Raw genomic sequence first — 72,089 nt, 5'->3', positions numbered from 1 at the left:
GCGCGTGTTCCTCGCCTCTTGTCTGCCAATTAGATAAGAAGAACGTGTAAACGCAGGCAATGCTATTCGCTTGGAAAGCAAACGATAGTGATCTCCTCTAAACGAGTTGAGCGTTTGATTGGGCGGTTCAAACAACGCCGCGCGTCACCGATAGACGCTTGCGTCTGCGGTTATGTAAGTTTGGCGCCAGGAGATTGGAAGGGAAAAAGACTGGCAAATTTTTACGCCATAGGAGCCCAGCTCAGTACCGGTGGCCCTGACGTTACAACTGCCAAGCGCAGAGCAGTTAAAGCAGCCTGCCGGAAAAAAAGTTTACTTCTTTATAGACGAACAGCCACACTGAGTGTCCGCAGTTAGACAAACTGGTAATTACGTGAACATAAAAAGAATGATAGAAGGTAATGACGTCACTGCGGCGGCTATTCTTTCAAATTTCACAACACGAACGCAACTTGACGCACTTCATTCTTTTCCGTTCATTTCGCATGTAGTCGTATAAACGTATTCTTAAAAATCACGAATACTAGAGACGCAGTTCCAACAGAAGAATGGAAATTTAGTTTGTTGCTTCGCGATCAAACCAGCATGTGTGTCTTTTTTGCGAAAAAAATATTTTCTTTCTTTGTCACACGTACTTTAACAGAACGACAAAGAAAGAAAGAAAGAAAGAAAGAAAGAAAGAAAGAAAGAAAGAAAGAAAGAAGAAAAAGAAAGAAACCAAAAGTGCACAGGTTTTATTACTCCTAAAGGAGTCTTCGGGCCGAGACTACGAAGGAAACAGACGCAGAAAACAAAACAAAACAAAACAAAAAGGGCGTTCGCGTTTGAGTACTGAGGAGGAAAATTTTGTCCTGAGAAACGCAAGAACAAAATCTTTAGAAAAAGATGCAGCAAAGTAGCGCACGGCACGTACTTGTGTTCCGTGGGAGGAAGCACCGTTCTTGCTTTTGAACACACGGGCGTGTATGCATTAACGACGGCAACGTAGGGACAGCGAACGCTTGAAACAAAGGTAATTTGCGTGGAGCTCTCTTTTTTCTCTGCGCTTCCACGGTTCACAGAAAGAACACGGAGCAGAGTTGGCGAGTGCTATAACCAAAAAAAAAAAAAAAAGAGAAAGAAAATGGCTAGGATTCGGTCGCTGACGAATTTCATTTGATAACTTGCTTTTGAGCGCGAAAGATAAATTGTTCTGCTGCGTTTCTTTTCCAGAATCAGCAGGTAAGCATTCTTTCCCGGACAGTATGCGTGCCTGCAGAGCATCCCCGTGCCGCTGCCTTAAGGAAACGCAAGAGACAAATGGAGTACATTATTGTTCAGAACGTCGCTCGCGGCGCCTATTAATTCTCTTGTTTTCTTGTCAAAAACTCCCTCAGATTACATTGTTTTAAAGCAACAAATGCACTGAGGGAAGGCGTGATAAGCTACTTTTGCTAAGCGTGCCTGTTTTTTTTTCTTCTTTTAATATCTTTATTTTCATTGACTGATGGGTGGCGCTGACTTATGGCGGGGCCACAGGACGCTGCGCTTGCAGGCCGCCTGTATTATCTGACTGTTATCTAACAGCGAGCGAATCCGTAACGTTAATGTGTAGCGTAACCATCACCATCCAAGATGCGGAAGCAATACAGACTGTTCACGAGCAATGCTAACGAAATGGGCGCGTTCAGGCGCATCACGTGTGGCAATAGAGTGTGTGCCGCCTTTCCCACGAAGTCATATGTGTGCAAAAATAACTCCTAACTTTCTTATCTATGCATCGATAATGAGTAAGGGTCGCAATGGCATCCTCCTAATAATCTCGCTTTATCAGTCCATCTCCCGGCACGTACACGGACGTGCAATATATATATATATATATACATATATATATATATATATATATATATATATATATATATATATATATATATATATATATATATATATATATATATATATATATTCTTTGGCTCAACACATTACGTCTGTAGGCGGGGCCCACGTATAGGGTGCACCACCTGAGTGAAAGCTGCGTGCCATGGCTGCAAAAAAAAATTTTCCCGGCATTAGTGGTCCTGAATATTTTGCTCGCGACTGCCCGTACACTTAACTTTTGTAATTTTCCTTGTTCAAAGTAAGAACAAACATAAGCGAACCTCGGGTTGCTTCGGTGGATGTCTGCAAAATGATGATGAATGGTGGACTCAGTCCTGAGCCTTTGCAGTCGTCCGCGCGATGCTTGCTCCAGAGTGATGAGCTCTATATACCACGAGGACGAACCGCTTCGCAAGTCTCACGTAACAAAGCCCTCATTAGCGGAACTTCTCCGATGGAATCTAAATTGCATCCAACTTTGCGAAACTTCGAAAATCAATTACGGCGTCGTCCGCGCCAAATTAACGAGCGCCGAGCGAGCCCTAAGCAGCGAAGCACTGTACGCCACATGCTTCCGCGTTGCACGGTGACAGCTTGCAGAAAAGGCGCTCGGCGCGTGCTTTGCAGTGGGCCCTCTTCTCAGGAACCCGAGACGTCGCCTACGATTTGTATTTGCCTACATATACATCTCCAGCTCCCACCACACAGCTGACACTTAAATGGACAGTGATGCACGCTCTGATTGTGCAGGTTGATTGATTCTTCACTGCAAAGCAGAGGAACGCAGGTTTGAGTAGGCTCGAAGCGATATTGAAGGGAACATAACGTCAGATCGCATCTTATCCACTTTTAAGAAGCTTTAATGTAGGTTTAAGGACTTTCCTTGTTACCGCAGTTCGAGTAACGATTCCATCACAGAGATTCACGGAATACAAATAATACAGGGCCATTCTAACAAATTCCTTTGTTTACATCCAGAACTGTGGTAACTCGCCAGACAACGAAAGCAACGACGATGACTCCGACGCGACGATGACACGACGATCGAGGTGACCTTAGTGCGACGACGACCGTCATTGCGAAAGTGCATCAGGGAAAGAGAGACGACTGCACGATGGCTCGCACGGTTTAAGCTCGCTGTCAAGTTTTGCTTAGAAAAAAGAGGAGCGATCAGGTAATTTTTTTAATCCAAGGGAACAGTGGCGTAGCCAGGGGATGGCACACCGGGGACACGTGCCTTCCCCCCCCCCTCCCCTCTCCCGCATCCCGAAATTTTTCTGTTAGTAAATGGCTTCACTAACCTCCTCCTCCCCTTTCCGATCTCAGGTCAAGTGGGCCTGAGGGTCTCAGGTCAAGGTCTCAGGTCTCAGGTCAAGTGAAAAAAAAACGATTTATGGTTACGTCACTGCAAGAAAATATTGCAGTATGATTACAGCGAACGCCGCAAAAACATGTCTCAAGCTTAACAGCATCCTAAAGCAAGCCTTCGGCGTGGCTGGCCATTAAGGGCTTGCATTATGGAGCCGGACGGGTTTTTTCCGTGCTGTCGCGTTCAGGAAAACAATATTTTTGACGCAGTCAATGGTGAAGACGTTACTAACTCCACCGTAGTGTTGATGAGCTTCCGTACAACACCTCCGGCCAATTGATTGTTATCAAGACTTCAGGCCATTCTAACATATGCAGCAAAAGATAACGAAAAGCACTCACAGTACAAGACAGAAAGAAAGAGAGAGAGAGAGAGAGAAGCTTTGCCGAAACGTCCAACGGCAACGAGACGTGCTCGGCAGGGGAACCCAATGTAGCGTCGGTCTCAAAATTAGATATCGGTCCGAGACGCGTCGCCAAGAGTGGCGGGGACTCGCGAAAGCTGACACCCTCGGAGTGTGTCTCGCACTCGGCGCAAATATTGACAGAGAGAGAGAAGGAGAGGTAAACGGGGTAGAGCGAGTGAGTGAGTGAACGAGGGCGCGAGTTAGCGAGTGAGTATAACTGTGTTCCCCCCCCCCCCCCTCCCCACAGAACGCGCAGGCGTCTTCGTGTGCTGCCGGGGGGCTGAGACGGAGTGCTTCATCCACTCGTCGACGACAGGCCGAGGGAGAGGCCCGGTCAAGCGTGGGATGGCCTTCCCTCGAGCAACGACAGACACGCGATACTTTCCGATGCTGGCAGGACGGAAATGGAGCTGCGCGACGCTTTTGTTTGAAAATGGCGCGCCGGGGGCTGTGCGCGGCGAGCGCGTGTCTTGATGTGAGGAAACCCGGCGGGAAATAAAAGACCCTGCGCGCGCGCGATGAAGGCAAAGTGCGGGCTCCAATAATCCTGACTCGCCGAGTGCGCGCATTCGCGTGAGCGTATCGTGTGTCCACAGACTCCAGACTCGAGAACGTTCTCAAAGAGCCGAGGAACGGCCGCCGAGATGCTCTGCCCACTGAATAGGAGCAGAGAGAGAGAGAGAAAATGCGATGATGTCACGCGGCACTGAGCGCACTCGGGTTCTGGTGTGTTTGTTGGATATATCCAACTATCTCGAAAGTGGGCTTTTATGTGCAACGATAGAGGACTTTGAGGAAGAGCGATACTGCTGGTAAAATTCTCACAAATCACTGGCTTTGTAAACCCTCCGTTTCGGCACAAAGAGCATGATGTATTGTTGCGTTTTTTTTTTCTTTTTGCTTCTCTTTTTGTCTTTTTTTCGTGAGGTTTAGCAAATTACGCAACTGGAGTCTGAGGAAGGTCTAGTAGGCAGATGCTCGCAGTTACGCATCATGTCTCATGACGAGGGAGTACCCCCTGTTTCCAGTTGTCAATGTGTTTCGTGTTTTTTGCTTCAATTTTCAACAATCAGAATAACCTTCTGTTGATCCAATAACACACCGCACTAAACATATATTATTACGTTTTCTTGTCTGTGGACTGTTTATACACAAATGTGGTGCCGAGCCGCAGTCGTATATGCAGCTGAGTAAACATACATTTAAGCAACCAGTCCCTTGAGCGATGCCCATTGCTCATTGCTCACGGCGTCGCGGCTGGTTATACCGTGCTTCCAGGATCACCTCGTAGCTGACGACTTTACCGTTCAGAGAAACATAGCAATAAGCTGTATGAACGACGACGGATATATCTTCTGCATCCCGTGTCTCCTACTGTCGTCTTGCACTGCCACGCTTGATCATACCAAGAGGCGACAATGCCTGAGGAACGTGCCTCGCTTATAGGAGTGCTTCTGCTCCATCTCCTGCTCTTTTGCCTCAAGGAAGTGATTGTGCCGCGAGTTCTTACGTGGCTACGTACTCGACGACCTCCCCACTAGGCCTGTTTTGCGGTTCTTTCAGCATTATAACGTGCTCATCTGGTGACCAATCAATAACCGATTGCTCACGACATCCACATCACCGTCATAATTCTTACTGAGCTATCTTCAACTTTAGAGAAACATGCTCGTTTCACCAGAAAATTCCGTTTATCCCGTCTATCCATTTTTTCATTACTGTCCGGCACCGAAACTGCCTATAGCCTTTACTGTGAAATTTTCAGGCACCATTGTACACCGCTGAGGCCTAACAATTCTATCTTCGAGCAGTGATTTGTCCAGAATTTGTTTGCGGACGTAACATTATGTGTGGTTTAAGCTTGATCCTTCGAGAGTTGTCACCGGCAGGGATGTCGTCAATTTCAGCGTAGCTACGAACCTGGTAGTGCGCCGCGTGTGTTCGCCGCGCTAAATGATTCGTGGGTGTGGGGTAGGGTTTATTTTAGGAGTTGTAAAATAAAAAAAAATTGAAGTTAGGAATCTGAACTACGGCCCCTACTGGCAAATATGACCACGTATTTCAGGTGTCACGTTGTGGCGTACTGTTCGATTGAGATGATTCATTGAAAAATGTTCGTTTCCATGGAACAAATACTAACAAATGATTTATAAACAACCAAAAGAATTGAAAGAGCTAAACAAGTATACCTGTTATCTGGCTCTTCTTGTCCTTGCTTGCATGGTCCTTTCTCCTGCGGATTTGCACGTGCGCTTGTTAGCATTCAAATCTCGAGCTCGATTCTCGATTCAAATCCGTTAACGTCTGCTTTTCTGTGGTTATTGTGTTCATGTTCGCGAGTGTCATGCTTGGAATGGGGCAATCAAGAGCGACCTCATGTGTAACTGCCAGGAACACTTATTTTTCTTATATTTTGCGTATTTGAACTTAGGAGAAACAATGTCACAGTATGTCGAAAACCTGCCATCGCGTCTGGATAAACTTTGCAATGTTCAAAAAGCCACTCGAAGCGCGTGAGGATCATCCTTTCCATCAACTTTCCAACACAGCTGGCGAGAGCAATAAGTCGATATAATGTCAGTTCAAGGGGAGACTTTCCATGCTTTAAGATTGGGACAAGACGGCTACGGTTCCACTCAGAAGGAACAACTCCATCGCTGCATGAGACGTTGAGTGTGACGTAGTAGTTTGACGTTGAGTTTGACGTTTGTAGCAACTGCTACGAATGCGTGGATGCCTGTTTTTCCCTTTATTAATGAGACGTTGAGATGACACAGCAGGATCTCGTGCTTCATGCCCAAGGTGGCGGATAGCAGCGCGCGTGGTGCTGCTGAGTCCGAGCGAAGAGGAACGCCTGCAAGTGGCTAGAGCAGCCTCTACTTCTTCCATGGAGAAAGGTTCATCCGTTTCCGAAACTTGCATGAAGGAAACATCGAACAGTTCAAGATCATTTAGTAGCTATCTGTCACCTGCAATTGCTTCACAAAACTATTCTCCAACATCCACTTCTCGACAGCCTTGGTGGGGAGCCAGTGCCTTGAAGGGCTGGCGCTGTTGAGGAGAAGAGCGATGGCCTTGGAGAGTTCACTATGCGTGAAAGATACCTTTGCGTGGGTCCAACGAGTTACAAAATAATTGCCATCGTTCGTTGTCTAATTTGTCCATGCGACGACGTATTTTCTTGTGCGTGCGCCTAGCTTCCTTAAGGTCTAGAATCGACTTAGTGCGTCTATATCCCCTCTCGGCGCGCCGACGTACTGTGCGAAGCCTTTCTAATTCAATGTCAAAGGTCATGCGAGTAGCTGACCATGAGAAGCAGCACGTTGCAGCATGCATGGCGTTCGCAATCACAAGTTCTATGCTAAGTGCAAGGTCGCCCTTACATTCGGCGTTCACAGAGGCTTCAAATGCGGACCAATCAATTGTTAGAGAGGCCATAGGGGAAGACATACTGCTTAGACCTCTGGTGGCAACATAAGTAGGAATATGGTCGCTTCCACCTGTTTCCAAGTCAGTAAACAAGGAGACGCACGAAGTAAGGCATCGTGACACCAAAGTAACATTTAGGCAGCTGCTGCACGACGTCCTTTTCATGAATATTGGGCCGCCGTCGTTCAAAAGGTCATGGGCCGCCGTCGTTCAAAAGGTCATGGTCCGAAGCAAAAGATTCAAGAGCCCTGTCTCTTAAGTTGGTTCTTGTACTTCCCCAAATTGGGTGGTGAGCATTAATATTTCCTATGATCATCCAACGACTGGAGGTCGTCATCAAAACATTTTCAAGCCTGTTGCTGTCTAAACGACTTGATGGAGAAATGCAGATTGCGATGAGTGTGAAGGAGAGCCTCTTCTTCTTTATGCTAAAGCACACATACTGGTTGTCGTCATGGGGAGGCGCGGCCTGGGCCACGTAGGTGAGCTCCTCGCGAACATTAACGAGCACCTTGCTGCTGCGGAAACAAAAGAGTCGTATCGTGATAAAAGATGTTTGCCAGGTTTGGTTCACAGATGACTAGCACTGGGAACCTATTTACATATACAAATTGACGAAAATCGGAAATGCGTGATTTCAGGCTCCTCGCACTCCACTGAAGAATTGAGGCATTATTGATTCCTTCTTGAAAGGATCGCTTCTGAAGCAGTGGGCGAGCTATGTTCCTAATGCAAACTTTCAAGCACAGGATCGAGAGCATCCAGCACTTATAAAGCACATCCAGCAGTCGAAGTTTGTGCATTTCCCAAAAGTGCGGGAATCGTAACCATTAGTTACTTCAGCAATATAGCCATCTGCACATCCTGCTGAGGGAACTTGTGAAGCTGATGGTACGTTCCATGAAGGCGATGTACGCCGCTCAAGCTCAACAGGTGGGCGCGTATTTGGCAGTGCAGGTGAGGCAACGTCATAAGCACTTTTGAAGCAGCATAGCAACGTCATAAGCACCATAGTTGTAAAAAAAATGAAAGAACAATTACCATGCCAGAGAAGAAAAGTAGTGGCGCCACCTACAGGCATGAAGCTCTCCTTAAATGCACTCAATAAAGCGAAAAGCGCCAACCACCACCATGTGTTGATAAATGCCGCAAATATAGTATTGTAGCACACCGCACATTTACCATTTGTTCAAAAAATAGGTACACTTTTCAATTGGAAGTTAGCGTGTATTTGCTTTTATTTTGTCATCTTTCTATGCGCGTTGCAGTTCAGCATTATTTGACGAAGTATGCCACAGCTATACCGTAATGTGTCTCCGGTCAATTCTCGACAACTTATGAAGTCGCGACAAAAAATTAACGAAAAATATGTACGTATCTGAAGCTGTTGTGTGTAGCTATGACTTTTTCTCAGTTCTAAGGCTGCTACTAGATACGGGAAAGCGTTGGGCGCACGTTTTGAATTTCGGCACTTGCTCTATAAGCCGCGAAACATGCGGTTGCTACGGAAACAACATTGTGCGCAAGGTCTCTCGGACTTGTTGGTCTTCGTCCATACGAAAGCCCTCGCTGCTTAAAAGCGCTCTTCAATGGATGCTTGAAACGCATAATAATGGATTCCGTAATACTGATAACACAGGCAAGCATGGCACTGGATCATTTCCGAGAAATAGGAATAAGGCAGTTTTCAATTATTTGAAACCTTTGCCGTTCTATAGCTCCGCTTAAGTAACGTACGCTAGGGCGTTTTATGTATATCGTCATCTACTGTTCTATAACGCCAGCAAAAAAAAAAAAAAAAGAACGGAGAACTCAAGTGAAACGAACTCAAATGAAAGGTGTCACAGCGATTATTAAATCATTAGGTAAGATGTTCGCGTTATCATACCAGTCATGCTAGGCCGTAGCATATAGGGCATCGTCACACGTTTCGCCTCACACTGTCTATCGATCCCGAAGTGCGTGACAACCTTAATGTAGCCGGAAGACACATAGAGTCCACAACGAAGCGTCACAGATTCTCCCATAACGTTTAGGCGAGAGTCTAAGCCGGTGTGCCCGCGGTAACGCATCTTCGGCACGAGAAAAGGCATGCTCGAGTAATACGCCCACACTGGCAAGCTAACGCCACCTGTTTTGTACCACTACTACCACCACCACCATCGCCACAGAGTATTCGACGATATTTCGGTCATCGAACTTATCGAAAATTTCGACGACGGCTGTAATGAAGCGAACAAACTGCAACGTTCGTGAACAAGTTCGATCGCGAAAATAAAAACGGCGGAAGGAGAGTGGTGTTCAGCACGGAGGTGGGGTCGTGCGTTCTGCCTCGTTGCCAATGCAGCACGGAGTTCCAGTTTCACACGAGCAGCTTCGGAGGCCTCGTGCGAACACCGTCAACCGAAACACTGACAAAAAGTTCCAATGGCGCCTGCTGCCGCCCGCGAAGAAGAAACGAGCGCCGACGGAAGCGCGCGGTTTATCAGCTTCCAAGGGGAGCCAGGAGGCCTCGGCTTGATCGGATAGAGGCGCCTCCTTCGATTCTCCGGTGCCTCGTGCGCGCCGCCGACGCATTTCTAGGGCCTCCGCGGGACCGTTTCGCCCAAGCGCTTTTCATACCGCCGCGAAGAAACCCAAGCACGCCCATGCATCTCGGCAATACCACGCGCGAGCCTCTCTCGCCACGGAAAGGAACTTATGCGGCCCTGAAGCAACGAAGGCGTTTCGTTGCCAACGTTATTCTTTCTTTCTTTCTTTCTTTCTTTCTTTCTTTCTTTCTTTCTTTCTTTCTTTCTCTCTTTCTTTCTTTCTTTCTTTTCTTTTTTTGCGGAGTGCACTTCGAGAGTTTTGGGCGGAATACTGCGCTGGCACATAAATGAAACCTACACATGGCTTGTTTGGTCCGAGTGTAAACCACGACGAAAGGGAACCGGCCGTTTTAGGGTGCAGGAACGGATGAATGTTGCGTGCGCGAGGCGCACGAGCTGACGTCACGTAGACGCCGAATACGGTGGTAAGTAGCCCTCGCCACTCGACGCCTTCTTGATAACGCAAGGCCTCGGTGCTCTGAGTCGTAACTGCGGGGCACCCCCGAATGCCGACATCCAATGCGTTTCAATGCGGGGACGGAGGTGACGCTGAGAGCGATCGTCTTTTCCTCCCAATGCACGATTTTCAGAAGAGCGTAGCTGAGAGGAAGAAATTTATCTGCAACAAAAACGAAAGGTGTTGGTTAGATAACCGATGGGTAGGTTGACATAAACCTGCGTTGTCGCAACAGTCTGTAAGCAGTTGTCGAACAATGAGTTCTCTTCCTTCTGGGGCTTGACGAAGACGTGCCCTCTTGACGAAACGCCGACTTCAGCCTGAGATACAGCTTATTCGAACACCGTTGATCAGTTAGTAGCCGCGATCTTCCTGCGAACATCTTTCATCTTTCTTCGTGGTGTTATCAAGCTTCAGTATAGTTGCCGAGTTTTCTCAACTGCTGCAAACTGCTACAGGGGCCACCTTAAGCGACCACAGTCACCACACTCACTCTGTAGGTGAACACGACAGCGAGGCCGACATGACTCTAATGCGAATGGTTGACCGAGTCATCGCTGTCGCTGAAATGCACCACGGGCCTGCCATACTGCACGGCCAACTGTGCAGATCCGAGCGACACTTGAATATAGTCCCAGTGTGGACGGTTTCCGAGCCGAAAATCAATGTGCTGATTTTTGTCGTACCGGTCACTGTAATACCGGTTGCTTAACGAAAACTTTGGAAAAGACAAGGACTACATCTGCGTCTACATGCTTGTATTATCCTTGTATATATTAAAATAAATCGAAACAAGTGTCCGAAGTGCAAATGTACAAACTGCGGTACTTTTCAGCCCCACAAGACATATTCACCAATTCTGAAGTGGTTTTGGGGAGCTTACGCAAACAGCGGGAATCAACCGTGATATCAAACTCTGGTATCTTTGAAAGACCAGAGTTTAAATAGGTACGTCTATCTGTGTGTATTGCTCAAATGGCAGGTTATTGACTTTCAACGAGGTGATTGTAGCATTCGACTTTAAGCGAACAACCAGCGGTGGCCCATTCAATGCAGCTGCAGGCATACGAACGTCGATCAGCACGTTACTATATAGCAGGAGCGGGTAATGGTATGTGAATTAAGCAGCTGCGAATACGCGACAGTTGCCATACTCCCAAGACGTTCACAGTGACACAAAGACAAAAAATAAAAAAATACATTTGATTACATCTAGAACCCCCCCCAATCCGCTCGTATTTCACAAAGTGCTCACTTGACGTAAACACGAATAAGCCGGTGTGATGGAAAGTTGAGGAGCGAAAAGATGGCACGTGGTCGCAACGATGCCCGGTTTCCCACAACCACTTCGGTTTCGCCCTCGCTGTAGCTAGGGTGCGTCGGGGGATTGTGTTTGTACACACACGCGAGGCCATATGCATGGCAGGCAAGTTGTGCCCGTTGCGTCAACAGCGTCCTCTCTCCGCGGACCCCGAGAGACGAGGAAGAGCCCCGTTTCCAGCGCAACCTCGAAAGCGTGCAGCCACCGTGGTCGTTTCCTCCAGCTCTCTCCGCTCCGACATCGCACCCTGCGCCCCCCTCCCTCCCCATATTCTCTTCTCTTTTCTTCTTTTTCCCGCTTCTTCCCGCAAATTTCAGCTCCCATCGACGCTCTTCGATTGCACGGGCAGCCGCTTCCTCAACATTCCGCTCTTGCTGCGTCCTGCCTGATTTTCGCGTATGTTTTCTCCTCCTAACGTCGCTTATTTCGGCCGGGTCTACCGCTTCGTTTTTCGTCGCCCATATTTTGCGGCCGAGCAAAATACGCGGCAAGCGAGAGCCTTTGCTACTACGAAAACTGCAGGCGTAGTTCAATGAGAGGCGCAGTGTGAACAGGGAAAGCAAAGAGCGAAAGGGAGGCGCTCGGTTTAACCAATGGCGTGTAAACAGGCGTCACCAACCCCTTCGAGCGAAGGTGGAGATGCGAACTTCTGTGAGTATTTTATGTTTTAGTCTCCAGTTGCGAAACAGCCGGTTTCGTTAGGCTTCGAAGAAAACTAACAGGAGCTTACGGCTTTTTTCTGCGCACCTAGATCACACACCGGTTTGCTAACTCGTGCTGTTGTTTTGCTAGAGCATTCCTGTGTCTGTCCGTCTGTCCCAGCCCAATGACCCTTTTGTAGTTTCGTGATCACACGCCCCTTTGAGCTTGCCGCTTCGGAGCTTTTTACTTTTCGCAGAAGCGATTCAGCTCCGATTATATTGAATACACTGCATTCCTACCGAGGTTTCTTGCCTTTTCCTTTTTTCCCCTTTTTGTTCGAGGGGTCAAGGGGTTAGATGCAGGAAGGGGAGGAGGGAGAAGCCTGGCAAGAGGCTTTTCTTTTTTTGTCTCAGCATGTTTTCATAGTACTGCAAACTGTAAATGGTATCTGTTATGGCTTCTTTCAGACCAGGATGTGTTCGTTTGTTAGCCGTTGCTAAACAATTTTTTTTTCACTTAATGTGTGCTTAGAATAGGTTGTTATTATGACTGATGCAGGTTACTCCCTTTTTTTGAGCCAAACAAATCATCAGCACATAGCATAGGTAAGCCAGCTAAAAAACATTACCCGGCGAATACGATACTCCGTAAGGAGAAATTTGAGCACAGCTGTACACGTGTTTTCATTTCGCCATATAATGGCTGGCGCGGACAATCTGTCTCCTGCGGCACGTTGCAAATGGAGCGAAGCGTGGCGCGACTGCCTCGCTAATCGGGAGATTGCGAAAGGCAGCGCGTGGGTGACACGCGGGCGCTATTGCCGCCGAAGACAGATTTCCGCTTATGCACTGCTTTGTTTCCATATATGGTATCGGTGGCGACATCGGTGAACATTCGACGGGTGCTACTCTGGCGCCATCTCGTAGCCTTCGTCTCCGCAGAGCCTGTCTGGCGCGGCACTAAGCTTTTCTTCTCGCGCTTTCGCCATACCCTCCTCCTCCGCTTTCCTTCTCGCGCTCTCTTCGCCCCCGCCGTCTTTCATCTCCCGCTGCGCTCCGCGTTCGCTCTTGCATCCTTCGCTGTGCTCGTTTGCTCGGTTACGAGGAGAGGAAACAAAAAAATGTGATTCACCCGGAAGTAGGACGAAGCTACAAAGAAAACCCCTACGGGTTTCTCAGAAAGAAAGCCCCACAGTTGAGGGAAAATTCTAACCTTATCCGGGATTCAAACCCGGGACCAACGCCTTTACGGGGTGGTCGTTCTAACATATGAGCTAACCAGGAGGCTAGCAGGTTTCAGCTCGAAAGCGAATTAATCGACAACTCGAAGCACAAGGACACTGACGGGTATTATGACACTGAAGCTAATACAAAAGTTATTCTCATATTTTTGCTCAATAAGGGTCTAAATTTGCGACTCCGAATGAACTTCGCAGATAATCTTCATTCCAACCACCATTTTGTCCTTCCCATCAACGCTTTCCTCTCTTTTTTTCTTTTACTCCCATTCCCAATTCCCAATGCTGAGTAGCTCGTCAGAATATTGACTCAGGTTGACTTCTCAGTATACCCATGGCAAAAAAAAAAAAAAAAAATCTCGCCTCGATTCCTGTCTTCTACTGCCTTCATTCATTTCATTTATGATGATATTTAAGGTCCCATGGCATTACACAAAGTGGGAGGGGGGCATTACAGAAATGAAAAAAGGGAGGAGAGAGGAAGGCAGTCAACACAGACACGTGTAAACCTAGTTGCCAAGAATAACATTATAAACAATGAGAACAACTAAAAAAGTCACGAATGATGATTTGGTGTAGACATGAAGTAGGCTCAACCTAACTTTGTATGCGTATACATGTACAGTCGATCGATTCTTTAACAGTACCGCGCGAAGCAACCAAATCAGCAAGAGTAGCGCACGCGCACCAATTTCACTGGAAGCCATTATCTCCGATAAGCCGTGGAAACATGTAACGAATTAATCGTGCCAGGGGCTGTATCGTGCTGGTAGAAAGTGCCTAGCAGACGAAACCTGCACCTCCATCGAACTTGGTGCGCATGCGTTATATACCCTTGCTGATCTCGTCGCTTCATGCGGTTAGAAGGCGCTGACCGGCCTGCCAGTCGACGCTCGCGCGGTACTGTTAAAGAATCGGTTGACTGTACAAGTGCGGGTCTTTATGATCGAACACTATGCCAAATGGTGGAGCTGACATAGGCCAATTTTCGAAAACAATGTGCAACCGAAACTGTGCGAAAAATACTGGGAAACAACAGTCGCTGGAAGCGAATATTTATTGCAGTCAGTGTAGTAAACAATGAGGTCGAGGAGCGTGTTGCAAGTAACTATTGCATCAGGGAAGATGGAAGTGATAATGGTTGAAAGGTAGGGAATATGTGGCGCCACCATCGAAGGCAGTTCTCTACCTGCTCCGGCCACTCCACATTGACGCTATATTTTAGCCCACATCCGTAAAACTCATTTCAATTTCCCAAGTCAGCCCTGAGGCTGACTGGGAGCGGGTCACCTTTTTGGCGTCCTCCGCTGGGGATGTGATGCCGCAGTTCACCGCCAGGCGGAGGAGGCAGTAACGTGTCGTCTGCGACGGCGTCCGGTATGCATGCTGGCACGTCGGTTGCAGCTGCAGTACTGGCGGCCACGTGACGGGAAGGTCTCGCTTGAATCTTTAAAGTGATCTATGCTGCCGTGCGGACACTACTCGCCTTGGGACCTAGCGCTAACATCGCGGAGATTGCTCAAGTTTCGCTTTCTCTTCTTCATCCTTTGCAAACGCGTGTGTGGGGCTTTCAAATGTCTGGTTAGAAGAAAAACGCGCCTTTTTGTTAAACAGCTCCATGTCACATTCTCGGGTCTTTTTGTCTCGCATTTCACCAATTTTCGATTGAGTAGCACAGCGTCGTCCGGGCAGCGTTATGTAGCCGAAGGAACGAGAAAAAATGCGCTATCCTCTTGCACGCTCAGTTTCCTTAAATACACCAATGTTAGCACACGTTGGCGCTTTTCAGTGGTATACCGGCAAGAATAAGAAACATGCAGATCCAGCTAAATGTTAGAATCTAAATAACGCGTAGCTCGTTTGAGTTCGCGAGATAACAGCAGCAGCAAATGATACGAGCTCACTCTTGTCGCCTGTAGCTGTCGGCTGTTTCGAGAACGAAGGCAATATGCGATGTTTGCCGAGGGAGGAATGTTGATGCGAGGTATACGTAAAGTAGGTCACATGTCTAAATACAATTAATGCTTCTTCTTCTTTATGTTACTGTCCCATATCTAATCTAGGGCATTGGCCAAGGATGTATGCGCACCCTGAGCCCAAGTTGTCTAAGTGATATCCTGAAATTTCTCTGCCGAGGAAAGGAAGATGAACGCCGGCCAAAACAAGGGGAAGAGGCTAAGAAAGCTTCTCTTTAAGAAAAAGAGAAGAAAGAAATGGGAATACGCAATGCATACTAAAAGTCTGCATGCGATAGAACAAGGAATAACGTTACGTATTAGTTAGTATTCCAAGCAGGCTTCTTTTTGTTCTGTTCATCTAAAGTCCCGGCTTTCCATTATTTTATATTTAACTTCTTAAATATTTGTTACCTGTAGACGCTATACTGTGACAACCGAGCAAACTATCAACAAACTAAGTAATCGCGTTCCTCTACAACAGGCAGACATCTTTTCCTCTCGCAAAGAATATGCTGGAACTAGTGTTTATGTAACCTGACTACAAAGTTCTTGTTTTTTCTTTGCTCATCAGAATACAGAGTAACGTTTTCAGAGGAGCATGCTTCATCATGTTATAGCTCCCACTTGCACGTCTGCTGCAGAATGAGGATTCGCACACTCCGAATTTTTACTAGCTCTCTGTTTTATTTTTCTCTCCTAAATGAGGTACCAGCGAAAAAGAAGAAGGTTAAGGGGAGGGATGAACACATCCGAAAGTAGCATATGCGTTCTACTCTCTTTTTTTTTTTTTTTTTAGAGAATGTATTCGTCGTCGCCTTCGTGCTCGTCAAGCTTAACAGCATTAGTTTAAGGCTTCTCTAACGAAAATAAAAAATGAAAGAAAAGAAACGGACCAAAGTTCAGAATAAGACGATTCTTTCGCATCTGCTTTACGGCGTTTCGCAAGCTTCGAGGGAGTGTGTGTGTGGGGGGGCGAGGTCAGAAGGGAGGATTCACAGCGGGGAACGCCGAGCGAAGTTCAATTAGACAATTAAGGGCGGTGAGCCCCGAAAGCTGATGCACACGAGACAGAGGGCCATTTTTCAGGAGTCGACCATCAGATAGGGAAGAAAATCCCTGAGACGGTCTTCTCCAATCCATCCCTAATCCCAGCCGCCATTTGTAGCCAGAGCACCCGCTGTCTGCTTCTCCCCTACCCCACACCCCCTTTTTTTTTCTATCCCTCCAAGGTTCCCGCTTATCCTTTTCCACCGTGCTTCGCTTTCCGACCTATCTTCCTTCTATTCCTGATTTGCTGCCTTCCTATGAACTCTCTGCAATTTTTCAGCTGCCTACGCCTCCATGTTAAAGCGACAGCAGCATTTGCATCGCTTGCGCTCTAACGACCTATAGGAGTCTCAAGAGCACCCGGGCTACAACCAGCGCATGTTAAGAAAAAGCGAAGAAATGGTTAACACGGCACGAAAATAGCATGGCAGAGAAAAAAAGAAACAGCGAATGCCGAAAGAAAGTTATAGCAGTTTTACTTGCGCTCCTGAAAAGAACGCGTCGATCTTCTTCAGATTCGCGCTTGGCTTAACAAGAGCATTACGCCCTGAAATTCCTTGTTGGCCTTCGTTATTTCGTTTATCGTAACACTTAGAATTCTGTATCGCACCAGAGGTGATCGTGGGTTATTGGTAAAGGTATACCAAAGCTAAAAGCAGTAACTAATGGTGGATGTGCTCGTTTATCTTGGCTTTTGCGGCTGCTGCTCGAAGCATTGCTTCATTGCAACGTTCCACGATGTGCTTGTAGCCTCCTGATTAAACAGGCTGGTAATATATAAACGGTTGGAAGCGCCTTTATGGCAGACGAAGCATAGTAAAAAATGTACGTGAGCAGGGATTGAAACTTTTAACTATTTGATACTTATTGCGAGCTTGCATTAATAAACTCGCTCTGTACTCATATTCAGTTCGCAACTATACAGGCACATTTTAAAAGCTTGTTTTTCTTCATAAATATTGGAATCTTATACAATATTCTTGCAGACGGTGAATATTTCACAGACACTAGTTATTGTAATCACAACTGCTGTTGCTCAACTCTCCGCTGTTGCTCAATATGTGAGAAAACAAAAGAACAAATGCAACAATACTAAAACATATATACGCAATATCACGAATGGAAGTGCATGTCGAGATGTGACAAGGAACACCATCTTACTGTGTGTTCAAAAGGTCTACGCCTGTCAACTGTTAATTTAAGAGCATAAACGTACTTAATGCATTTGTTACGGTGGTGTTAATAACAGGATAATTGCTAGAAAGTGCCCAAGTCTGGTGGCGTAACCTGTTGCGTTGAACCCTATACGCTTTGAATGGAATTTATACATAAACAAGTGCCTACTAGGAGTCATTGTAATTTAAAAATAGTAATTTATTGCTTCGCAGTAAGTGGCGTTTCCATTTATACATAAACAAGTGCCTACTAGGAGTCATTGTAATTTAAATATAGTAATTTATTGCCGCGCAGCAAGTGGCGTTTCCAAGATTTATTGACTCTGCTTTTCAGCGCGCGCAAATGGCTACCGCCCTGGGCCGACCTATTTGTTTGCCTCATCAGTCTGGTGCAATGTTTCACATTTCGCAACTGCGTCCTAGTTTGGCACCCGTAATTTAGTTTTCCTGCTAGACAAGTGGTCATGCCGCTGCACGTAAAATTTGCCATCCTACATACCGCATGTAAGGTAAGGATTAGCTGGCATCGGCCAGGACACGTCTTGTGTATTTCAGATATGGCGCCATGCTCAATTATCCTTGCTTCCCCGTTTTCTGACGTGAAACCCATGATTCTTGTTTGCACCTTTTGACACGCCCTCATCTGGACGATTTCAATAACGGATAGCTGCTTTCCATGTATTAATGTGTATCTACAAGTAAGTAGTTTTGAATGTGCTGAACTAAAGGGAAAAACACTTTTGACATCCTTAGCTTGAAATCCTTTTTGCCCTAACCAATAGAGCTACATTCTGAGGGCTTCAAAAAATGTTGCTTTCACTGGAAGTAATCCCTCGACGAGAATTGACGGTTTCCTTAATGGTTTGTTATATCTTGTGATTAAGCTAAATAATGGCTAAGCGAAGACTCGCGTTTTTATGCCGAGTTACTCGTAGTATTAGCGCAACAATCCGCTCGTACACAAAGGGAGAATTAGGACGTGGGACTAAATGCGCATTTGTAGGCAGCAACTTAAGTTGAGCATTTAGGCCTTCCTTCCTGAACTTGAACATTATGCCAAGAAAAAAAAAGTGCTCACTCTCTTCCCTTCCTCTTTTCCACTTGAGTAGAAGAGAACGACGCAACACTTATCGCTCAGCTTAGCAAAGCTCGTATATAAAGACTGCTGCACCTCAGTTGCCATCAATAAGCGATAATTAATTATGCAAGACTCGAGCAACGACCACAAACTTCGACGCGGAGCCAAAAAAAAAAGTGAAAGAAAAAACGCCGACAACAGCACAAGGAGGCCGCACAAGGAGGCGAGCATCGCCTCTGAAGAATCTGCCACGGCAACTTGGCAGTTTACCCTCGTCCATAGAGACGCCGCAAAGGTGGAGCGACGTCGCAAATGCAAACACACACTGCGAGCTTCGCAGATATTGGAGGTGGGACTCGAAGCTAAGACGCTTACGGCAAGCAATCGAGTGGGATGCGCACTTGAGAAACTTGCCACGTGTTCATTAAAAATGAACGGCAAGGACGGGATGAGGCCTTCGCTTTTACGGCATAGCGCGCGAGAGACTCGCACGAGCGGGTGCCTCGTCGACCCGGCCGCCCGCGTCTGCTCGAGGCATTTGCATATTATAACGGTAAACGGAGGTTAAGTGGCGCTGATAAGATGAGTAAATGATGGCGCAAGCCGGGCGTGGAGAACGCGGGAAAGCGGGGTGCTTCGTTTTCCTCGTCCCAGGAACTCGGTGCGATTCTCCGAGTGCTTTCCGCGGAGCAAGAACGGGCGCTGTTGTCGATCCCATCGTTGTCGATTCTGCCATTGTCGATCCTGAGGGTGTCGATCCTGCCTCATTGACGTTAAAGTTAAATATAGTGAATTCGTCATCATCGTGACACAGTTAACTCTGATTGCGCAGTTTATCATAGCCTTCATCCTGTGCATAGCTTTTGTCACCTGTGTGTCCTCAAACGCTGTACGTCTACATGTTACAGTGTACGCCTTGAGGAAAACTTTGTAAATTACGTAGTAGTGTGTATATGTTTCTGCGGTTGGTATGTGCTCCTTTTACGATCACTGCGTGTACCGCAATTACCGCCCAGCAGCTGGTGCCAGGCGAAACGCCAGGCTCTCTTCAGGTCCCCTTACAGCGTAGATCTCGGGCGAACTGAGAGTATCTGCACTGTGAACGCTTGTTTAACAAATATGTGCAGATTTCTCAGAACGAAAGAGAAAGACCAGTGTTCTCTTAGTATATCGCCTAAAGCGTGCCATAACGTTAGCATTAGGTACGTCCTAAACGTGTCGAGCTGCTTCTCTCTCTCTCTCTCTCTCCTTTCTTCTTCTTTCGTCTGTATAGAAAACAGGCGCCCGCTACGCCGATGCACTTTCGGCGCATTTAAGGCTCGTACTACACGTCGAGAAATAATAAATAAAAGCGCTTGTGCTAATCGAATCTGTGGACATTCTTACGGCATGTCCATCAAATTTCTTGTTCCTAATAAAACAAAGAAAAGAAACGAAGGAAAAAAGAAAGAAAGAAAGAAAGAAAGAAAGAAAGAAAGAAAGAAAGAAAGAAAGAAAGAAAGAAAGAAAGAAAGAAAGGAAGAAACGAGTGCTATGTAGTATTTCATTCTAGGACCCTATAGCGTAAAACTATCCCAATCTGTTTTTATTCCAATTTATTGACGTCAAATTTACGTAACCACCGACTCATGCATAGGCTGGTAACCTGCAGCGTTGTTTTAAACGCCTAATCAAACGCGCTTCTTTTTTCTAGGATGTCACTTTCTTTTGCTTTCATAGTGATTAGCATTGCCTACATTGAGCAGTTTTTCTTATCTGACTGGCTGAGAAGAGGCGAGGAACACGCGGAAGTGGAGAGAGGTTCGATGGGGCCGAGCCAGCACATTGAAAGTAGATAACCGGATGATGAGGGTGGTTACCGCGTCTGCGATTGGCTCACTTCCGCTTATTTAGCTTGTGCTGGCTGGTCGAAAATCGCGGCGGCGTGCAACGGAAGTTTAAAAGTGCCGCTAAAACGGATCCTCAGCAAAAAAGAGTTGGTAGAGTGATGTCGTATACGGGCCGAGAGGTCTCGATAACGTTATACTACCAAGCATTTTTAAATTTACGCAAACAAATCCATTCTCCCCAGCAGCTCCGAGTCGTTAGTGCCACAGTGATCGGCGCACAGCCATCTTCTATTCCTTTCGGGACGGAATAGTCTCCGGCTATTAGAAAATATTTCAGTTTTGTTCGGCATTTAATGCGCCTTTACCGCGTACACGTCACTTTGACGCGGTGAGTTTTCGCGGTTTTGTGACGTCGCGTGACAGACAGGCGAAGTGGGCTCAACGTGAAAACGTTTGACCAATAGCAATTGGTCAGACGACGCCTGTATTGCTAATGGCGAAGAAGGCGTCGAATCAGGAATTACTATTTTTTTTTTTGTTCAGTGTAATCATGCATAATAAGTGTTCACATATCATACAAGATTTACAAGATCATACAAGTTTACGCGGTTGTCGTGACGTCGCGTGACGGACAGGCGCAGGGGAGGTGGGTCAAAATTTTTTTGACCTATCGTGGAGGGCTGATTGTAGAATTTGAATAAAACAGTCTGGAATAGTTTAAGTTTGGTGCCCCTGTTTACTTTAAGCGGTTCCAGGGTGTAGATATCTGCAGCTATACCCCCTATAACCACCCCACCCACCAACCCAATTCCCCCAACCCCCAGGAACAGTGCGAAAGCTTTCCAGCTCCGGGCCCCCCTCTTAAACCAGATCGTGTGTTAAGTGAGAGGGCGCTCGTAGCCAAGACGGCGCATGAATTCACGTGAAGAGGGAACCACTCCTGCAAATTAAGCCATCATGATGCTCATTAAAGATGTTTTCTCACTCTCTCTTTCTTTCTCTTTCTCTCTCTCTCTCTCAGCAACGAGCGGTGTCATGAAAAGAGTGCCACATTAAAAATCCGAAAAAAAGAAAGTAATTAAGAAAGGAAACAAGCGCAGCATCAGTTATTAACTAAGGTCAATATTTTTTAGCACCTCCGTAACCCTCGTTTGATACTTTTTAGAGAATCTTCCAACTGCACCACAGACAGGGCGAGAAGCATAAGTGGCTCTCAAAACAACCATGTCCATTTTTTTAGTTATTGACATGCCAATAGTAAAATGCCTCGATCGTAATTTTTATAGCAGTGAAACAGTACAGGCGTGTCATGATTGCCGCCCCAGCTTACTGATTGCGTTTGCGTAAAGCCCATTGGTGCCGGTGAAGTAGGCATAAGGCGCCCCACGCGGAAAGCCGAAGCAAATGAACAGCTCTTGGTAGAGAATCGCGCAATATGTAGGTGCAGAGTTGACAAAAGAAAGGAAAACAAAATGAAAAGAAAAGCACTGCAGATCCAACGCATACGTTACAATATTGTGAAACAACGCTTTAAGAAAGGGCGATGGCGTACGATATTGTTTACTTTCGTGATATGCAATGGTAACCTCACGGTATATTTGTGTATATCCATCAGAAAGGTCACAACGTTATTGTCAAGTAATTTTTTATGCTTACACGCTACATCGCTCACAAGCTAGGCCGAAATGCAAACTCCAAATCAGGCGGATGCACAGTATGAGATGCGCACGCAGTGACGTAACGAGGATGAAGGCCATGTGCGGTGCTTGTCCAGGGAAGAACAGGGATCACACGTGTTTGCACAGAAAGTTACGACACGCATCACACAACACTGAAGGACTCTGTACCTCTTATGTCACAGTGGAACAAACCCATTCTGGAAGATTGGCCAAGGACAGACACATTCCCAGAGGCCCATACCAAGCGGCTAATTAAAAAATAAATAAAAAATAAGGCAAACCAAGGAATCGGCTAAAAAATATATTTCACTACTCTATTAACAGGCAGATGCTATTTAACATGTTCAAGTTTTGTGTAGAAAGTTATCTTTTGTTATGCATAGAGAGGTGCGCGTACGTGGCCAGCATACAAACGTTATGTCAACTGGTTCATTGGTACTTTCATTCGGTTCACTTATAATCTTTGAATCGAGGAATGCATCCACCGTGATAGCGACCAACCCAACAGCACTCAGCAGCCAGGCAGCCAAACCAAACTCGCCAAAGTAGGCACAGGGGGCTTCGGTGTAAAAAAAAAGAAAAAGAAAGCAATATGAAAACAACAGAAATGAAAGCTTTTGACACTTTTCATTATCGTGCTCTTACCACCACCGACATCATTATTGTTCAATCGCTTTTTTTCTATACCAGAAAATGATCTCATCACTCTATCTCATTCTCTACCAGCCTCGACCCCGTTTCCTTACCTCGATTATCGGTTCGATAATCGATCATTGATTATCGGTTCAACGCCATTACATCATATCCTCCTACCCTAAATTATACTACAAAGCTATCCACGTTTGTTTATTATCAATACTGCTTTCTTCCTCATTCATACGTGCTCTCTGCGAGTATTTCCTGAAATAAATAGTACCACTCTGCACTGACAGAAGAAATCAATAGTAAAAAACACACGAAGGAAAGCACATGACTCAGACAATTGTGAAGCGCGCAGGAGATCCGTGGGGCCAAAAGCGTGCACCAATAAGTGGAAGTGATGCTAGAACCTTGATATCCGGCCTATATATCTTCAGATAATGCCACGTTAACCCACATGTCCTTTAATCAATAGAGGTATCTTAATAGTGTTTGCAACTGCATCTAAATTGTGCTTGTAACTTACAAGGGAAAGTATATAAATGAACACAAAACAGCAACAATTTTTTTTCGATAGAAACCTAAAATGAAAGATGAAATTTTCTGCGCGCGCCTTGAAGCAAGCACAGCGCCGTTATATAGACAGAAAAGAGAAAGGGAGCAGCCAATGGCGCCTCCACTTCACATTTAAAATTTTTTGTGAACAAACAAACAAATAAATAAACAAACAAAGGAAAACGCGGGTTACTGGTATATAATACTGCGTATACACGCGTATACAAATGATTTGTATGCTGCACGTAATAACTGGAAGGAATATTGCCGTGAACTTTTAATAGGAGAAAGACTCACCGAAACAGATCACAACGTTTTTAAGGAGAAAGAGAGATGATGCACTAAACACAGAAAAAAAAGAAAACGGGAGGGGGGGGGAGAGGCGAGGGAGAGAAAGAGATGTATTGTAAAACAGTGAGACGGGCTCGTGGGGGGAACTTGTGAAGAAAAACAACCCGCGAATTGGCTTCAAGTAATTTGATATGGGAGAGGCGGCCGGGTCTGCAACCCGATCGACACGCAACGGGGCGGTCGGTCTCCGCTGGACGAGCAAGCAGCAAGAAGGTGCTGGAGCAACGCCACATACGAAGCGGTCCCATTCGTGTGCGATCCCCAGTCTCCGGTGTCGCTGAACTGGCACGTACGAGGGTAACTGGTGAGCTTGAAAAGAAAAAAGCAGAGAAAAGAAAAGAAACCGCTTCACTATGATTTCACAGATCTTTCGTTATTCCTTTACTTGCATTCGAACTGGCTGAGGAATAAATTTTTAAAAAGTAAAGAAAACTTACCGCGTTCTCTTTGTTGCTCGCACGCGACTTGAAGCTAAGAGCGTGTCGACTTGAAATGTCCAGAACAAACGGTCAAGATCTTGTGATTGAACCGCCACGTATACGGCGAATTTAACGTTGCGATTTAACGTCACACTTCTCATTCCAACCCGCCGTGGTGGTGCAGGGGCTTTTGTGTTCTCCTACTGAGCGCCAGGTGGTGGGTTAGATTCCCGACTACGGCTGCCACGCTTCGATTGCAAAATACAAGAACTCTCGTGTATGCATAGATTTAAGTAGACGTTAAAGAACACCCAGGTGGTTAAAATATATTCGGATCTCACCTCTACTACGACGTCTCTCATAGCGCCACTGTTGCTTTGGGACGGTAAACCATGAATCACCAATAAATTCCTTCCTATGTCTACTGAAGGCCAAGTACATTTACTTGGGCAACACTTAGAAGCTTTAAGCTATATAGGTATGATGCGTCCGCCCGCCAAACTCTTCAAGCTGCTGTCAACAAGTTCAAGCCGTCGTCGTCATAGCATCGTCGTCCTCGTCTTTGGCTTCACGTTGAACCCATATGGCAATATATATATATATATATATATATATATATATATTTATATATATGAAGGCAATGAAGGTATGAAGGTATCTTGCTTCGCAACTGATTCCGCCAAGTAAATTGACCATACTGCGACAGACGAAACGAAAACCGCATTAAATAAGCTTTCAAAGCTATCGCTGTAAAAACCTCATGTCGGGTATTCGTGTGCACCCAAGGTTGTCAGAATTATCAGATGGTATTCAACCACGCTTTTTTTTTTTCATCGCAGGTCACGTTAGAGCTCGTTGTCCCGCGCTATCAATTTCTTTTAAAGCCCTAATGATAATGGCATTACCCATGGGACAACCCGCCGTGGTTGCTCAGTGGCTATGGTGTTGGGCTGCTGAGCACGAGGTCGCGGGATCAAATCCCGGCCACGGCGGCCGCATTTCGATGGGGGCGAAATGCGAAAACACCCGTGTGCTTAGATTTAGGTGCACGTTAAAGAACCCCAGGTGGTCGAAATTTCCGGAGTCCCCCACTACGGCGTGCCGCATAATCAGAAAGTGGTTTTGGCACGTAAAACCCCATAATATATATTACCCATGGGACAAGCCAACACCCTTAAGGGTGTAACATGTCTTACACTGTAGCGCCCGTGTTGGAATGGCTAATATTGCTGAATTCAATGCCTGCGGCGGCGAAGAAACTGTAGAACACCTCCTGTGCTACTGCCCGTCCTTTGAAAATGAAAAAGCTCGACTTCTGAATAGCTCTAAACCAGCCAGACGGAATAGTTTACTGTAGTTGGACAAGATCAGCTGGGACCATGGTGCTGCATATCACAACAGTGGAAGACCACCAATGCGTTGCTCTGATGTCTATTGGCTAGTGTCGTCCAGTGTCGTCCTGTCCAGTGTCGGCGACATCGACACTGGACTTTCTATCCTCTTAATCTTTTCCTCCCCTCTCGTCCTCCCCCCGTGCGCAGGTTAGCCGACCGGGCTCAGTCCTGGCTAATCACAATGCCTCTTATATATATATATATATATATATATATATATATATATATATATATATATATATATATATATATATATATATATATATATATATATATATATCCCCTTTGTCTCTCTCTCCGCACCATCGCGCAACTTTGGTCCTTAGCAACCTGTGCGTCGTTTCGCTCGCCACGTGGACTCTGAGGGTGGTGGCAACTGTGGATGTATTTCGTAGGCCACAACAGGCAATAATGTAGCAGACACTGTGTGCATCGCAAAGGAGTTGTTCTGGAGAAGATGGTCTTGTTCGTTGCGAGAGCCTGATGCTGCAATAGGAAATCAGTTCAGAGCCGCAAGAATCAATGAATACTGCCGATTTCCTCTGAAAGTAGTTTGCACGTTGTGCAGGGCTTGATTTTCGGAAGCACAAGTTCGGATGCACAGCGTTTGCTTGACATCTGCGCTACTACTAACACATCTCCGATGACCACGCGTCACAATTCTGAAGGCCTGCAGCTTGGTTCGTAATCGGAGGTGCAGTCAGGTAGAAGAAAAGTGGACGGTAGCATCACGGGCAACGGAGGGAATCTGTGCCTGGAATTGTGGCTTTCATCAGCGAAAATTTTCGCCAATTTCTTAAAGTGAAATGGCCTGTGTGCTTAACTTCTTTGTTCCTAATGACTATATATTATAAAGGCATTCAAATAATTGGTATACAACGAGCGTGAAGCCATGTGCATTTTTTTTGGCCTGATGTACGCACGGATACGGACAAAGACACGTGCATGTCTTTCCTTCTTCATCACAGAAGACAGGAAACGAATCGAGCTTTTAGGGCAGATTTTCAACGCCGGAGTTGTCGAGATGCTTTATGCACGAGACAATAACTCTGGAAGGAGGGGCACGAATCGCTTCGTTCATTCAAGCAGTGTTGGCCGCATATGAATGGGCGTGGAATGCAAATCCACACTATACTTGAATTTATACACTAATAGGAGAACTCCAAGAAGCAAAAATTAAATCGAACCCTTCTACTGCAGCTTCCCCCACAGCCCAATGCGACGACTTCAAACGAAAACTCCCTTTAAGCAATCGTTACAAACACTTCTACATTTTAATATTGACTTCTTTCTATTAAATGTTGGACTCTGTAACGCCGCGGACTTCGGAGTGGGCAGGACAATTACAAATAACCGCCTTCTTTCATAGGGGCATTCGGAATGCATGGTTTGGGCCCGGTCACTAATTTATACGACATGCAACGGTGACTCTGGCTACAGAAAAGCTGCTCGTCCCATGATGCCACGAGCGGGCCAATAAAATAACAAAAGGAAATAATAGACAACGAAGAAAAAACAAGCACTGGATGCGTAGAAGAGAAAGCTGCACGACTCAGCAATTAACTAATCCAAATCCTGGGCTCCGAAGGGAATCGTTATCCGCAACGGCAGTCTCCACTACAGCACGGAGAGGGCCATTGCGGTCGTAACGGCTATCTTGCGGGACCCGCGCCAAAGCCTGCAGCTGCAGCAGAGTCACCGCCGTCGGTGCCGCCACTGCCATGCAGTGAAGCTTACCCACACGCCGGATTCAGAGAAATCCTGCCTCGAGGCGGAACCCGCTGTGGATCCGAAACAAGCGCAATTGCAATCGGCATTCTGGCTCAAGAAGAGCGGCCGAAAGTGGGAAAGGGGTGGGAGGTGGGGGGGGGGGGGGTCGGGTTCCTGCCTGTGGGTGACATTATCCGCGCGCGCGATTACCTCAGGATTACGTTTCTCTCTCGGTGCTTATGACTGCGCCAGCGGCGGCAGCTCCCTTCTTTGTTTTCTATTTCAGTCTGGCCGCCAAAGATTGCCGCTGCTATAGAAGCGAAACCCGTTTATATTTATCGTTTTTATTTTTATTGGGCCTTCTGTCTCGCTGGCTGGCGAGCGCGAGCACTCGCTTGTTTTGTTTTATGCCCTTACTGCCGAGTCTGTCGGGCCGAGCATTTGGACTGCCTCGCGAAAATACGCGTACTGAAGGAACGAACAGAATAAAGGCGAGCGGGGGGGGGGTGCTAGTGGAAGGGGGCACCGAAATGGAAACAGAGCCGATAATTATCGGTGCCCCATGGGCGGCCCGGGGCGCCTATCCCAGTGGCAACACGGTTTTCTACTTTTCCAAACGGCAACAACGGAAAGAAGGAAGCAAGCCCCGGCCAAAGCCATCGGGGTGTCTTACAGCCACGCGCACGAATTTCCGCGGCGCGCTCTCACATGCCGGTAATCGTGTATGTGCGCAACCGGGGTCCGAATGCGGCAAACCGCATCGCGTTTCTTTTGTTCTAACAGCGCGCCGAAAAGAGCGTCGATTTCCCCCCGGGGTTTCTTCGTTGAGAGCCGCCCGGACTTTCCGCGCGCTCTTTCTTCATATTCTCTCCTCTCGCTGGCCACCGAGGTTCCTTTCTTTCTCGGGTTACATTAACGCTCCTGGCATGTCTGACTAGTTTTCGCAGAGTTTCTTCTTCCGTCACGCGTGATTTTTAGGTTTGTGGGAAAGGACTGAAAGGGAGGAAGGGCAGAGGAAGAGGTCACTCTGAGGCTGTGCTTGTCTCTTTCAGGATCGTGGAAAAGAGGGACGCCAACTGCAAACGCCAAAATGGTTTCGGAACCTAAACGAACCGAACGGGAGCCAGCGGCGAGAGAAGCCAATCTGTCCCACGAAAGTGGGTGGAGAGGAAATCAGGGAGGAGGACAAACCCGCAAGAACAGTAAAAAAGGGTTGTTGTAATTACGCAGAACGTATATCGTTTCCTAATGAGAATGTCGCAGGATGGGTGGGAGGGGGAAAGGAGAAAGCACGGTGGCAACAGCTGGGGACGGATCGTATCTCACCTGCGAGAGAGATGGAGTCGGAAAGAGAGGCAAAAGATAGTGAAAGCCTTTGGAAACAAAAACGATCTGCTGGTACCGCAGTAAACCTGCGTATAGCTCAAGGGATAGGGTAGATGGTGTTGGCAAGGGGGAGGTGACAGTGGGGGTTACGACGTTACCCCAGTTCGGAAAATTAGAATATCATACTAACGCACGCGCTAGATGCATTTGTTACACCGAAATCAAAACTATGCTCAGTAGTTTCTAAACACGCCGGAATTTTCGGAGTCCTCCACTACGGCGTGCCTCATAACCAGAAAGTGGTTTTGGCACGTAAAACCCCATAATTTTTTTTATTTATTCATTAGCATCTCAACGGAAAGTTAATTTAATACAACGGAAACTGAACAGAAACATAACAGAACGTCTATGACGATTTGTGTAAGAGTTGAGCTACGAGCTGGCTCCCACATGAGCCTGTCATCCGTTGTTAGTTTTCTATTCGTTATATTACGTTGCATGCTTTCATTCTCACGTGCTTACTTGAGATTAACAAAAGGTTGGTATATGAATGCATTAAAGTGTTTTTAACTTTGAATAAGTGAAAAGACAACGTCTTTCTACTGTCGGTGAGATGGAGAACAGCTGTAATTCCCGCATACGTTGCGCGCTGCAAACAGGTACTGTGTTGCTAAAGTTTTCGGAGATCATAACTGTATGGTATATGACTACAATGTGCTACTTGAAGAGACATCAAAGAAAGTTAAAGATTCGCTCTTTAAAAAGCAACCAAACATGCGACGTAGTCCAGTACCGAACATGCTGTTACTAAATCAACAAAATCTTGCAGAAGAGCAGCATGTAAGTTTTACAGAACACGTAAAATTTTCCGCGCTCCATTTTGACTTCCAAAATCTATTAGAAGCTCTACTCTAGCAGTGTCAGTGTCATCACGCTATCACGTTCTGTTATGTCCACGCTATCTGTTCAATGGTCACACGCAAATGTTTCGCGAAAAATTGATTTATATTTAGAAAATAGATATTGGTGATCGGTCATTCAGTACTAGCTTGTGCCCGTGTCTTTCCACCCTTTTGTGCCGATCCAGAAATGAACTTTAGCACCCAATCGTGTACTTTGCTAAAGTGCAACAAGAGGACGACACTAAAGAAGCAGGCCCAGCGATATCTGATAAGCACGCGACAAGAATATGTCTCCAAGCTCAACGGGTTCTAAGGGTTTACGTATACATTAAAGACTGAGAAACGCGTAAGCAGACACCGAAGCCACTTCTTTTTCTTTTCTCTTTTTTTCTTTTTTGCTGCGAGGGCAACTACAATTAACGATCAGTTGCAATTATCCGTATACCGCCTTCGTTTTGGTCGCGAATCGCTCAGAGAAGCGCATAATGGCCAGCTGTAAAGCTCAATTCGCAGCGGCTTCAAAACACAGACGGTGCGCAGCGATCGCCACCAAGACAACAGCTATCCGAGGGTGGCTACAGCGAGAGATGGGGGAGGGAGAGGGGCGGGGTGGGTGGGCGTGACGTAGGACAATGCCTAGCGCAGTCACTACCTACCTGCTGCTTTTTTTTTCCTTTTCTTTTTCTCGACACTGTCTCGTTCTTACGCCCACCTCAGACTCCCCTTAGCCGATTCGGCGACTCGGCCATGCCATCCATCGATGGAAATAAATAAATGAGCCGGCAAGGACGAGGCAAAAGATGAAGCTGGCCCGCACGGCGGCGCGCTGCTCGCCACCGATACTCCTTGCTTGTCGTTCGTCTATTTCTTGACGTGGTTTCATGTTGTTTGTGTTGCCGCTCGCATCGTAACACGTCGTGCCACCGTCGCGATCGTTCGCTTTACCGCGCGTGAAAGAAATAAAAAAAAATAGAAGACCATCGTTTCTTCTGTCAGAATAGCCGGTGCAGCTCGGCGGCTGTCTCCGGAGCTGTCGCGTCCGCGCGCCATCTGGCGCGCGTTTTTGTTGACCGGGATTGATTCGTCATCGATTCTCGCCCCCCTCCACCCCTACCTTACACATAAACGTACATACATGCTGGCAGTGTGCGAGTACCATGCGCTCTTCGCTGGCTTAGACCCTTTTCTTCGTGCCTACCCGTGCCGTGTCGTGCGCCTTCCTTGGCTGCAGGGCGCCGTTTCTCTCGGCTTTCGCTCCTTCCAGCCGTCACACGCTGTGTCGCTGCTGCCAGTGGCAGCCCCGGGCCGACAAATGAGACGCCGAATCCTTGTAATTCCGCGTTCGATAGCTCAATGATTGAGTTCGCGGAGTTGTAGCCCGCTGTGCTCAATCATATTCGCTCCAGTCGAGAACTGCCTTTCGTTTGTCCATTTTGTACTCGCCGCTTCTCCCCAATTTCCTGCGTCTCGAGCTCTATTTAAAAAAGTCGTCTAGGAACACTGAAAAAAGAAAGAAGCTTGTCGTGGTTGTTTACCACGAAGCCACGTCACCTATACCTGACTGGTAAAGTTGCGCCGGTTCTTTCCGCCTTTCTTTATCTGTGCTTATTAGATATGCAGGCTGATGTGGATGAGAAACTTCTCCGTTTGCACTCTACTTTACGCAACTGAGCCTTTTTATTTTGGTTGACTAATTCTCACTGACAATTGCCAAGATGAAAAAATTGACTGAGCAGATGGATGCCATACTACAGTGGTGGTCATAATGTACCCAAGTACTGCCTGAAAGGTTTGCATGCTTCCGTAGACACCGGTGTACTATGGATGCGATTCAAAATCTTGTGACCAACGTATAACAGGAACGAAGCTACCGAAGAAATACCGTTGCTGCGTTTTTATACACTAATCGCGCAATTTTCTTTTTCACAGGTTGGCGGGTTTTCCTTTAGGAGGAGGAAATTGTGCGTCAGATGTGTGTGTAGAATTCGAAGTCGACACAAGATCACCTCGTAGAACCGTTGCTGGTGACTGCATGATTTCCACTCGCCAATTACAGGTTTAATAATATGTAGCTTGTTTTCCGTACAATGGTCCCATTCGTGTTGCCACTTTGACGTTAAGGCCTTCCTAATGGCACGGATACTATCTTTATATGGAAGTGTTGTGTTTATTATGTCTTTGTACGCTGCCATGGATGCGCATAGTTCAAGTGGCTGAAGAGTTTTATAGAGATTTATACAGTACCAGTAACAGCCACGACGATAAAGTGAGAGAGAATAGGCTAGAGGAACTTGAAATCCCACAAGTAACACCGGAAGAGGTAAAGAACGCCTTGGGAGCTACGCAAAGGGGGAAGACAGCTGGGGAGGATCAGGTAACAGCAGATTTGTTGAAGGATGGTGGGAACACTGTCCTAGAAAGATTGGCCGCCCTATATACACAATGCCTCATGACCTCGAACGTACCGGAATCTTGGAAGAACGCTAACATAATCCTAATCCATAAGAAAGGGGACGCCAAAGACTTGAAAAATTATAGACCGATCAGCTTACTGTCCGTTGCCTACAAAGTATTTACTAAGGTAATCGCAAATAGAATCAGGAATACCTTAGATTTCTGTCAACCAAAGGACCAGGCAGGATTCCGTAAAGGCTACTCAACAATAGACCATATTCACACTGTCAATCAGGTGATAGAGAAATGTGCGGAATATAACCAACCCTTATATATAGCCTTCATTGATTACGAAAAATCATTTGATTCAGTCGAAACCTCAGCAGTCATGAAGGCACTACGGAATCAGGGTGTAGATGAGCCATATGTAAAGATACTGGAATATATCTATAGCGGTTCCACAGCCACCGTAATCCTCCACAAGAAAAGCAACAAAATCCCAATAAAGAAAGGCGTCAGACAGGGAGATACGATATCTCCAATGCTATTCACAGCATGTTTACAGGAGGTATTCAGAGACCTGGAGTGGGAAGAATTGGGGATAAAAGTTGATGGAGAATACCTTAGCAACTTGCGATTCGCTGATGATATTGCCTTGCTTAGTAACTCAGGAGACCAATTGCAATGCATGCTCACTGACCTGGAGAGGTAAAGCAGAAGGGTGGGTCTGAAAATTAATCTACAGAAAACTAAAGTAATGTTTAACAGTCTCGGAAGAGAACAGCAGTTTACGATAGGTAGCGAGGCACTGGAAGTGGTAAGGTAGTGACATCTACTTAGGGCAGGTAGTGACCACGGATCCGGATCATGAGACTGAAATAACCAGAAGAATAAGAATGGGCTGGGGTGCATTTGGCAGGCATTCTCAAATCATGAACAGCAGGTTGCCACTATCCCTCAAGAGGAAAGTGTATAAAAGCTGTGTCTTACCAGTACTCACCTACGGGGCAGAAACCTGGAGGCTTACGAAAAGGGTTCTGCTGAAATTGAGGACGACGCAACGAGCTATGGAAAGAAGAATGATAGGTGTAACGTTAAGGGATAAGAAAAGAGCAGATTGGGTGAGGGAACAAACGCGGGTAAATGACATCTTAGTTGAAATCAAGAAAAAGAAATGGGCATGGGCCGGACATGTAATGAGGAGGGAAGATAAGCGATGGTCATTAAGGGTTACGGACTGGATTCTAAGGGAAGGGAAGCGTAGTAGGGGGAGGCAGAAAGTTAGGTGGGCGGATGACATTAAGACATTTGCAGGGACAACATGGCCACAATTAGTACATGACCGGGGTAGTTGGAGAAGTATGGGAGAGGCCTTTGCCCTGCAGTGGGCGTAACTAGGCTGATGATGATGATGATGACGACGACGACGACGACGATGATGATGATGATGATGATGGATGCGCATCTTATCCGGTATATCCTCTTATCCATTATCCATATCATCTTATCCGCTTCATTACCCGGTATACCAACATGACTTGGTACCCAGTAAAACCTAATTGACCTGCCGTATTTATTTATTGTTATCATGTTTAAGATATCCTCTACCAGGGGTTCACATTCGGATTTCATGTGAAGAGCCTTCAGTGTGCTTAATGAATAAGTGTATATGATTGTACTTTCGTGTTTTTCAGCGATGATCTTTTTAACCACAGTTCATATTGCATAGACTTCAGCTGTGTAGACAGAGGCGTGCTGTGGCAAACGAATACTTCTTTCCCAATGTTCTGTTACGGCCCCCATACCCACGTGTTCTTTTGTTTTAGAGTCATCAGTGTAAAATTTCGTGTAATCTTGATATTTGTCCTGTAGAAAGCGGAATTCTTGTATAATGTGTTCGTGTGGGGTGTCTGTCTTTCTTAAATGTGTCAATGTCCAATCACATAGCCGTGCGAAATCGTGCCACGGGGGCAAACGCTGTGGCTTTCTCGCAACCTGAAGGACTTCGCGAGGAATGTCATAATCCCGAATATATTCCTCATATTGTAGGACAAGCGGAAAAATGCCTCGAACCTCTTACAGTCATACACATCTTAATAACATATCCACACATCGACACACTGAGACGGAGGTTCTTATACAGCCTGTATAATTTGCACACTCCATTACACCCTTCCCTATTACTAGCAGATGACCCCCTAGTGCTATTTGCTAACCTGCTCGACTTTTTAGAAAAACTGGTGATTTACACCAACTATAATGTAATACAGATTTACCTACTCTAACGTTGCGTTTCATTTTGTCTTGTGTCTGGCGCAGCATGGCCTTAGCGGCCTTTTTGCCATTAAAACCCAAACTAACTAACCAACCATTAATCGCGCATTTGACACAGTGAGCAACTTGTACGTGCTTTATGGGTTGGTTCAATTTTGCATAACAGGCCGAACACTTAGATGGATAGCGGAAATCTTCAGAGACAGGGAAAAATTAGTAGAAGTCCATTGTTAAAGGTAAAAGCGAGGGACATCAAGTTACCGAAGGAGTTCCGCAAGAAAGTGTACCTAATGTGGTAAACGGCTCCGCCTTTCAACTCTTGTTTTCTCTCACTCCTTTTTAACTGTTTAATTACTGAGTTGCCCCGCATCCTACCTACTCTCTTGCACTATTATCTTTAAGACGACCACTTCATATACGTATATAAGCATCTGGCTGCAGTACTCGTCATTCAGCAGGACCTACCAGAGGGCGTAATTGTCGTTAATGAGTTCTTAAAGAGTGGAAGCGCTTGAGTCCATCTAATGAGTAAACAGGTGTTCTTGCTTTTACCAGGAAGTACCTGAAAAGCTTTATCTAGGGATAGACTCTCAGCGTTTACGGCTTGTGCGGCAGCAAAAATTTCTAGGCATCATTCTGGAAAGGCGGTTGTCGTGGGCTCTGTATGTAAGGACACTAGATGAGAAAGCCTCCTCTCTTGTCAACGTTCTGCGCCGCTTTGCTTGAATCAGATGGAATGGCACAACGTCATCGTTAATACCCGTTCACTGTGCAAATATTACACGAAGATAGAATATTCTGTTCCGGTGCTTCATAGACTATCTCTTACTGCAATAGAGGCTCTTCATAATCCAGCGTTTGACGAAACATCGTCTGGCGAGGGACATACATTGTCTTGGAAATAAAGAAACACTCGCCAAATGTAGCAAAAAGAATAAACTTTACGACATTTCGCTTGCCGTACGAGTCTCTTGTTTACAAATGGTCCGTGCCTGATATACACAATAGATGGCGCAGTATCTCGGTTGGATTCTCACGTGTTCGATTAAGCGTATGAAATGTGGATTGAATTATCAAAATTTCCAAAGGAAGGTGGGAAGATAGTGATTTCTCCGTCGCAATGATAATTGCAGAATGTCAATCAATGTTGTAACCTGTGTTTGTATTAATACAATATTATCGGGAGATACTCAAAAGATGAGCCGCCACGACAACGACGACGAAGTGGGTCTGTGCCCATGGCGCGAGCGGATGTCTGCCTGGTGGTCTGGCTCCAGTCTTGTGTAAATAGCCTGTAAATAGCCTCTTCCGTCTGTGTCTTTCTACACGTAACAATATGATAATAAGCAAGCCCGTTGGTGGCAGCTTCTCCCTTTGCTACGTCATTTTGGTGCTGCTTGATACGCTGTCTGAAGTTGCCCAATTCCCTGAGGTAGACACACCGCAGTCTTGACACGGTATGTCATATACCCCTCACGGGTAACGATGACGTCCCAATGAATCCTTCTGGCGAACCAGTTGGCTTCTTGAGTTGTGCATGAGCTCGAGGGCAATTTGAACGCTGTAATACTTGAACAGTTTTGCAAGATATTCACTTACAGTGGGAGCATACGGGAATGAGTACTGTTTTTCTGCAGTACGAAGGACTGGTGCGGGAGGGCTCAGCAGAAAGGTGTTTTTGCTCACGGGCGAGCTTGAAAGCGGTCAGAAGAAGCGTTTGAAGTTCCGACTTTACCTTCGTGGTCGGGTCCTTATTCAACTTGACATAACTCGTCGAGTTCTGCGGAAGAGTTAAAATTTTTTATTTGTAGTCGTGCCGGTCCACCATAATCGTAGTGTTTTCTTTATCAGTGGGCAGGACAGCAATCTTGTCGTTCCATTGAAGTCTTTTGAGAGCTTCTTTCTCGTGCTGTGCGATGCTAACAGATTTTACCAGCGAAAGCTTTGTGAGCGTGCCGATAGCTTGTGAGCTTCTTTCGTCCCGAAGGTGAGAGTCAACGTGGCACACTGTCTGCTCAAAGCGGCAAGTAAGTTTTTTGGCTTGGGCCTAAGCCCAAGTTGAAGTACAAGCCCTGGCTCAAGAGCGACTGTTCTACAGCATTATTGTTGTACTAATCGATATCGATGGTATACCCAGTAAACCGCCAACACCAGTAGAAGCGGTTCTGGTTTGAAGCATGGAACATTTGGCATCTTGACTAGCACGCCTTTCTTCTCAAGACTTGGCTGTCTGGCTGTTTGCATGTAGCACGTACGGTGTCCGTATAATACGAAGACAAGGTGCGTTCAAGTTTCCGCTAGGCGTAAGAGAGGTAATTTTCTATGCCCTTGATGCTAACCTATGTTTACTAAGAAGCGGGCCTGAAGTAGCTGCATTTCCGTCTTTGCCAGCCCTTGTTTTCCAAACGCAGTATTCAAGAGAAATGGCAGGTGCGATGATTTGTGGAGGAGAAAGTGGCTTTTGCAGCGAAGATTGAATTGCTGGTGGCATTAGAATGAAGTGAGTCCTGATTTTAGGTTCAAAACTGCCGAATTCTTGTGATCGTTCTAGGGTCGTAACCATTGGGGGTTTTCTTTGTTTTTGTTTTTTCTTGCCTGTGGCCAGCATTTCTTTATCTTCAATAATAAACACTTCAGCGATTGCTCACAAGAAGCATCCACATATGTCTGGGAGTATCTCGGGCATCTGCCAAGCATTTTGGTGGTTGCCGAGTCTCGCCAACCACCTTCTGATACACTAAAATTTGCATACGAATGTCGCCGTTATTTTGGTTCGGCAACTCTACATGCCAGTCATCATCTTTGTCAGGCCATTCAAGGTCGAGACAAGGCCAGCTAGCATAAGGTTATACTACAATGCAAAATCATTCTGCCTGTTGATAAATATTAGCCTACAAACGTTTTGAATCTTCCGTGGCAACCTGCAATTCCAGAAATTGCCACTTTCATTCCCAGACTGACTCATAAGTGTGACATACCAGTGATTTCACTAAAAAAAATTGTCACACCTATAAACTATGCATACAAGGATCGCATTCTAGTCGACACGGATGGTTGGCGTAAAAATGGAAACTGTACATTAATGTTCTTTATACCGGCGTATCAAGAGCGAAGGGCATTTAGTTTTTGTCACTTTACAACTGCTACGATGGTAAAGCTTTATGCGATACATTCCACATTACGCGTCATATGTTTACAGTCAGGGTCATTTTGATGGGTAATTCTGAGCTATTCACGAGCTTCACTGCTGTGCCGTGAGCTTGGGAAAAGTAAACTGTACACTAATAAACGAAATTCAAAAAGCTTACGATACAGCAAAGGATAATCTTCATGACATCATATCCCAGTGGATACCAACTCATTGCGACATTACAGGGAAGGCTCGCCGAATATGCCATGTAGCGCGCAGCTCACCAAAACGGTGTGCTATCGCTGCGACCCCTAGCGGCCAGTGATGCGCGTTGCTGTTTAGTCGATCTCTGTGACCCAATGTCCAAGGAAATTTGGTTCGCTAATGGCGCGGAAAGCTTCGGACCATACGGAATAGACCCCAATATGGAACACGCCATAACGATGAAAACCGGCCGCTCAATGGCAAGAACAAATCATAGTCTTGGGATGGACACAACCTATAAAGAGGCTGAAGGAGACATAGAACATCCTATATTACATTGAAAAAATTAGGATACTCAGTTTTGTCACTGTTTTCCCGTGGTTCTCGTGTGCGGGTTCGTGAGCGCTTTGTTTTTCACCAGCGAGGAACGTCATTTGCACTTCATTACGAACATTACAATTTTGCGAACTGCACAGAAATATTTGCTTTTGTTGTGTATGTGAACTGTAGAGCTGTTGTATATGTATATACTATTTTCTAAATTCTTTGTCTCAACCCTTTTCGAGCATATGTATGAAATAAGAGAACAGGGACAACCAGTGCCGTCTAACAGGTACCAACATATCTTGACCACAGATAACAAAAAAAGAAAGGAAAGAAAAGTAACGAAGGGAAAGGAGTAAGCTTAACGAATCAGGTTAACCACTCAGCAACTGCAATAGCTTGGAGGTTGAATTAGTGAACGCTACTCTTAGCCAAACCCGACACAGGAGCAGTGTGCTGCGCTGCATCGTGAAAGATATTGTAGCTCCAGAAAATATCCAGGCCATAGCGAACTTCTTTATGCAGTGGGGGGAAGCCTAATGTCACTTTAACGACCTCTTTTCATTGATACCTGAGGTAACTTAAAGAAATCTAGAGTCTGCACAGATTTCACGCTTAAGCGCATCATATATATTTCCTCCTTTTCCAATAGTAGATAAAGAAAGCCCAGCTAATTTGTAATAAGAGGAAGCACGAGAATGACGTGATTATTTGATGAACAACATTAAAACGGTGGTGCTATTTCACCTCGTTGGAATGTAGTATATATCGTCGTGCAACTTCTCCTCACTTTGTATTGTATATATATATATATATATATATATATATATGTGTGTGTGTGTGTGTGTGTGTGTGTGTGTGTGTGTGTGTGTGTGTGTGTGTGTGCTCTCGTATTCCTCGGACTAAGTTAGGAACTGGTTCGTTCTCTTTTCCTTTCTTCCCTTTTAATTTTGCGAACAATTGACGTTTACTTTTATGTTATTTCTTTTTATTATTATCACGGGTAAAGGGGTAGCTGTTAAGGGGTAGCTGGATACATATGTTATCCTAATATTTTATTGCGATAGCAATTATATGAGCACTTCAAGCGCGTATTTGCCGTCGCCGTCGTCGTGACATTTCGTATAAAGGTTAAGAGGAATAACACCTTCGCCGCGCGTCGCATGCTGTATATGCGAGTGAAAGCACGCCAGGAAAGCTGAAGCCCGCGGCTCAGTCTGGCACGCGCAAATGAAGAAAGCTGCGAGCAAAAGCGCCGTCTTCCGTCGCGCGAAAGGCCGTAGGTGAATCGGAAAGAGGGAAAGGGGCGGCGGCGCCGTGCTCCGGCAGCAGCTGCGCATTTCGCGACCGCGGGCGCAATGGGGACTAATGATCACGGCTCAAGCTCGCGCGCCATGTATGGAGGAAAGCGGGGAGGCAGCACGGGAAGGGACTCCGCCAACAAGTGCATACTTGGAAAGAATCTGCAGAGCGCTCGTACATTTGTGCGCGCTGTGTCCTCGCCGCTCTTGCGTGGGAGCATAGAGCGCACGATGGTCACTTCGCTCGCTGCAGCTGCCGCGCTTGTTTGCACCAGCGTTTTGACAGCGAGTGTCCGCGCTCATCCAGTGTGATGCGTTAGTGTTTGCTCGTGCGCGCTGACACCATGCTTGTTAATTCAGTTGGTAAGCGAATGTTTCGAAGTTTATGCGGCCGATAAAGCTGCTACCCTTACTTCATATAGCTGTCTACTAAGTTGCTGTCGCAATCGATAGTTCGCCTTTCGGACGAAACTGGGACTTTTTTTCCGATCATTATTATTAACATATCATACAATATTAACATCATCAAGAGCATAGAGGATATATAATACTGTAGGAGTACGTATAGGATGTTCCAGACAAGAAGCTCCCTCCGAATCATATTAGGCGCGTGATCTCAAATTTGCTTTTTTTTTTTGTCCTCAGTAGCGCATGGCGGCTCGCAGAGGCTTAATACTGCGGCAAACGGAATCGTTTAGTGACGAAGACGAAGGCAGAAAACAAAATGAGCGCTGTAGGACGAGCCACGACGACGCCCCGTGCCGGCGTACCATGTGCAGAAATAGGATGGGGAAATAGGATGCCAGCGAAACGGCTTCCAACGCTATCCCGAACGACAATAGAGTGGTCAGGGAACGTAAGGTACACATAAAGGGGCGCGGCGCCTTGCGGCGCTGCGAAGCGCAGAGGTGTACGGTGCTGAGAGAGGCTGGCCGCCAAGAGCAGAAACGCGCGCGGCGCCGAATAAACAGAGCGCAAACGGAGCCGCAACGGAACGGTGGAACACCTCGCTCGAGAGGCCCTCGGCCGGGCAGCTCTCCGACCATCCAGGCGGCAGCGAGGAGAAGTCGCTTTGTGCGAGGCTCTCTCGCCGCGTACGGGGCTGCGATAAACGGAGCCGCGCACAGAAGCGCCAAGGGCGCAGGCAGCCACAGCACGCTGGCCGCGCACCCTCGGCGGCCGCTTCATCAAGGTTTAACCGAGCGTTCCCGGGTCGTTCCGTCTTCGCACGCCCGCTGTGGCCGACGAGATTCCGGCGCTCGCTGCGAACCGCAGCAGCGACGCGAACGTGCTCGCCAGCTTCGCCCATTGTGTTTCCTCCATCTCCGGTGCCATCTTTTTTTTCAACGGTAAAACCCAGCTTGCTTATCGCAGTGTGGCGCTTAACGTACGAAACAAAAGCGCCGAAGGAATGCCGACTTGAACGGCCCGGTGCCTTCTCGAGGGCCCAAGATAAGCGGAGCTAACTATAACAGGATGGAGATTTTATTAATATTGCGAACTTGTCCCGCCTTACCACTGCCGCACGCAGCATTCATATGAACTGAGGCTCACCGCGCTGGCTCATTAGCTATGGCATTCTGCTGCTAAGAACGAGGTGGCGGGTTCAAGTCCCCGATAACGAAGCCGCATTCCCACAAAAGCGCTACATCTCATTTATGGAACTTTGAGTGCATATCGATGTAGTACTGACGCAAACATCTTGGTTCTTGTCTCTTATCTTTCCTTTAACTTTACTATGCATATCTGCATCAAATAATTCAGGAATGCAACAACAACTGCTGTAATGAGATGAATAATTAATGACGGCGTGGTCAATCATCCAATATTTGCTTTAGTTCAAAACGAGCGCCTAGAAATACAACTCGCCGAGCGTGGCTCAGCGGTTATTTCAGCCGGTAATCACGTGTCTTCGGAGCTGCAAACCAACGACGCGATGGGCGCGCCAATACCGCGGCTTGCTCGGCTAGATGTCGAATGTCTCTGTTGGCTCCACGCGTGCTGCACACTATGTCATCGCTGTCTGAATAGCGGTCGTCCTCATCGCCGCTTTCATGCGAGGTCGGTGGCTTTCTGAAAATCGGATCGTTGCTGTCGTTGGTGGTAGCAATAGTCGATCGTAAATACATCATCTACGCAGGAGCGGCCACAAAGCCTGTGAAGGAGTGATGGAGGGCAAATGCCGCCTTTAGCGTCTCACAGCAGGGAGTTTGACATTTTCCCGAACGTGTGAGAGGAGCGTGCTTTTACGAATACAGCAAAACTTTGCTAATTCAAGTGCGTGTCCAGAGATTGACAGCGCTGCGGACAGATACGAAGGTGGACATATTATATTATTCATGATTTGGCAGCTTTCTGCGTGGTGCGGCTATTTCTCAATGCCGACGTTTCATGCTGATAAAGAGGTGTCCTTAGCAGTTTCTCCTTCTCAGAGTCCTAATTTATGCTAATAGAAAAGTCAAAAAGCGCGGTTTTTACTTTCTGTGTTTAGCCCCACTGGCTCTTGCGTCATTTCTTGTATCTCAACTGCGAGTCCCGGATATTGATCTTGAAGGATGAAATATGCGAAGGTACGTTGGCACTTGGAGAATGCGGACGATTGCTTATTGGTAAACACTGAGGTATAAAATAACAGTGCTTTCAGTTGAAATAGAGAACGGATCTAGTCAAAACAGCATGCGAGAAATACTTCGGTCATTAGCTGCTGACGCTAGAACCCTCAGAAAGAGCCTTGGTGCACCTGGGCGAGCTTGTAAGCACGAAATACAAAATTATTGACTTTATTGGCTAGGATTGAACCCTTTAACATCCAAGTTCTTTGCTGAAAGAGTGCATGAAATTTTCCAATTTTATTTTTACGTAGTCAAGTTATTGCTCGTTATGTTTCCACTGAAAAAAAAAACAGCATGGGACATTAGCAGTGGTCTTTCTCTACTCTAATAGTAAATGAAAGCCTGCGATAATATTCCTTACAGTCATGGTCAGCAAAAGAAATGTGAGTATGAAATTATACGCATAAGTGTCCGAATCCAGCAGTTACCGCTGTAACAATCTGACCAGTGAGACTCGTAACTACAAAGCAAAACTAAGCGGCACTTGAACGGGTATGGCACATCATTGGCAATACCCGTGCAAACGGACATGACGAGTTCTGCTTGGTCTTTTGGGTTGAACGTTGGAACATTATGATCCCTTGAAGGTAATGTGGTATAAAATTCCGAATTATTACAGTAGGTAATGAGGCTCCGGGAAGAAGCGAGCCTGCGACCTCGTAGACAATATATATATATATATATATATATATATATATATATATATATATATATATATATATATATATATATATATATGCGTGTGCGTGTGCGTGCGCATGTGTGTGTGTGTGTGCGTGTGTGTGTGTGTGTGTGTGTGCGTGCGTGCGTGCGTGCGTGCGTGTGTGTGTGTGTGTGTGTGTGCGTGTGCGTGTGCGTGTGTGTGTGTGTGTGTGTGTGTGTGTGTGTGTGTGTGTGTGTGTGTGTGTGTGTGTGTGTGTGTGTGTGTGTGTGTGTGTGTGAGACTCAGTTGTCGTTCGACTTTCCTCGCGAAAAGGTCGCAGTTTTGCGTTACTTCCAACTTGTTAGCCCCTGAAACCACACCCTTGCCGTGCATGCCTTTCAAGTAGAAGATCCCCTTGGCCAACGTAAGGGTCTGACGCACTCGTACGTCCTGGGCAGGTCTTCGACGTCAATGTCGTCGGTACCCGTAAACGTGCGAGGGTCACGGGGCGGAGCCAAGATGATGGTTGGTGTGGTGGTCATCGTCGTGGCCGCCCTTGTGACGGCCTTGTCAGTCGGCATGGGGGTAGCCGCCAGTCTACATCCACTTCGCAGTTCCGTCTTGCATCAGTCGTACGCCGCATCTTCCACCAAAATGTGGCACGACGAGTAAAGAAACAAGAACATTTATCTGCAGGGTACATGAATACAAAAGACAAGCAGAGCAGGCAAGTCCCTAACGTCGTTGTCTTAGGCCCCAAGCTCCTGCTCTGCTTCTTCAACCTTGCGTTCAGCCTTGTAACAATATATACTATACAGGAACATCCGAACGCTGTTGAAGAGCATGAGCAAGGGCGTTCAACGTCACTGTATGCGCTTGCTTCCGACTATGATCCAAGTGAGAAACAGACAGGAAAAATCAGTGCGACGCTAATGCAGGCTTTTCTAGCTTCATTGCCTTTTCTTGTTGCTTTTATTTTTATTTCTATTTATTTATATATATATTTTTGCTTACAGTGATAAACTTACACCGCCTTTTCTTCCCCCCTCACGTATCAGACATCGAGGTCCACCGTTTCCCTCGAGCTTCTTGTATTTCCTTGATTACTTTTTTTTTTCTTTCCGCAAAAGACATTTTTGCGCTCCTCCGTCTTAAGTGGCGCCGTTTCTCCGCGCGTTGAAACTTCCTTTCGGCGGCGCTAACGGCATTGCCCGAGCAAATCTCTTTCACGCGCTCTTCTGACTCGCGGGCAAAGGCGCCTTACTGCGATAACGAAGGCTTTCACCAATTTGGGCGACAAGAGCTTTCTCTCCCGCGCCGGCTTGGTCCGATTAGTTTTATGCCGACATTCGTCGTGAAGTGCCGACGTACGCTGATCTCGGGCCCGACCTCATTTGCCGGGGCAAACGTCGTTTACGTCGGCTCACAAAGAGCAAACACGTAAATCAGGAGAGAGGCGCAGAAATGCGCCCTGACGTCGGCTGGAATGCGCACTTGGGTGAAATCCCACGACACCTTTCCGCTTTCATATCGAAGCGCGCTAGAGGCACTACAAAAGAAAGGTTGGCACAAGACTTGTGCGTCCGCTACGAACACATTTCAATGGGAACAAGGCAATGTGTGGGCGTTGAAACTGAATGAAATTAAGCGAAAGACGCGAACAAAATTGTCTCCTCTCACCTTGATTAAGATTAACAGCGAATATTATTCAGCGACTGAGGGGGTTTCCCCCGTATTATAGTGGTTATAAAAGAAAGCCCGTCGCCTTTCTTTAACGTTTTCTTTTCTTAATGACATTCTGTTTAGTTGCAGTTTCATGCATGATTTTTGTAAGGGTTAAGTCCCTAAGAAACAAAGCGTCTATGGGACGCCTATGAGTGAAGGGGTTCTGAATTCATAGCATGATGCTTTTTAGCGCAAAAAACTCAAAAAAAAAAGAAAACAATGAGAGGCGAAATGAAAGGAAAGTCTTTCTTTTTATTTCGCCTCTCACTGTCTTCTTTTTTTTTCGAGCTTTTTTTTGCGCTAAAAATCATCATGTTGTAGTCAAGAGTTCGACGAAAGTTCGTCTGGTGAGGTACAAGGTGCTTTGACCAATGAAAGATCCCCGTGAAGTGATACAAAGCTCGGTTCCTAGTAACACCACCAGATGGTGTTGCCCTGCGCGCATCACGGGTGGCGAAACGCACCGACTGCCCCCACAGTCCCGCAGTGTCGTGGAAGCATGGTGGAAGTATTGCCGCGTCGCGGCCACGCCTCGCTTTTTTCTTCGTCAGTCGGTGGCGGCGCGGGCATTTGCCGGCGCATCGCGTTCGCCAGATGGTGTTGAGCTTCACGGCGTCGGAAACGCCGGTGGTTCGTGGGTTCGAACCCAGCTGCGAACCCAGCTGCGCGCCCGGCTGCGCCAGCGTATGCATAGAAAGCCGGCGAGCACTCTATCAAGGTAATTAAGCGTAGTAGCATTAACGAGAGTGCTACACAAGACATCCTTTACAATGAAATGTCATGGAGGAAGCTGGAATTTCGAACCACCGAGCGATTCATCGAGCTCGAGATCAGGAGCGAAAACGCCTAGCCCGCACCACAGTTAACGCTTAGACGTTCGCGTTACACACTCGTAACCGTCTCGTGTATTTTTTTTCTCGTTTTCATAATGCTTTACTTCGTGCACATGCGGAAGAAATGTAAGGAACACCGCTTCATGTACACATAATTGCTTGTTTTCTCTCTTTCTTCTCGTCGTGCAGCGCAGAGAAGTCAATTGAGTGCCACCCGTTGCTAGTCCCCTTGCCTTCCTTCTTGCTTCTCTTCTCTTCTCTCCAAGGCTCATATCTCGACCTGCACCAGGGTCACCCTTCCACTATCATGTCGCCATACGTGAGAACTCCTGACCACGAATTTGGGCTCCTTATTGTTCCAAAAATGGTGCATCTAATGGCGTACCTTGCTGCTACTGTACTACGACGCTTTTTCTCCACTTTTCAAATGATGCGTGACAGAGAGATAGCGAAAACATATTTTTGGCGAATCCTGGCAAGATTTGCCTGGCGGCATGCCTAACATGCTACTTCAAGTAGCAATGATGAAAAATGAGACTATATTCATGATATGCGCAGTGCATGTACCCCCCCCCCCCACACACACACACATAATGCACAAACGCACCAGAACACGTAACATACAAACTAATTAAAGCAACTCATTGAGTGAGACCAGTTCCCAGTGGCGTATCCAGTTATAGGCATACCGGCAACAGGCGCCACACCCCAACGTCGAGTTTTCTCTGTTAATATGCGGCCTTCCGAGCCCTCCTCACTCCACTGGAAAAAAGAAAAAAAATCTGACTTCGCCACTGCCCGTGCCCCTCACGAAGGTCACGAGTGCCTTCATTGCACGGGTCGCACAGGCAGTGTTAAGTCCATGACTCAAGTACGTATCGTAGCTGAAGGCTTAACAGTCTTCGAAGTATATTCACTTTACACCATAAGGCGTCCTTATTTCTCGCTAGCCTACTAAACGGGCAAGAACGGGCACTTTACAAGCTTTTTTTTACAACCTCAATAACTGACTCTTTGTTGCTGCTAATCCGTGAGACTTCGATTGATTGATTGAGCTGATGCTATTGGAAATGTGCTAAATATTTGCACAGACTATTGAATATATATATATATATATATATATATATATATATATATATATAGAGAGAGAGAGAGAGAGAGAGAGAGAGAGAGGGAGAGGGAGAGAGAAATTTCGATCATTTCTATGCCCACGTGCATGAATAGATCGCCAAGGTATTGGACGCGACAAGACAAACCATCATATGTTCGAACCTCACTTAGTTTTCTTTCTCATAGTGCCCATGGCTCTGCGCGGTCTGAGTGAGACCAGAGTTGAATTTTCATCCATCTGCCCCACTGCTTCATCCTATAGATTGCTACATTAATCAAGCCTCATTTGGCCCTCTCCATGAAAGAAAAAGAAGGCCTCCCTGACAACGCACTTGCCGATATTCTTCCTCCATGCAACACGTCAACCACTCAAATAATAGCACTAGCACTAGAAACCTCTGCCCGTCGCCGCCTCACACTCTCTTCCCACCATAATCATCTTCTTGGTCACTCGCTGCACTGCTTTTTATTGACCTAATAGAGTCGGTTTAGTAGCTTCGCTATCCTTCGCGGTCACCCGGTGGCTGTGCTTCTCCAGTTATGACCATTAGACGGCGGGCACGATTCTCAGCATCATGTCAGTGATGGTGAAATGGGAAAGCGTTCGTGAACTAAAGTTGAGGGTGCGTGTTAAAGAATCCTAAATGGTCAGAGTTATTTAGGAGACTTTCGTAACGAGCCTGTTTCTGGAACGTGGCTAAAACGACCAGTCGACTCCCCCCTAACCAAACTGTGGTGCTGAGACGTTCAGCCCAATCAATCAATCAATCAATCAATCAATCAATCAATCAATCAATCAATCAATCAATCAATGTTTCTTTCAGTCTACATTCAACACAAGACGCCTACAGACGAATGGTGACAACGCAAACTGGAAACGTACGCCTATGGCAAATACTTGTTTTTTCTTCAGGCTTGCAGCTCACTACCTCTTGTATGAGGGCTGATCATGCTTCTCCACTTTTCTAGCTGATGGTTTTGCAAAGGCAAGAACGAAGCAAATCACTTCACAGGCAGGCGAATGCGGTACGTGCTACCCGAGCAAGCAAGCAGCAGCAGCCTGCGGTGCTAGCTTGGGCACCGCGCACCGGCTTCCGAGAGCGAGAGCAAGGATGACGTGGCGTCGCGGTGATGTCCTCTCTCCTCAGGCAACACCTGGGGTGCGAGCGTTTCAGCAGGTGTTCCGTTTGGTTCGCTCTGCTCCTCCGAGGCGGGCTCGCGACGTGGCGTCGCAGCCAATGGGACTTTAGGTGCCGTATCTCGGCTACCGACTACAGACGCCGGTTTCGCTCAATGGGCAATTTGAAGCTTTCGTATGAAAGCAAACACTATGTTTCAAAACGGCAAGCTGGGCGAGTTTGTAGGCTAGCATTTTAGAAATCAAGCAGCTCGAAACAGACGAAGGACAAGGACTCAGACCACACGGGTGCGTAGGTGTGTGTATTTAACCTTGTCAATCTAATAAAACATTACTCTCCCAGTCAGCACCCGCGTTGTCTGAATCTTCGTCCTTATTCCGTTTCTCGGTGTTTGAGTTAGAAGGCTACGTTTCAGTTATGGAAAAATTGGCATTGCCTACTTTCCCCACAATAATACGGAGTGATTGCATTGTAAGCGGTTTCTAGCGAGTGTCACAAAACTATAGAAAGTTTTATCAGAATGTAGCCTTGGTCCGGCGTGCCGCATCACCCTCCTCTTCGCACTGGTATGTGCGACGAGGAGGGTGTGGTCTGGTATCAGCGGGCTACCACTGTGCTGTACGTATCGGTTGCAAAAATAAATTTCGGTAGCGAACGGGAATTCTGCGTCATCTTCAGCCGCGGTGACTCCGTGGAGGAAGAGGACGAGGAGGAAAAACAGGTATTAAAGAAAGAACAAGCAGGTGTCCTCCTTCTATTTCGCCTCTGTGGTTGCAGACGAGCGCGTCGGCTTTGGATTTCCAGCATAAACAGAAAGGACTTGATGCCATCAGCTTCATCGCGTGCATGTTGAGAAGATTTTGTTTCTATGAGCGCACGGCGACGAACTCGGCAGGCATGATCAAACTGGGATATGAACGAGAGCTGCCTATTCGAGTCGGTCAACTAGTGCGCATGGACGAAGCCAACTATTTCTTTGTGCACCCACCTTAAAGTTATTCTGTTCAAACGTGTTCTAAGATTATCGTGCTTGGCAACCAACATTCTGGGGGATGTTGACTGGGGACATATCTACAAAGAAAATGATGGTGCGTGTTTTTCTTTTTCGTTCGTTAATCAAAGCCTCGTCTACCGCATGCCAGAAACCGCTAGATCACACGGGCTCTGCCGTGCTTCCGAATCTGGCCGGAAAGCTGTCTGTCCGACGCCGCGCATCGCGCGCGCTGTATTACTAAAGAAAATAAAGTTGCGGTTGCAGAGATTAGTTGTTCGTTTTTTTCTGCCCTCTCGAATCGACGAGGGGTCTTTTCACAGGCACCACTCGGGACCTAAGAGCGCGCACATTTTTTCAACGCGTCGCTTGCGTCTGGTTGATCGTGGCATATTCGCCGCCACGGTTACCAGGTTGTTTTATCGAGAACTCCATGTTAACGGACTTAACAGTCTACTTATTTTGCACTTCTTTATTATGTAAAGGCTGAAGTTCGGGTGCGAGCTAAACAATTCCTAAAAAATCCTGCCGCAAAAAAAATGATAGGAGCACGAAAGCTAGCAAAACCTATTTCTTCAGGGCTTCGGTAGTTACCTGCGCGGATTGGGATGTGTGCTGGCGGCGGCACACAGCATGGCACATGGAGACATCCTTGATTGTTGCTACCTGAGTGGTACCACGAGTCCAAGGCTAGACATACAATAATAACACGTTGCACGCATGTTACGTGTCGACAATGTTCAGACTTGACTCACCTCCTATTTCGATCGCGGGGCAGAACTATGGCAGTGCTTAAACCCGTGGCCGTTCCATATCGAAGTTTAACGCTTATTAACGACACACTAGGCAGTTTCCCAATCGCGAAAGCTTGTTGAGACCTATCAAGAAAACGCGAAAACTTGCCATTTTGTCGCCAAGAGCACGTTCGCTATGCACCCACCGTCGCGATCCCACATGCCAGCATGGCGCCGGAAGATAGACGGCGCTGTAATCGCAATATGGCGGCGCCCTCGATAAAGCAGTATATAGAAAACCATCGGCACCGCTGTCCCCCCCCCCCCCTTTTTTTTTTCTATGACCAACTGTAAGCTCTGCTTGCCAGTCTTAACTGCGTTTAGACGATCGACATTTCTGGAAGAAAACCTCGGACCTTGACGGAATCCCTCGTTCATGCATAACGCTACAAAGGACCTATTGCGCTTTTTGAAGAGGACTGGACTCGATAGAATGAGTTTGTGCACACCGACTGTCTTTTTTTTTATAACACGAAGTATTCTTTTGCTTATTCTTAGCGTTTTGCGCTAGGTAGGCAGGTTCCTGTCTCGGCTCGCTTTAGGAAAAATAGAAAAACGCGTGACCAACGTGGGAATCGAAGCTTTGCTGTCGAGCACAGCAACCGGGTGCTCTAGCCATGAGGCAAAGGTCGTTTTTGTTCTTTCTTTATTGCCGGCAAGACTCAATGCATATAAATACACTCAACTGGAAATTCCAAAGGAATTGGAATACTTCGGATGCCAGTCCAACATGAGCTGAACTTATTGTGCGATCTTGGCTTAAGGCATTTCAATGTAATGATCTTGATGCAAAAGCATGAGGGCAATATGCAACGCAGGCTTCTCGCGTTCCAAAGCCACCAAATGTTTCTGTCTCCTCCTTCCGGAAGAGTAGACAGGCGTTGTGACAATACCGGTGGCAATTGCCAGCCTGCTCCTCGCTTTCCCTTTCCTGTCAAGTGCATATATGTTTTCAAAACGAGTAATAATAAAAAGTTCGGCAGCATGTTACACTCCTGTAACACGTGAACGCGAAAGCTTGCTGCACACTTGGCAATGCACCGTCTCGTATGATCGCATTGCTACTTTCGCAGTTCGGCTACTTCAGCTCCTAGTCGACGCTTAGCTGCGGCTTCGCGCGCTCTTTTGCCGGATCAGACTCGCCCCAACAACGTTTCTCTTCGACTTTACGTTGCATCCTCTCAGCAGGGGATTGAAACGTGTGCTGTTCTGTGTGTTGTATGGGTGATTTCGGTGAATGTATGCGCTGTTCGCTAACTTTGCTGAGCGTTTGTAGCCTCAGCATTATTGGGGTATGAGCCATGGCATTTTTTTGTTTGCTTACGCGGGTGTGAGTCATTGAGAAGGTCACTTGCTTTTTTTGTTTTTTTTACAACTCGACTACATGCCGCGTTTCCGTACGTTATATGCGTGATTTCAATGGATGTATACGCTGTACGCTGCCATTTGCTGAGGGCTTGAAGCCTCTGCATTACGAGAGGGAAAAACCATTGCATTTTTTGCTTGCTTAGGTAAGTATGAGACATTTCTGATGATTATTGTTTTTGTACCATTGGACTGGACGACGTGTTTTTTCAGGGCCATCGGGCTGTGTGAGCCACTTAATGCTTTCGCATTAATAAGCCACCCAGCTCTTTGAAACAATCAGCGGGTGTACCCCGTGCCATTTTGTCGTCTTCTTTCTTTGTGACAGCTCGCGCTTTGAGGAATCGTGTTAGACTGCACTATCTCCGGGACCGGCCCGCTTTGGCCAGTACTTTCCTCGTAGCAGCTTACGATATGTAGGAACTGTGTGACGTTATACTGATTTCATGATCACCCGAGTTAATAAAGTGTTAACATTTCTTCGCTAAAGTACAAATTCCGTCGTAATCTTAACATAGATCACATGATATAGCCACATGTACGTACGATTGTATAATACCTAGTCGTTGATGACGTCACAACCAGTGTTTTCCTCGCTTACGCTCGTTCACTACCTATGTTTAACCCAACAATTGTCATTTCATAGGCTCGCGTCGAACGGCCGGCATAGAATTCCTGCCAGTGCCGTCAGCCGATCGTCTACAATGTTGTCGTGTGGCTGCTCTCGTCACACACACATGCGCTCGCGACCGACACACAACTACTCAAATTACAAAAACACGTTAGTCCACCTGATGACGTTTTGTGGATTCCTAAACAATGCTAGATTACCAGAAACCAACAAAATGCTTCACATAATATAGATTCACACAGCTTTTTAAAGCGAAGCTTTTTTGCCTCTTACTTCGCCTTTCCCACTGATGCTGCTGTTGTGTTGCACAGCGCGTCGGGGGGTTGTTCAGAGCGTGTGCCTACATGAGAGGAGCGCAGCAGAGAGGAAATGCTACACGAGAAACTCGTTTGGACCTTTCCAACACGTCAAATGTGCACAATTAATACCCTCTTAAGCTCCCTGGACGTTGCCAAATTAGCCTCTTGACAGCAGTAAGTATCCGTGATCCCTCGCAAAAGCATTGCAGAAATTGCCGTGCTCACCTTCCTACTAACGTACAAGTACAAAGGAACACTATACAAACTGGTAGAGAGGATGAGGGAGATTAGGCAGACAATGGGTAGAACCGATGCAGTTACGAAACGAGTGAATAATAGCTTTGCCACTCTTTGCTCGCAGTTCCCATAGAAGGGGAGGTGGGGGGGGGGGGGGTGTATAGGGAAAAGGTGACGTGAGGGGGCAAAAAAATGCTACTGCTATAGACACGACAGCGATTGCGGGCGAACGGGATAAACTTAAGTTCAAGGAACGGTACAGTACGTTTCTGCTATTGCTGAAAAATAAACACCCTGCAAATTTGTCCACGGCACAACTTATGCAGGGCATGCCGAAGCTGAGCCGCATTGAAGCACACTGTAGGGTATAGGCAACACTACGGAAGCGGTCACACGTTGAATTAACACTTCTGTGCCCGCCGCGCTGGCTTTGTCGCTATGACATCGCTCGAGATCGCGGATTTGATCCTGACCGCGGCAGCCGCGTTTCGACGGAGGCGAAATAAAAGAAAGTATAAAAGTACTGGTGCACTAGGGACACGTTAAAGAACACTACGGCGTCAAAATTAATCCAGAGTCCGGCCCTACAGATTGCCTCATAATCCGATTCTGGTTTTGGCACGTACAACCCCAGAATTCAATGAAAGTTTAATATTTCCGCTACGATGCGATGTGCCTTTAGGGCCAATGAATATGCCTAACCATCTCAAATGTTATGAAGTATCGCGCACAACAACGCCTCAAGCAAGCACCTCCCCCTGCGTGCTCTGTGTACTACGCATACACACAGCAGTGGTGCACGCACGACAACGTTTATCATCAACTCCCCACTCTTGTGTTAGACTAAAAGTTGAAGAAGTTAAGCTTTAGCCATCAACATCGCCGCTAATTATCGTCAATCAAAGCAAACAGCACAGAAAGCTTCGCTTATATCGATTCCCACGGTGCGTAGGATCCGGATAATTCTGTCTTCTCATCTCACTTTCGCCTTTCCACAAGTGTAGGATCACTAACCAGGTGCTATCGCGGTTCGCCTCGCTGTCTTTGATTCTTCTCTCTCTCTCGCTCTCTGAACTAGAGCGGATACTGAACCATTCAAAGCCGTTATACGATGAATAGAAAAACTTCATGGCGAAAAAAAATTTTACCCCGTTTGGTTCCTTCCAGAAAATCGACTCATGGAGCTATATAGACGTTATCGGTAACTTCGCTCCATGAAAGACTTCAATGGCCGACAGTGCTAAATTTGAGGGAAATCAATTAACAATGGCAAAAACAAAGAGCCGTAGACAATCTTAATGTCACACGGTCAGCTACATACACGCCATAACATCGTGCTGTTATGAACAGGACGCAGCAGTGACGCTGTGGCACAATTTTAAACTGCAATATTTATGATGTGTGCGTGTTAAGGACAATATTGGATGACACTGATAACAAGTTTTATGAAATACAAAATATTTAGAAGTATGCTTCTAGAGCGATATGTGGGAATTATTTGTTTATAAGGTACTTCGGACTATTCCTGCTTAAAAATGATTTTCTGAAACATTAGCGTACATGTAAAATTACAATAGATTTTCAAAGCTAAGCTTGCTTAGCCCCTTTTCGCAGTTTTGACGGCACCTTTCATCAAACCCCTACCGACTACGCAGGTGCAAACTGACGTCATATAGTCCTGTATAGGCTTATAAAAGGCCTACTTCGGTCCATACGTCCTGAATCTTCGGCATCCTTTTCTCACCCTTAACGCTCATGAATATCTAATCAGCTCCGGTCGAAAGATTGAGCGCTACATGTGCTTTTAGTTCCCTCACGTAATTTACGACGCATGCGCATAGTAGCAAGCAATATTAACGTGCGGAAATCGTCAGCACAAGGTCTTTCTGTAGTAGCAAGAGCAGTTGCGTTTCGCAAATGAATGGGAAAAAAAGATTACTCTGAACTACTAACAAATCAGAAAGAGGCAATTGACGTAATCAGACGTGTATAAAAAACTGAAGGAGACCCTTCCTGTCTCTTGCAAATGGTGCCCTTGATCTAGGGAGTGCGGAACAAGAAGAAATGAAAAGACCCGAAGGTATGAATACGTCGTAATTTGTGACGTAGCACAAATCCTGTGTTGTGCTTTCACGGCCCATTCTCCAAAACTGAGAAAGTTTCGCTTACATGAACCTACATCAGGATTGTTTTCTGCTTAAATTGTTAACCGCAGTCACAAAAGTTATGCAACATATCATACTGTCATTCTCTGCATGCAGTACTGCGCGCGCAGCCTCCACAACATACAAGTGAGGCAAACCAACATCATCGTAGCTTCTACAAAGTCACATATGCCGCAGATTCTGTGGAGCAGTCATTAATGGCTGCCCTCCCATAGACGTCCGGCCAGCGCGGAGCAGCTACAGGCTGTCGCTCAGCACAAAAGAAGAACGAGAAAGCGTTGCGCAAAGGAAAAACCGCGGCGCGCGGAACGGCGATGCTCATTAAGCGAAAAGTGCCTCATCAAACATGACTCGGTCTTGGCCAAACAGCATTTCCGACAGCCCTGATCCACCAGAGAGTCACGAACAACAAAAACAACAACAAGAAGAAAAAAACACTCGCGAAGCCTCGCGCCCCTATCCTATACAGCAACGTCTACGCCCTTCGGGCCCCATTTTTTGGACAAGACCGTCACGCACCGTGGTGAAGGAGCACGAGAGAGAAGAACCCGGGCGATGAGCTCCGAGGCCATCGACGGGGGAAAAGTAAAAGGCGCTTGCAAAACGCTGGGGACTGCTTCCGGGTGAAAGGAAGATTTCTTCCGGTATACCCAGCGCAAGTGCAGAGGAATCCCGCGCATCGTCTTCCTCCATTCATCATTCGGCTGTCAGATCCTCCGGGATCAGGCCGGCCTGCGCGATGGGCTCTGAAGAGGCCTAGCGGGCTGCCCGCCCAACCTCCCACCGCTTCCCTCGGGCTCGCGCCGCAGCAGGCTTCGCAGCTCCGAAGCAGCTGTTCCCGCAAACAAATGCTGACGAGGACGACGAGGCGCGTGGCTTGCGCCGTGCGAGGCCGAGAAGGCGCGGTGGCAGAGCGCATAGGCCGCCCGCCACCGTGAGCTCTAAGTCCCTTCAAGTCGTCGCGCAGGGAGGACAGCTAGCGGGGGCCACGGGAGAAGGCTTTCTGCGAAGTGTACACGCCGGATATGCCTCGATCTTGTCACGGTGGCAATCCTCGCCGCTGCGGCTCCGCGGGGAATTCCCTGAGCTGATGTTAGAATGTCTTGTATTACTGTCTTTTTCTTCTTTTCTTCCGTTTCTCTCGCTGGGGTCGCCGAACGTCAAGTACTGCTTTCGGAAACCGCGGTGTACAAAGAGTGCCACCACCTACAAAGACAAAATAACATTAAAAAATGAACGCAACACAAAGCAAGTTTGAAGGAGTAGAGGCCTTTGTCTCGTTTTGTCAGAATTTAAGCCATGTATAGCGTAATTAAAAGAAAGAACTGCACATTAGATCACTCGTATCTGGCTTCGGAATGGGTCTGAAACGACAAGAGAGTGCATTGATCCTTGATTCTTTAGCGCTCAGAAGTAGAAGTTTTCATGCGATTGGTTCAAGCTCAAATGTGACACAAAAGAAAAGTATAAGCTGCTGGTGACCGAAACGTTGTCAGCACAATCCCAATGCGGAAGCAAGTTCATTTGAGCACAGTGCATTCGATCACTATCCGGCTATGCACTTCTTAAGCGCTACTTTTGCATGTCGGCCTTCGCTATCGATACTGAGAAATGCGTTGATGTTGAAGTATTGCAGTGGCGAACCATGACCTACTCCTAAGCTGTACGCGTCATGAAGACCGCGTCAACCGGGGTGCGCGCGTAACCACGTAAGCGAGAACAAACTGCGCCTGCTCAAACCCGGAAAGTTCATGCGCCGCTGTATGTACGCATCGCATTTCTCAACAATTCTGGCACTGCAGGGATGAGTGAGAGCATTCGAGTCAAACTGGATTCGTGACTGTTGTGGTCCCCAGAGTAAGTGGATCCTGCTTGCTAATGTGGCTCGGCGAAGAACGGGGCGCTACATGCATGATAGGTTTTCTCTCTATATATATTTTTTTTGCCTGTCGTACGGCGGTTTCTAAGAGACGTAATGATATTAGGTCAGCGAACAACTTTGTCCGCATAGGTTTTATTAGCCAGAGTCCAAGCATCTAAACTACGTAGACACGCGCCCATTTGTTACATTCCGACACTATGTACTCAGTGTCAACTCAGTGTCAACTCGAGAATGTTTTTTCAACAGCCGAACGCCACAAGCACTCGTCCGCCAATGCGTTCAGGAGAGAGACGACTCCATGCCCGGTACACACGCAAAGTGTACAAGGTACGCGCCACTGTGACAACGCTGGCAGCAGCTACCGATTGTTCCGGGTGAGGCGACACATCGCCGCCTCATACATTCCTCGCTGTTACGATAAGTTTATTATCATACTCTGAAGGCCCGGGGCATCAAAGTTATCAAAGTCTCCACACAATGTTAATGTCTTAGTCTCGTAGAGACAGTAGCGGTTGCTTATCTTGCACAATTTCTTTGACAAATGAGAAATCGTGCTATTGTGATCAGCAGTCTGCGCTTAAGGCGCGTAGGAAATCGAGGTATACCCATTTGTCGCGGGTGCGGGCACTCATTGCAACCAATCGAGAGGGAAAACGCACGATTGTCACCCGAGTTTCCAGGATGTACTTGGACAGTTCCTATCGCGGGCACATCCCCTGCCCAGCTAGTAACGCTAACTCGCGATATTCCCGCCCCGCCGACGCTTCCGTGACCTACCAGCATTTGTCTCCGCACAGCATCCGCACCGCAAAACTATAGCAGCCCCTGAAGTTTCGGCGCATCGGATGGGGACAACAACAATCACGCAAGCAGCGACGTTCCTTCGTCGGGACGCCATTCTTCCTTCTCAGAGGGGCAGTCCGCGGACCTCGTCCGCATAGAGCTGTCTTCGCAGCCGGAAGATACGAACGCACTGGCCAGTGGCCCGCCCGAGGGCCGGAGGCCCAGGGCGCATCGCCGAGAGCGAAGATCATTCTTCCCGGAGCCGTCGTCAACGTCGCCTTGGTTTCCTCCCAGTCTGGGGCACCATTAATTCCGTTCCCAAGAAGCAGTCAGCCCTCGCAGAGGACCATGAGACTGGGAGCTGCCTCGCAGCCGTTGGCCAAGAAAGGCCCGCTTCCTTGCCAGCACAGCAGCAGCAGCAGCAGCAACCGACCTCCCTAATGTTTCTATTCGGCCATTCCCGTGAGCAACGCGTCCGCTCAAGAGGATTCCAAAGTTTCATTTATCACCAAAACCCCTTTTACTCCGCCCGTCCGGTGATACGTAACTGTTCTTGCAGCTCACTGTGGCACTCCCGCACAAACGCACACGGCGCTCTGTTTTGGTGGCCTTGCACATTTCCTGTCCTTGTTGCGCGCCTTTCTTGCTTTGGAGACGACAACCAGGCTTCGCAAGATGTTATGTCGTTTCTCTACTTGGACAACGCGAACGAGACGTGGACAGAAGAGGAGAACGCGAACTCACATGCAGGGTGCCGCGTGTGTTCGTATGTCTCCCTCGGGTGTGCGTGCCCGCCTCGCTGTGCCCCAGCATTCCAAGATGGCATAATTGAGAAAGCCCCTGCCACAATACCAGCCGTACGGTAGAGGTTTGCTGTGTTACCCGTGATTCCTTTCTTCTCGATAAATATTTATGCGGATGTGGCAAATTAAAAAGACTGTAAAAAAGTAATACAGTCAAATTTAAACTATAAGAGATGCCGTGATGAGGGCTTCGGGATCAGTATTGACCATTTGGGCTTGTCCAAGGTGCAGCCAAAGCTCGTTATATGAGTTCCATTCTTTTTTTTTTCTTTCGTTCAAACCCATCGTAATCCGTCCGCCGCAGCCGGGTAGCGACCTGGTAATGAATTTTGTCGACCATGAATTTCGACTTCATCAAATTCTCCAAATTTCTCCTGTTTTCACAACTATGGCGTGTGAACGAAAATGACTTTATCAAGACGAGCGAGCACTCCTAAATTTATTAGTAATAACGTGCGGACGAAGGAACATTACACGAACATAACAGCGCTTAGTTATTACCGTGATGATTTTACGAGCCTCCCATTTGAAAAGAGGCAGTGGCACATGTCAGCAAGCGTGTTCTCTTTAACTTTCCTATGTATCTGAATCTTTAAATATATTTATTCACTAAGCTGAATGACTAAAAATATAAACTTCTCGTCATTTTTTGTGTCCCCCTTCATCTGTTTCACCAAACTTACAGCGACCCCTTTCTGTAATTTCCGCCGAAGACACATTTACGTTTCTTCGACTGTTTCCTCAAAACCCAACTCCCAAGTTAGGCTAACTACGTCAAAATGTATTGCTATATGAATGTTCTGGCATTCTAACGGGACATTCTCAATGGTACCCGCACCATTTGCACGCACTACGCACTAATTGTCTTCATCTGGAAATTTTCTTCTCTGTCCTTGCGTTCTTGGACACCTCATAAGGGTTCCAACATGTAAACCTTTAATATTCTGACATCATTCTCCGCGGTTCAATGTATATCCATACCCTTGTGGTGTATGCCACGCATTAGCTTGCTATTGGCAATGAAGTTGGTCATTAAAGCATTGCCAGTGTATTCTTGGGCCGGATAAGATTTTATAAATATTGTCCAAGACCTATTATCGTTTAATTTTCTGGCATGAATTAAGGAACCATAAGAGCAGTGTTTTATTTTGAAGGTTACCTACGTCTACCAAGGTATCGTCACGCTTACTTGCTTTAGCTTTACTCCGTTTTTCAATGCTCGCGACCACGTGCGATGTGATTCCGTGGCGTTCTGGTCCTCTCGATGTTGGTTCGCTGCATGCCCCAGCAACGAACGCGACTTGCGAAAATCCGGGATTTAATTTTCTGAAGCAGATATCTTTTTTTAATGTCTCCGTCACCATACTTTTGTTTTCTCTTTCCTTTTCATTCTCTGTCCTTGCGCAGCGCTGGGGAAAAAGAGAAAACATTAGGTCGTTGAACTTTGAATAACGGGGGAAAAAGAACGAAGGCTAAAGAAAGAAAATTAAAAGCAGGCACTACCACATTTGCTCTTGTCTCCTTCGTGTTATTTTCCTTTTTTTTTCTCTCTCTCTCTCTTTAATGGAGGATATAGGAGTGGTTCTTGCCATGAAAAAAAAAAACAGATAAAGACATTGTAGACACCAAGGCTCCGTTATTAGCCGAGCAGCCCGCAGATCATGCGATCAAATAATGGCGGATCTTTCGCAGGCGCACCGAAGAGAGAGAGAGAGAGAACAGAATACTCGAAAATGCGGCATACGAGACGGATCCATTAACGATAGCTGCGTAGAGATTTATTTGAAGAACAGAGGAAAAGGAAAGGATGATTTCTGAATCTTTCGAGCAGCGCCAGAAGTCTCATCTGAAATTTGCGCGAATGCCAGATTTTAAAACCCTAAGGGTGGCCTTCAGCGCCATCGGGACAAAAAATAAGTGCAACCTTTAGGCATCAGTGGGTGACGCAACGAGTAAAGGCCGCACGCGAGAGCCCGCGCACGCGTAGAGATTAACGTGTTGCGCAGCTCCCAAAATTCCTGAACAGAAATGCGAAATCACGCACGCTTCGATGTTGAAACAAACAGACTGAGTGGTAAAAAAATAACGTAAACGCGTGTGCCCTACAGCAAAAGAGGCACTGCTCCGAAAATCTGCAACGTTTCAAAAATAGATTGAACTTCCCAACACGCTTCCCAGGCTTAAATGAAACATCTTTCTCTTGTGAGCTTTCTTTTTTCCCCGCTTTCGTTTTCCTTTCTTTTTGGCCGACACGCTCATTCCGGGATCTGCTTCTCGTGACGTTTCGTCTTCGTCTAGTGAAATGACAGCTTTATCTTTGAAATCTTGCTTCTCGCAACCGTTAAGATGTTGGACATGTCGGAGCTCCTCGGTGCGTACGTGTGCGTGCATGCATCCCTATACGCACGCCTTATACGCACCCGCTTTTCGCTCTGCGCTCGCGTTCCTCTTCCACTAATGTGATGGACCCAAGGGTGGTGTTTCCGCTCCCTCTCTCTCTCTATTTTTTCTGCAGTGTTTTGCAGTATCTCGTTTCGTACAACGAGCGAAACGTCAGGCAATACAAACGGATAAAGGGCAGAAATGATCGATGACCTTCCAGCTTTCCTCGGTCGAATGTGAACTTTAAAGGGAGTGTAATGGCGGAGGAAGAAGATACGGGGTAAGAAGAAACTGCGAGAATCCCGGTCTCAACGATCGCCTTCGGTGATAGCAGCGGCCTCGGGTCTGCCGTAGATGGGTAAAAGGAAGTGATGCTTCAAAAACTAAATACAAAACGAATTGAGACATTCCGTAGGACTATAGTAGATTCGATAGAACTTGAGCACTAATATTGCTGTAAAAATAGAAAGCGTGCTCATTTGTGGATAACATTTCCATTCATGTCTAGAGCGCCCACGTGTTAAACTTGAATTGGTTGCACGTCTTGGCGTCGCAAGATTGATGGTAGATGGATAGCAAACACATGCCTTGTTATGGTATTGATCTCTAACATATAAGTAAGCCGAGGCAAATTCGAGTTCAGCGAGCCTACTGTAATTATCCGAATGTACGTACTGTCAAAAACAGAGTAAACCCACCATGTACTCTGCTACAGCGTGTGAGTAACAATTCGTTCATTCTGCACTTACCGGCCCTCGCCTGCAGTGAAGAATTGCTTTAAAATTGCTACCAGCCAAAACCAGTGGTCATTGCTGCATCGTTCTCTGAGTTCTTCCACCCTCGCCATTGAAAGGCATCTAAAGAAGAAAGAAAAACGCAGAAGTAGCAGACTTCACGTAAAAAACCTCAGGTGGGATAAAGAAGTAAAATTTGCACCCGATGGATAAAACGTATTGCAATTGAGAATTAAAGCTATTGAAGCCTTGAAAGTAAAAGCTTTTTTTTTTCTACAATGACGAATTTCAATTTATAGGCAAGAAGTCGGCACACTACTAGCTAACAATAACAGCAGCTTTGCCGGCATTGACTAGCCTCCTGTTGTATGCAATGGAAGAGTGTCGGGGCCCTGACCGACCACCTGTATAGCAAGAATGTGCAGTAATCCAACTGCAGAAAGCTTGCGGCCGTGTAATGTTTCTATGGAATATTTCGCTCATTATGATCGAAGAGCCATCATCGGTAGTACCGGTGCTCTGATAAGGAATTACATCCCACCAACCTTTGCATATGTCTCAGTTGTCACGGTAAATCGCTGAAGTCGAGCCAATGCTGCCTGTAATAATCATACGCCTGGTAACATCACACACTAAGTAGAGAGAGAAAAGAGAAAAGAAAGAGAAGTCATAGGGAAACGGCAGGGAGGTTAATCAGGCTGAGCCCAGTTGGCTACCCTGCACAGAGGAAGGGGCAAATGGGTCTGAAAGATGAGAAAGAGGAGAGAAGTTAACACTTTGCCAGGGTGCACACTCAATAAGGCATTCATTGTTCAGTTCATCAAAGGCGGTCATAAGGGCTGGTGCATCTCAAGCATCGCAGCAGCACTTTCGTGGCTTTGCACGTCACAGATGCACGAAGCCATGGTTACAAGATAATCTCTTTTGTAAAAGGTCTCTCATCCAAGTGCTCTAAAGCTGTCCGAAGGGACAGCTTTATCTTTCCATCTTCATATGCTGGGCAGTCACACAGGAGATGTTTTATGGCTTTTCTATAGGCCACATGTGTTGCAATACGCACTGTCCGGCATTTCAATTAGGAATGAGACGGAGTTCGTGAAATTAAACTCCTACTCGTAGACAGAACACGAACGCTTCTTGATGCCGAGTAAAACTGCTCCAAAGATGTAATTATACATTTGTACCCACCACATACAGGAACCGCACGGCGAACTCTGGTGTATTCCATCTTAGTGTTATAGTATGGGCAATGCCTCTGATGCATTCGTTTTCGACAATGGGATCGAGGTGCTTTCGCGTTCTCCATGTGCCTCATGCGTAGTTTTGTCGGCACTTTCATTTCCAATGATGCTCCAGTGCCCAGGCAGCCGCTGAAAACATAGCCGCTCAGCCGTGGCCCATGTCAACTGCTCGAGGGTAGTGTAATCTCATCTCTGCCACCAACAGTTCATGTGAGCCACTACGCAAAGCTGAAAGGAGAGATTGCAGAGCTGCCTTTGAATCGCAGAACACCGAGTAAAGGCTGTTTATACTTTCGCAAATCAAGTCTCAATATCGGAGCATTTGTGAATAAGGCCGCTCTTGGAAATCTCTTTACACTCGTACATGAGGACCGAAAATGTAAACATCAATGAGAGTATATACAAGCAGTTCTAAGCTCGAAGCATTAATTTCCACACGATCACATGAGCCTCCCTTAAGTTTTCTTCGTCTCGATGGCTGCTAGAAATATGTTCTGCAAGGCTTTAGCTTTTGATTCAGCCGCACACACCTGCCACTGTTCCTGTCCGGCTACACTTTCACGTCTCAGGAACACATAAAGTTAGTATTCTGAGCGGGGCTGCATATGCTTAAAATAGGTGAATGAATTAATGAATGCTTTCTTCGTCCCAGTCAATTAGGGAACGGACCCCAAGCAAAACACCTGCAAAAAGTAGCTTGTGGACATCTGGGGCCCAGAAAACAAATGTAGGCCTCTAATATAAAGGGACGGTACGCAGACAATGTATGCAAGCAGGCAATGGCGAAATAACATTTCACAAGGCACACTGTAACGGTGTAGTTTGAGCTGCCCTGCACAAGTCAAAACGCGGTTCTCCAGCGAAACACATTTCGGCGTGTCTTCGCGAGACTATGGTTTCCCGCTGCTAGTAATTGGCCTCGTGTTTTTTCAAGAGCGAAGCTTTTCTTTGCTAACCTCTCCGGGTTTCGCGACCGTGGGCGCTGCGGCCTCGCTCTTTCTTTGCCCAATAGCCGAACCAATCACAACATAGAAAGCGCTCCACGCGCGCCACTGGGTACCTTGCAGCCCCATCAGATGGCGCTCGCCTCCGCGCATCCGTGAGGAAGTACGTGGCGATTGGAGGATTGGTGGGAGAAAAGTAGGGAAACGGCAAAAAAACGGAGACGAATAAAAGCACAGTTCGCAATAGGGGATCAGGAAATTTGGTTGTTGGAGTTTATAGTGCTTTTATTTTTTTCTTTATTGTTTAACCTAGGTAGGACTTTAGGCAGTATAATAGCAAGAGCTTGGTGGCGCAACCCACCGCCCCGTTCCAAAGGGGACGCTCATAACATCCATCCATCCATCCATCCATCCATCCATCCATCCATCCATCCATCCATCCCATCCATCCATCCATCCCATCCATCCATCCATCCATCCATCCATCCATCCATCCATCCATCCATCCATCCATCCGCGGCTGCACAGTAATGAGGAAACCAGCGCTTCTGGCGGATAGAATGGATTTTAATTGCGCTTCGTACGCATACGCATGCTGCCTCTGAAACCATGATGCGTTCAGGGTGTCCGTCGTACTCGCTAGTTGTCAGCAACTACGCTTAACAATTGTCTCGGTGTAATTTGCATATGCCTGCGTCTTCTGTGTGTGCTCGTGTACTCGTGTTTCGACACTTTATGCACTAAAACAAGGCTTCGTTGTATATATATTCCAACTCGTTGGATCTGCAACATCTTTTTTTCTGTGTTCTTTTTTTTTTGTTGTTGTTGGTACCCGTAGTCGGCGCCGACTGCTCATTTTCTCTATTCAGATAGATGCGCATAATACGATGGAAGTGTTACAAGAAAAGTTAAGAGAAAAACATGCAGTTTCGTATGTCGCAGTATTCACGCACAAGCCCACAAACGCGTGTAGGCACTTCGTGTTCGTCTCTCTGAGTCCACACTAACGCACTCAATGACTCTACATTCCAAGAACAAATACAGGTACTAGAACCCCTTTTTTTTACCACCGAGAACAATGCGTAAACTTTGAGAAATCAGCGAATAAGGCGCCGCCCATATTGCTGTACTCCTGTCTTTTATCCACTCCTTGTTCGAACGCCGTTTGGTCCTAAAATTATTTATAAGACTGAACGAATGGTCCACTTTGGATGCATTGACTCTACTGATAAGTGACACAAATATCAATAATTGTAGGTAATCACCCATGTACCGTCGTGTAAACACACCCGGAGGGAAGGCTACTATTTAGTGCAGGATCTCCGTTATTTCGCTCCGCCACGGTGGATATTACTGCTGACAAAATCTACGTTCTTCGAACAATTTCAGATCGCTGGTTTCTTTACGACGGACCATTAGGCATTACTTAGGAGAGATATTGCTATCTTTGCCGAGCTGAAAAACTACCTCGGGGCATTATCCCTGGGATAGCCGGGTGGCAGGAAATTCACGGGCGCACCCGAAGTCCTCTGTATTTAACATTGTTTTCTAGAACTCAGTTTATGTTCACCGTGAGTTTCTATCAAATCGCTCAGATGTTCATAAGCGAAGTTTTCCTTGCCTGTCCTCACCCCCCCCCCCCCCCCCCCTTCCTGGCTTGGCGTTACTGCTGCTGGCTCGGTGTATCGCCGGATATATTTGTGCTTCTGGGACACGAACGTTACGATGAAAATAAACTTAAAGTGAACTTATTTTACTAAAGGCTGGCTAAACTGCCGATTTGCTGGTTTGGTAAATGGTATTCAGAGCCGTCGTTACAATTCTTACATGTATTTATATATACGTCGTATTCGTCTGTGTGTTCAACAATTAACATCGCCATATTTCCCTCCACAAAGAAAGGGAAGAAGTTTTAATGAGAGGAACAAGGGAAATGTTGGTCGAATGAGCGCCCATCGCCTTCATCCACGTGATACCGCTGCGTAGACGTCTACCATTGCACGTTCGCCTGAATTGGCGTTTACATTTCGGCGTATAGCTTGTGAACAGTGTAGTGCATAAGTATAAAAATTGCATTAGATTAACGTTGTGACTTTTGCGATGCATAAGCATTTGCATGAGATTATGCGTCTCATAGGATGAAGATGAACACAACTGAAAGCATCGCCCGCCGTGCATAATCGTACGGGGTTGTATATGGTGTACGCACGAATGGCGGCGACCGGGCAGCGCGCCATGTACGTGTACTCCGTATAAAGCGGGGAGAAGCCCGCGAGTATGCTGCCGCAAATGCGCGTCGAATAAATGGCGTGAGGTGCTGTCGCGTGTAGCAGTAACGGCTCCCAAGCAAAAGAAGATAAGCTAAGGGTGGAGTAACTGAAATGTGCGTTGTTTTAGCATTTTCCATAAAAATAGGGCATATATATACTTTCCGAACAGCGACGATGCGATGGGCCTGACGTATCAACGCGCGCGGATCAATTCGCTGTGAATTCTTACAAATGCAGGGTTTGTTTTCAGTATTTTTTAGCACGTACGTGAACCATCGGTTATTATAGACTGTGCGTATTGGTCTCGCGCAAGCGGGTCGGATCGTGGCCATGCACATATTTTAACGCGGTTTTCCAAGCGATGCCATATGTTGCAGATGTAGCACCTTATTTACATAAATTTGGCGCTAATATCACTATACCTCTAGCTTGAACGTGTGTGCAAACACGTACGTGCACGTGTTTACAAGATGTGCACACCCTGAAAAATGCAAAAAAAAAGCCCGCATTTCCATTACTTCGTCTTCAGCTTATCTTCCTTTATTTTGGAGTGGTTCCTGCAACAGACGACAGCGCAACGCACCATTTATTCGACGCGCACTTGCGGCAGTACGCGCGTGCTGCTCCCCGCTGTACGCAGTGCACCGACATGCAGCGCTGCCCGGTCGCATGCGCCTTGTAGTTTCATACATTCACGTTCGTACGGACACTTCGGTGACGGCTACAGCCGCCGTCGTCGGCGGCGTACGTAAGGATGAGTACGAATGGACACAGCAAACGCAGGTTTAAGTTGTAAACTGTTGTCGCAGTAAAATAACTTACACATGGCAGCAGTTACTCCCCCCCCCCCCAAGCAAAAAAAGGAGCTTCCTTGGCTTCATTGGTCCGCGGATTGTACACAGTGTGGAAGAACGTTCTTTCGAAATGCTCTGCGACGTCGTGTTGACGTCGCCAGCTCTTTCACTCTTCCCCGCCTGACTTATTTTACGACGTCGTGCGTAGTTTAACAATCGTCGTCAGGCTCCCCTCTCGAAAAACTAATTGCCCGCTGGCCGACTTGGGACGATCAGGCACTGTTAAGCCTGACAGTATATGACAGTCGATAAGTCGAGCCTGCGTAGGCCTAATGCTAGCCAGACGCTCGGCTTTGAAAACTCGCATGAAGGCGCCTTAGTGCTTCTATAATGGCACTTACAACACCGTCTAGACGCCTATACTCTTACGGTATACGTTCTTGTTAGCTACAGTTGCGACATTTATGCTTCCCTCCAGCTTCTCTACCAGCGCAGCCACAAGATTACACGCATATATATCTTTGCCTCTTTAGTATATTAAAAAAAATTAAATTATGGGGTTTTACGTGCCAAAACCACTTTCTGATATTGAGGCACACCGTAGTGGAGGACTCCGGAAATTTCGACAAAAAAAAATTAAATTATGGGGTTTTACGTGCCAAAACCACTTTCTGATTATGAGGCACGCCGTAGTGGAGGACTCCGGAAATTTCGACCACCTGTGGTTCTTTACCGGGCACCTAAATCTGAGTAGACGGGTGTTTTCGCCCCCATCGAAATGCGGCCGCCGTGGCCGGGATTCGATCCCGCGACCTCGTGCTCAGCAGCCCAACACCATAGCCACTGAGCAACCACGGCGGGTAAATTTTGACCACCTGGGGATCTTTAACGTGCACCTAAATCTAAGTACACGGGTGTTTTCGCATTTCGCCCCCATCGAAATGCGGCCGACATCTTTAATATGTTGTAGCTCGATTCTCCTGTAGCGGTTCTCGCGGGTTTTGCGCTTATCTGGTCGCAGTTCTTTCATTGCACGGTTCTGCACAAAACTATTATCCAGTTCAAGTTATTTTTTCCTATCATATGGCACTTAGGAGGTACTGTCGCCTGTAATGGCATCAACTACTCCTTTTTGCATAAAGATTTTAAAAAAGTATTAACTTAAATGCATTAAAACTAAAAGTCATCTCGAAGTCATAACAGCACAAAGTCCAGTCACACAAGTACACTAATTCCACACTAAAACAGGAAGTCAACTCCGAATCATAAAAATGCGAAGTCCAGTTACATAAGTACAGTAATGCCACACTAAAACTGGAAGTCAACTCAGAAGCACACTAGCCAAACTTCAATCACATAGGTACATGGAAGTAGACACAAAGTCCGGAGACATAACTAAACTAAAATCAGGACGCATAAGAATGCACGGTTTTGATCCAAATGAAGGTACATGAATCCAGGCATTGAATTGGACACAGTCAGGTAAAAAAAAAATCCCATATAATGCACTTATCACATTTAAATGCTCTACTCAATAGTTTCCGAGAGTATTAGTCACTTCTAGAAATCTTTGACCGGCCAGTAACGCTGGTCCTTGCAATGAGTGTGTTGGCCAAGGACCTAGATTTTCCTAAGGGCCTGCAATCTAATCTCACTAAATCATGTGCTAAGCGTTGTCTGTGTGTGTCGTGGACATTGTACCAGAAAATGCTGTACATCCTCATCCGCGTGGCCACAAGTGCATTCAGGACTATCAGCTATTGAAATGTTATATTTCGCTAGGTTTTGTTCGCGCAAATTAATCAGTAAACTCATCAGTTTGAACATCCGCGTGAACGGCAATTTTCTGCACTGTGAAAACCTCGGAGTATAAGATGGGCGGGTCTGTTGTTATTCTTGTCTGTCGTTGTTCAGGCGTCTCTTGCATCAAATTTATTCTGTAAAGTGAGCTGCACTATTCTGTTTCTGTGTGCAAAATTCAAAGTGATTGTTTTCCTTTATAGCGGTTAAATAGTGCGCGCTTTTCAGTCTGCGTACGAAGTATCATAGGACCTGCCATTAGTTTACTTAAGGTGAACAAGTATCTGAGAAATCCTTCACAGATATTGCATTGGTCCGCACAGAATGAATGAATGAATTAATTAATTAGTTAATTAAGCGCTGTAGAAGACTACCGAAACAAATTTCAGGAGACCACTCACACACAAAAATAAAGAGAAGAAAAGCTCTAGATGTGGCCAAAACAGTTGAAGTGTCGCCCACAACGCGAAGCCGACAAGCGTTATTATGCGAGGTAAGTCTTGCGTCGTTTCGTGCAGTATGTAGAAACTGTATGAGAAACCTTCAAAAGCCAGCATGATTAATCAACTCGCGCTTACCGCAGCTTCTTATTCGATCTTCTCATTTTATCTCTTGGACATCACTATCTTGCCGGCACATGCGACGTCTAATTCGGCACAGTCCGGTTTGTGAGCTGATCAAAGTGGCGGACGCGCTCGGCGATTGGCCGCCGGCTCTCCCCCATCCGCGCTCTCTCCCACAGACAAGTCCGCATTATGCCAATGCGCGGCGCTGTTTTCCGACCCAGGGACAGGAAATTAGTTTCCATCCCGGTTCCTCCTGCGTCCTCCACCGCCCTCACGGATCGTAAGTTCGAGTTTACGCACGTGCGCTGCACGTCTGGAGTGCAATCGCCCCCAGGCGAGCCTGACTTGATAATTTTAGCCCGGGTGCCGGTGTCCGGAAGCTTTAACTCAATTACTCAAGACGCGGATAGAGGGTAGCATGATAACATCACGGGACTAGATATCTTCCCCGCTTCTTTTTTAAGTACATTCTGCGTCGTCTGGCATTTATGGCGTAGGGTTCGAAGGCTTCGGGAGCAGTAACGCTCAAGTGGAGAGCACGAATACTTGTTTCCCCGAAGTGAGTCATTGCAAAATTGTGCGCTGTCGGTGTTGTCGGACCTTTCATCGGAAACTGTCAGCCACTTCGGTGGACAGAACGAAAGGACGCTAATTTATGCTTGCCGTGTCGGAAGGAACTATACGAGCGAAGTCAGGCTGATTTTCCAGACGCCTCATGGATTGTTTAAAGTACGCTAAAATAGTAGCCTCAGTGCGCTGCGTCCAACAGCTGTCGTGTTTGCTTTTTGTTACATGCTTCGGTGCGTCTACAACTGCAGTCATCGATGATCAGAAACTGCACGCTAACTAGTTCTGCAAATTTTAATACAGACGCCCACTGTGGATGCCACTTTAGTGGTTTCTTTGCTTCATGGGTTAAGTGAAATATGAAAACCACACTTCAACACAGTAGAAAAATAGTACCGCTCCCTCTATCCTCCCCCCTTCCACGCGCGCACACGCACATCAGGAGATAGTGCAAGAGACAGAAAATGAAAAAAGAAAGAAAGATATGGCAGCAACCACCCTCGATGATTATCTAAGTCAATGCGAAGTATTCATCCCTCACGGGTGGCGCAAAAACTAGAACTAACTTGCATCCTGCGGGTAAAACGCTCGCTCGAGGACCGCCACATGTGCAGGCCACTACACCCTGACGACGTACGATCAGAACCAGCGGTGGCCGCAGACGCCTTCCCGCAAGTACCGGTCCCTGAATTGGCACCGCTTGGTCCCGGCGGCACGTTCAGCGGCCGTTCCCTTGGCCTGCTGCTGTTTCTCGGCCGCGCGTCACTTCTTGCTCGCGCACCACGGCCCCGCGCATCTCGTCGGCCGATCGGCTCGCCTCCTGCCTGGCCACTTCGGTACGCATCACATACTTCCGTAGTCTCTGCAGAGCCTTTGTACGCTTACGCTCGTCTTCTGCTTAATACTTTCGAGGGATCATTGTTGTATGTGTAAGTACAGGCACATGCGCAACGTAGCGCAGCTAGCGCAACCAAGCTACGTCTATTTGTGGCTGTCACATCCACACCGGTGAGTGAAACAGAGACACGCCAAGCCAGTAGCGGCTTGCGAGCGGGTGCACGGGAGAAGGCGCGCATGCGCGAGGAGCAAGGCCGAGCCAAACGCGGCCAGTGAGCGAGCGAATGGGGTGCGCGCGCATCAACGACAAACTCTGTGACATTGGACAGCCTCGCGTTTGACCTTGGCTTCCACTTCCAAAGAAATGCTTCGCATTTAAAAGCACATTTACTGACTTTGGGAGCTCAGTCTCAGGCTACGGGGTGTGAGGGTAAGTAAAGAGCGACAGAAGAAGGAGGGGATGTTCCGACGTTGTCTGTGTTGTTTCCTGAACATGTGCACGGTACATTTCATTGCAGAGTGCGCCCCAGGGAAAAAAATGTGCTCGTTGGAAAACATGCCAAAGAGAAAAAAATAGTATGGAACAGTTTACTGATCCTACGCAACTACCATGATAGAACTGTGTACCTTTCTTTCACTTTGACTACAAGACTGGGTCTATTACGTAACTCTGTCATCACAGCGTAACAATTTCGACAGCTATTAATATAAAGTTCTGTAAAAGTGATGCCGAATCTCCCAGAGAGGAGTTTCATCGAAGCGTCGGGGTGAAACTTTTGATGTTGCACCCAGAATATTCACGTACAGTATCTTTAGCTTACCCTGAAAAAAAGATTGCATGTGAGAGATTACGCAGAAAAGAAAATTATTCGCTAAAATGTTGACTCTACCTTCCTTAAAAGATCCATTGCCAAGGAAATTGGCATCAAAGTGACAGAGACGCCGATTATTTCCGTGGCTCGCGTTTCTAAATAATCTCTTAAAAGGAATGAGTGACTGGCTACCCATACGTCGTGGGGAACTTGGAACATTTATTTCTCTATCCGAGGCGGGAACACGGGGTAAGGAATTTACTTTCAGTCAAACGAAATCGGCAAGTTTTCAGTGAAGCAGTGAGGGCGTGCACTTACAAGGATTGTGCGCATAGCCATTCCATAGGAATAAACGCCGGCCAGTTATCAAAGCAAACACAATTTTTTTCTAGAAAATTTCATTACCAGTATAAAGATGGTTACCTGTGTTATGTGTACATCCACAGGCTTGTTTCCGCGATATAAATTAATGGGTATAACAGTGGGGAGCATAAAGACAGAAATTATATTGCAGGTGCCTCATGGATTGGAGACCCAGTGCGTTCAAATGGCGACGCAAAACACATCTAAGGCCAGTGCGCAACTTCAACCCAGAGTTCAGTAGTGGTACCTGATGCATCAGCTGAGCAGAACGGACCGCTTTCATGAAGCAGGGTCTATGAGACGGTTGTCGCCAAGCATACGTGGCCACAAGGGGAAGACATGGCTACACGTGTAAAGGCTAAGCCTCCGCTACACCCCTTCCTCCCGTCAAGTTAGGCTATTAACACGGCTTTTTAGTTCGGTATGTTTGTGCACACTTGCCGAAGTTAGGCCATCCCGGAGACTTCAAGCCTCCGCGATCGCGGAGTGAGTGAGTTTGTGGATATCATGCTTGGAATCGTTTTCGAGGGAAAAAATTCGCAGCGTTAATACCCGACATTGTCACAGGTTACTTTCAAAAAACTCGGAGCCTCTTTGTTTTTTCTGCGGAAATTATTACTCGCTTTTAAAAGAATCACATGATTACACCATTTCAGTTTGTGTAGTTGTACGAGCGAATGTGCCATTCCTTTTTTTTTTACTATTATATTGAGCTGTGTCGCAACAAATTGCAGTATGGTTTCTGCTATCTGTATAGGTGTGTTGTCAGCGTTCCAATCGCGACAGCAATTTGAAAATAAAGAAGTAATACAACCAAATAGTCATACGAGGACCAGTGTTCTATGAATATGTAAACTAGCACGCGCACGATCAATAGCAGTAACCAGTAGCGCTGAAGTGACAAAGACTACGACAAAACAAGATTTACCTTATGTCGTTGTATTTTCCACGAATCCATTATAGGCGTTTCTTTTCAGACTGTGCAACATACGTACGGCAACGGTTATATTGAAGAGGCGCAAAGCTTAATGTAATACAAACACAGGAAGCAGACGGAGCAAACACTTCTAGCGGACCAACAGCATTTTATTGTTAGTAGATTCTCTAACCAGACACGAATTGTCCACGAATTTCACGCGAAAACAGCATCATGTATGCTAATGCCATGGTTACCTTTTTTTCTTTATCGATGCCAGATTTCGTTGTGCCACATTTCTTTATTCCTATCGACCTGTTTCCAATGGTGCTTCCTAAGTGCGTAGCTTAGCAACTGTATACGAAATGAGTGAATCTATAACCTTGCTTTGCTGCGGTGAAGTCGTCATACCATCAAGAGAAAGAACGCACTTTTGTGAACACGACGCTTCATCGTTCCTCGTCTCTGTTGAGACAAATTTCAATGCTGAACAGTTGAGAGCTGACGACTCTGCGCTTACGTTTGCAACATACTTTTCTGCTCAATATGGGACGGCTAAACTTTCTGACCAATCAGCGTCAGGAGCTGCAAAACGCTCAGTGGCCATCGTGGGGACAACAAATAACAAATTCAGCTCTACGCCATGGCTGCGGCCTGCTGGGCGGGATTTCGGGGTTGGATCTGTCCGACATTGACGCTCAACTGGGCTCTGGTGCCCTTCCATCAGCAGTTCGTCGCTGACCACCGCCATTGTCATTCCGGAGAGAAAGGGGCAGTTTTGGAGATCAGCGACAGGAGCTGCAAGAGAGTACAGCCCAAGTTCATTCGCGAATGCAGTGGAAAACTGTGTGAT

Source organism: Dermacentor andersoni, chromosome 4 (genome assembly GCF_023375885.2).
Source record: "Dermacentor andersoni chromosome 4, qqDerAnde1_hic_scaffold, whole genome shotgun sequence".
Lineage (NCBI taxonomy): Eukaryota > Metazoa > Arthropoda > Arachnida > Ixodida > Ixodidae > Dermacentor > Dermacentor andersoni.
Note: the sequence above shows the minus strand (reverse complement) of the source record.